The 72089-nt window shown below is 41.3% G+C and overlaps 3 protein-coding genes across 3 annotated transcripts in view; 1 reads left to right on the forward strand and 2 right to left on the reverse strand.

The window, feature by feature from the left end:
• The window catches only part of LOC124256643, a 3505-nt gene extending 190 nt beyond the window's left edge, over window positions 1–3315 (reverse strand). The window contains exons 1-3 of the mRNA XM_046690618.1: window positions 2982–3315; window positions 1429–1788; window positions 1–107 (exon numbers count right to left, since the gene is read on the reverse strand). The exon at window positions 1–107 is cut by the window's left edge and continues 190 nt beyond it. Coding sequence (XP_046546574.1) covers window positions 1–107; window positions 1429–1788; window positions 2982–3225 — 711 coding nt within the window. The 5' untranslated portion in view covers window positions 3226–3315. The remainder of the gene's footprint in view (window positions 108–1428; window positions 1789–2981) is intronic.
• Window positions 3316–19538: 16223 nt separating this feature from the next.
• LOC124256636 lies at window positions 19539–25541 on the forward strand. The gene is made up of 5 exons (XM_046690612.1): window positions 19539–19652; window positions 21301–21468; window positions 22868–22984; window positions 23829–23958; window positions 24933–25541. Exons 1-5 carry the CDS (start codon window positions 19578–19580, stop codon window positions 25049–25051), a joined length of 609 nt encoding a protein of 202 aa, XP_046546568.1. The 5' UTR covers window positions 19539–19577; the 3' UTR covers window positions 25052–25541.
• Window positions 25542–28897: 3356 nt separating this feature from the next.
• LOC124256652 (von Willebrand factor A domain-containing protein 2-like) lies at window positions 28898–33275 on the reverse strand. Its single transcript, XM_046690626.1, has 3 exons — window positions 33150–33275; window positions 30370–30507; window positions 28898–29631 (listed from the first exon to the last, which is right to left on the reverse strand). The coding sequence occupies exons 1-3, from the start codon at window positions 33190–33192 to the stop codon at window positions 29051–29053; spliced, it is 762 nt and encodes a 253-aa protein (XP_046546582.1). The 5' UTR covers window positions 33193–33275; the 3' UTR covers window positions 28898–29050.
• Window positions 33276–72089: the final 38814 nt, after the last annotated feature.

The following is a 72089-nucleotide window of genomic DNA, read 5'->3' on the forward strand; positions in this document are numbered from 1 at the left end:
ATCTCCAAACTTCAGGTCCACGATGGCCTGGGCGGAGGAGGGCGTGGCTTCTGAGCCAGGCTGCACGTACCCATTACCACTTGCAGGAATCTTTGTTGATGGTAGACCTGTCAATGTAAACACAAACATTGCAGTCGTTTACACTGCCGGGCAAAATATTGTGAACACTTGAAAATTGGATTTAACCGAAACATTATCAAAACGTTCTTACACTGAAACCTGTCACCGAAACACCACAAAAGCATTGCCCAAAACACCTGAATCACAATATATTCACCATCGAATATATTTTCTTGTTTCCTTTAGTTCTTTACACGGGGGCGGTGGGGTAGCCTAGTGGTAAAAGCAGTCGCTCGTCACTCCGAAGACCCGGGTTCGATTCCCCACATGGGTAAAATGTGTGAAACCCATTTCTGGTGTCCCCTGCCGTGATATTGCTGGAATATTGCTAAAAGCGGAGTAAAACTAGACTCTCTTACTCACTCGTTACACGGGATGCTATTCTGTGGAGATTTACTGGCCCGGCTGGATTTTTACTAGCCACGGGCTAGCAGGCCAGTGGCTATTTCGCACACTGCATATTCGTTTCTGATAACTGAGGTTATAATCAGATAAATACAGATGTATTGAACAATGTTTCTTAATAGTGTCCATAGCCTAAGTTGCCAGTCGCGAGCTGAGTTTATCACTTCTCGGCAACCCATCAACCTGTCACTTGTACTTCTATACTTGGCTGACTTATTTGAGGGCTACCAAATAAAAATGTAAATTTTCGATAACATTTGAAGTAACCAAGTTCATAATGTGGTTTTATTCAATAACATGAAGGAAGTGTTTTACTTATGCATAACAGATCAAGAGATCAGGAGTTTATCCAGTCTACAGATCTGTTTAAGATCGGGGTGAGGTGAGGTGTAATTGGGTTTAAAGTCGTGCTTGAGAATATTTCGCTCATATGACGACGTGCATGCGTGTGTATGTGTATGTGTGGCTGCTTGTTCTAGCCCAGACTTAAGCTGGTTTTATAGTGCTAGCCCACTGAGATACCATGCCGCAGTGAAGCATGAATACCCCACTCAGACACATTATACTGACTCCCAGCCGACCAGTCCTTGCTGTACCCATTAATGCCGAGCGTCAGGCAGGGACCAACAAGTACCATATTTTAACGTCTTTTGGTGTGACGCGGTCGGGGATCGAACCCGCGACCTTCCACTCTCCGGGCGGACGCTCTAACCACGTTTAAGATCGGATAACCATGTTCAACTGTATGGAGACGTTATATTATAATATGCATTCGAAACTGATACATGTCGCCATGTCACACTAAAATCAATAGGTAATACCAATGCAACAGAGTATCATTCATTCGGTTGGTCTTTCACTAGTGTCACTGTAAAGTCAGCTATGCTAGGTTGTTCTACTTACCTAAGCCAGGTGGTGTGGTGGATATGTATCTTTTGTCTATTCCGTTATAGAAATCATCCTCTACTTCTTCTGACTCTTCATCCTCCACGCTTCGCCCAAATCTTGACTTTGACGAGAACACTCGCCCAATCTGTACTCCGTTGTTGACGATCTCCAGCTGTATTCCGCCATATGACCCGATTGAAATAGACAGCTGATATGTTCCTGGCTGTGGGCAACGAAACACGCCCAACCTTGCGTCATATCCGTTTCCTTTGTTTAACACGACGTCATCGAAGCGGATGATTTGGCCTCTGCCGAGACCTGAGAGGTTCTGAGTGAGGCGAACGTTAAAGGCCACAAAGGCCACCGGATTCGTACCTGTATAAAGATAAAAATTGTAAATATTATAGGTTTATAATATAGTGACATAAAATGTACGAAATAACGTTTTTCTTTGTCATTAGATAACAATATCTATAATTCATAAACTTTTCTTTTTTCGTTACCAGATTAGACCTACTAAAGACAGTGTTTAAACAGCGAGCAACAGATTATGGACACTAGTTGTCCAAAAAGGTGACCCACTTGATAAGGCGTTTCGTAAAACTAGAATACAGTTTCCAAATATGTGTCATATTTGCAGTGTCATTTCATGTGTACATGTATGTACTTAAATAGAAGATACATATGTAAACATGGACACATGTAAGTATAATAGGTACAAACAGATAACTAGCAAGCATGTCAAGCTGGAAAGGGTTTTGCGATATTACAGGAAGTAATTTTGTCCAGGCGTTAGAATTATTGAGTGAGTTTAGTTTTACGCCGCACTCAGCAATATTCCAGCTATATGACGGCGGTCTGTAAATAATCGAGTCTGGACCAGACAATCCAGTGATCAACATCAATAGCATCGATTTACGCAATTGGGACCAGGCGTTAGAGACGTGATTGGATGATCACCTTAGATCTCTGACGGCTTTGTACCGCGGCACCGCGAGAGACACACTTTATTCAGTAGGAGTGATCAGCCCATACTACGTGGACATAGCAGTCCTATGTTAAATCACACAAGGTAGAAACAATTCATTCTTATAATGTAGGTATGTGGGTGTTTCCTTATTAGCAAGTATTTGCTAAAAAGAAACATGTATTTAAGAGCTTATGACTATAACTTGTGTGAATTTCTTAGTTTTGAAATTTCATTGTAACATTGCGAGGGGTAGTTAGTTTACATAGGCGTATCGATCCCAAATAAACAATACACGGCAATCATTTTCAAAGTATTCACGTGTTTCTAGGGAAATGCGTAGATCACTCGAGTGTCTGGTCCAGAATCGATAATTGACAATCCGACTTCATACAACTGGAAGATTTGCTGAGTGAGTGGGTGAGTTTAGTTTTACGCCGCACTCAGCAATATTCCAGCTATATGGCGGCGGTCTGGAAATAATCAAGTCTGGACCAGACAATCCAGTGATCAACAGCATGAGCATCGATCTACGCAATTGGGATACAATGACAGCGTTAAACAACAAACAAATACAGGTGTATTGAACAGTGTTTCTTACCTGGTCCAGACGGGTGTACAGGAATATTCACTACCTGGTCGTAGACCTTGGTGAGCATTGATTTTATACCAAGTACGTCGGCGTTGAGGTTCATGATGAAGTTGTCACGGTCGTAGTCGGTCTGAAACATCGTCACCGGTGCTAGTGTGCTGCCGATAATCGGGGTGGGTGATATCTGCTCACTTGTAACATGAGGAAAAGCAACGAGAACTGCAATAACTAGAAGCTGCCTGAGACTTTCCATTCTGGAACAGAGCTGTGGCGAGTATGATCTGTTTACACGGTGGTTGAGAAACGTCTATTACTTCTTTGATAAGACTTGAGCCATAACGCGAATGAACATCTTGCGTTTTCCCATGCTATTTTTGATACGACTGAATATGTGACATTTGATTATGATAATCGTAACAACTGACATGCTATGTTAAATACTAGTGTTCTACCAGCATGTACGCTTCCTCGAAACGATGAGCGTATCCTGCTACATCGAAGGCACCTGTCACACACACATGCAAAGGCACGTCAATTGTCACAAAAACAAAAACAACCACCAACAAAGAAATAACACCCTCACCCCGCCCCTAAATGTTTTTTTTTTAAAAGTACAAAAAAGACAACGACAACAAACACAACAACAACAAACAAACAGGAATGTATGCCAAATTGGGAAATTGCGTCGGACATTATTTTTGTCCTCCGTACCATAGGAAGGTCAAGATCGAATGTTGTTGAATGTACTCACTCTACAGTCTTGTGGAAAGTAGTTTGTCTCTGAATCTAAAGGGACAGCTCGAAATCTGATACAGATGAAATGGATCACTCGTCTGCTATATCTTTAGTTCGGATGGGTCAATCAGGCTAAAGGAATAAATTGTACCTGTTTGATCATTAACCTATCGGTTTTTGATCATTCGCGAAACGAGAGCAGCATTGCATGTCACCTTATTATATGAATTATGCAATGTTGAGTTTATGACCAATGGTTCTTGGTCCAGGGGTAGTGCAAGGAGGAATCTCATTTTTGTCCTTTAGTAATATCGTAGTTGATGTATGTGACTGAGTTTGGTTTTACGCCGCTTTTAGCAATATTCCAGCATAATCACGGCGGGGGACACCAGAAATGGGTTTCACACATTGTACCCATGTGGGGAATCGAACCCGGGTCTTCAGCGTGACGAGCGAACGCTTTAACAACTAGGCTACCCCAAGTTGATGTATGTCATCAAGGTGGCCCACAACACTGCGGTTTGTTTCCTTGCTACACCATGGGCGTTATTGGTGCAGAATGCGTATAAAGTAATCTATGTTTGTGAGAATCCACTACGAGCACTGGATGTTTATGTTCTGTGAGGATGGGTAGGCGTGTGGTTAAAGTGCTCGCTAGTGCTTCCGAAACCCCGGTTCCATTCCTTACACTAGTGAAGCCCATTCCTCGTACCTCTAAAGCGGCGCAAAACCACACTCATTTACTCTTCTTCTATGTTTGACTCGTGTGCCATTGTGCGTATCCCTGATCATGCGTTCGGTCATTTTACAAGTTGCGGGCTGCGGCATTCAACAACATTCAACCAGAGCGACAGCAGTAATGTCAGGACACTATCACAGGGTCAGCTGATAGAGTAACAACATTCTTTCTACGATGGGAGCCGTTGATCATGTTGACCTGGTTGACCCTGTACTTTTAAACCTCAATTTTGTATATGACATTTTCCTTGTTGACACTTGCTTGTTGAACGTCATGGGTATCACTTGTAGAAGGGATCTATTGAACAATAACATTCGGCGTACAATGTAGTCATCGTCGCTGAGAATTTGTACCACAAAACAATGTCGTTAATAATTCACTGTGAATGTTTCTGATCATGTTGGCGCGGTGGGGTAGCCTAGTGGTAGACGCGTTCGCTCGTCACGCCGAAGGCCCGGGTTCGATTCCCCACATGGGTACAATGTGTGAAGCCCATTTCTGGTGTCCCCCGCCGTGATATTGCTGGAATATTGCTAAAAGCGGCATAAAACTAAACTCCTTCACTCTGATCAATACAGTTGCACTCCTCAATTGTTATTCTTGCCGCCGGTTATCATAGATTGGATTCACCGTTATCTACTGCCTATTAATAGTGGTTGTTCCGATTAACTGAAATAATCGGAGATTGGTCGTAGTGACCTGACGACCAAGCAATCGATGACGTTTTCTCATAATCGAACACAAACGATTTTGGAAGTACTGTTTTACTGTTTGGAACCCTTGATGATGGAACATATCTAAGAAGGCCTGAAAACGTGTTTAATTCTTAAAAACTGGCTTCACTTACTGAAAAGTCATGAATGAATATTTCTTGAAGACTCCAGGAAGTTTATGTTTATGATAAATAGTCATCACTTTAAAATAGTAAGTTGCATCATTTTACAGTGGATGTGAACTTTGCAAATGCAAATTTTCAGTTTCTAAAATAAAACAGAACCATATTATACTTATCTGCAATAACAACCTGAACAGAAAAATCTTTAAAATGACGATAACCAATTTTTTTCGATGATTGCTCGTTGGTAATGAACCAAATATCAATTGTGAGATTTCAACCAATTCTCAACACTACTTATTATCATAACGTGACTGCTCCGTGGTCACCCTATTTTAGCATGAACTGACTTCACTTGCGGGTCAAAGTGTTTGATGACGATAGAACGAGTTTTACAATCTGTTACTATTCATAAGATAAGGCGTTGTATTTATTGCGAATTACCTTTTATTCAAGAATGCGATTAACACGTTGGATATTGTCAGATGCCTTGTGCTTGATGTGAATACACAGTCTGTGTCACTTTACTGTGTACAGACACGAAATGTTATATATAATAATAATAATAATAATAATAATAATAATAAGCATGGCTCGCTGTTTTACTACCGTCTCCGACATGCCTGTGGCTTTGACTCCGAGGTCCATCCATGGTACGACCCTGAACATGTCCAGGGCGTCATGGAAAATGACGCTTTCAAACTTCTGTGGAATAGGCCCATATACAGCCTCAGAAGAATTCCAGCTAACAAACCTGATCTTGTCCTTTTGATAAAGCCAATGAAATTATATATATCATTGAATTTTCTGTCCCTTTTGACAGGAATGTGATTGACAAGATCAAGGAAAAGCATGATAAATATGCGGACCTCGCCTTTGAAATGTCTCGCTTGCATCCCAAATTACACTGTCGTCAGGCTCCCCATTGTTCTCGGTGCCCTTGGTTTGGTACCTCCTGATCTCTTGGCGCAGATCAGGAGAGTGCCAGGTTTTCCACCGGGAAGTACAGCCCTTCTGACACTCTGGGTAATGCAGAAGGCTGCAGTGTTGGGGAGCCTTCATATTCTCAGAAAGTTCTTGGTGGGTTCGACTAGGCAGCGTTTCCTGGGAGAAGTCCCATTCGCTGTCTGGGCTGCGTGTAGAGGGGCAAGGGCCCTGAGCTGATGATGAGCCTTACCAGCCTGACTGTGCCAGGATCACCCGAACCCTCTCTGCTGCATACTATCTTTAATCTGTAAAACATAATAATAATAATAATAATAATAATAATAATAATAAGGGCCTGATGATGTACGCCTCTCCGTGGTGGGCCTAGATAGGGGAATTATATTCCCTGAACTGAACGTACATCACCCAGTTAGGGCTGACCCCCCGAAGCTGGTTTTTCACTGGGTTACTAACAGCCAAGAAGAGTATAGTCTTTCACTTCCGCAGCCCAGTCAGCCTTCCTCCGGTAGTCAAACCAACCTTACTGGAGATGGGACTTGCCCCAGGGGAAGGCACAGAACCCGGCCAAGAATATCTTGGTCAAACCATCTAAAATCCACACTACTAGAGTGTGCGAAAGCGACAGGATGGCCTGATAATCCACGAATAAATGGCAAGTCGCTTAAGCTGCATTGGGACAATGCCATGCCCATGTATGCTTACCTGACGGAGCAAAATCTTCGAGATCAATTCCGGCGGCTTAAAAATCTCTTGCCCCGTGAGCCAGTTCAACCCACAACTGGTGCCCGTCAGGAACCTTTGCATGAACAGAATGCTCAAGTGGCAGCAGACCCGAAACTTCTAATGGACGTCCGTGTCAACCTCTTTCCTCTTGCTGATGGAAACTCTTCCGACAAAGAGCTAATTGGCCCCGAAATTTCAGACCCTCACCCTTCCTCTTCTTCAGTTGCAGATCTTTCCGAAAACCCTGTGTATATTTTGTTTCATTCTATTTATGATGAAATATCTGGCATACCTTTAGAAAATCGGAGGCCTATTAAACAAACAAATGAATCTTTTCCCAAAAATGAAATTAATTTATTAAATGATATTATTTCTATGAAACTTTCATCGGACTGTTCATTACATGAAGTTAATTGTTGTGTCTATGCTGCCGCTCGAACCTTGGAGGAAATTCACACAGTTTCCAAAGAAAAAACATCTAACACTAAGAACAAAACACCAAAGAAAAACCGGTTTCAAGTAAAACTAACGGAAACTAGAAAATACATTTCCTGGATAGAACTGTGCCTGAAGTTAAGATCACCAGGGGAGTCCAATGTCAAAACGGCAAAAGTCAATTTGGAGAAAATTAAAAATACAATACAAGACAACAAAGAAAAGGTACTTCTCCAAATTGTCGATTCCCTTAAGGCCAAAATAAAGGTTTGGACTGAAAGAAAGAAAAAATGGGAAAAGAAAAATAAATTCATCAAACAAAATAAACTGTTTAGAACCAATGAAAAACACTTCTACAGGCAACTGAAAACAAAAGGTGATGGTGAACATGACAGACGGCCTCCCATGGATGCCAATGAAAGGTTCTGGAAACAGTTGTGGTCTGTACCCGGCAACTGTAACCTTGAGGCACCATGGGTCCGTGATTATGACCATGCAATGCATGAGAAGGTAACTAGGTCGTTTGTCTGTTACATCTCACCAGATTGCCTGAAAACTGTTATAAAAAAGTCCAGATCTAATACAGCTCCAGGGCCTGATGGCATTCGAAACCGGTATTGGAAACTGTTCCCCTGTGTCCAAACACCGTTACTACACTGTTTCAATATTCTCGTGGACACAGGTGATGTTCCTCCATGGTTCTGCAAAGGTCGCACAATACTTCTCCCCAAGAAAGGAGACTTGACTGATCCCAAAAACTTCCGCCCTATCACATGTTTGAATACACAATACAAAATATTCACAGGGTGTTTGACAAACCTCGTGTCATCTTACTGCTCTTCCAATGATATCATTTACAGAGAGCAGAAGGGAGCAAGAAAGGGATGTTGGGGGTGCAAGGATCAACTTCTTGTACAGAAAATGATTTTGGAAGAGGCTAAAACTTATCACCGCAACCTCTCCATGTGCTGGATTGACTACAAAAAAAGCATACGACTCTGTCCCTCACGAATGGATTCTGAAGTCTCTTCATTGTATTGACCTCCCTGAGCGACTACTTGATTTACTCAAGTCTTTGATGAGTTGCTGGTCGACTCAACTTGAGATGTACTCACAAGGGCAGGTGCAGACTTCGGAATCTATTCCAATCAGACGGGGAATATTTCAGGGGGATTCCTTTAGTCCTTTGCTTTTTTTGTCTTTCTCTAAATCCTTTGAGCTTTCTGCTCAATAAAGAGGAGGGTTACCATCCCGGACCTCCTCAGCACAGATCCCCAACACCTCTTACTCATCTCCTTTACATGGATGACATCGAACTCCTTGCCAAAGGAGATTCCAATTTGAAAGAGCAGGTTCTCCTTGTCGAGTCCTTTTCGAATGATATTGGCATGACATTTGGACTCGACAAATGTAATACTCTTCATTTGAAACGTGGCAAGGTAACTAATGATGGATCGGTCAAGTTACAAGGGGGAGGAGTTATTGAGCATCTTGTGGAAGATCAGGCCTACACCTATCTTGGAATGCAAGTTCGAGACAAGCTCCAGAATGCCCAGATTCAAGAAAAACTTCGGGCCCAGTATAAATCTCGTTTAAAGAAAATCTGGAGCTCAGAGCTAAATGCTCGTAACAAGGTCAAAGCCACCAATACTTTTGCTGTTCCAGTCCTCTCCTATTCCTTTGGAGTAGTTGATTGGACAAAACAAGACATCCAGAGTCTTGACCGTCTGACCAGAAGGATCATGTCTGATAACAGAGCCCACCACCCTCGTTCCTCTCTTAACCGTTTATACATGCCAATCAATTCTGGAGGTCGGGGTTTGATTAATGTGGAGGCTCTTCATGACAGAATTTTATTGTGTACTTTTGCACATATCTATTTATCGGATGATCCTCTGGTGATGCATGTGAAGACTCATGATGAAAGCAAGGAATTCCACAGTTATTTTAAGCGTGCCAAGGTTGTTGGACAGAATCTGAAATTTGAGGTTGACTTTGCTGATGGCAATGTACTGCTGGACGGTACAGCGATAGGAGTAAACCAGGTGAAGTCCTTCACCAAGTCTGCCCAGAGTCGGTCTTTTGTGGAGAAGCTTTCTGAGAAGCCATTGCATCGTGTGTACATGCAGTGTGTTGAACAGAATAGCAATCCCACCGACTCCTTCGCCTGGATGAAGTCGGCTGGTCTTAAATGTGAAACTGAGGGGCTTCCTTTTGCTGCTCAGGACCAGTCACTTCCACTCGTAATCGCCTAAATGTGATTCTTAAAGAGAATATTAACATGAAATGTCGACTTTGCAATGAATTTACAGAGACTGTCCAACACCTTGTCAGTGGATGCCCTTCCTTGGCACAAACAGCATATCTTAAACGACATGATGGCATGGCTCGTTGCTTTTACTACCGTCTCCGACATGCCTGTGGCTTTGACTCCGAGGTCCATCCATGGTACGACCCTGAACATGTCAGGGCGTCATGGAAAATGATGCTTTCAAACTTCTGTGGAATAGGCCCATATACAGCCTCAGAAGAATTCCAGCTAACAAACCTGATCTTGTCCTTTTTGATAAAGCCAATGAATTTATTTATATCATTGAATTTTCTGTCCCTTTTGACACCAATGTGATTGGCAAGATTAAGGAAAAGCATGATAAATATGCGGACCTCGCCTTTGAAATGTCTCGCTTGCATCCCAAGTACACTGTCGTCAGGCTCCCCATTGTTCTCGGTGCCCTTGGTTTGGTACCTCCTGATCTCTTGGCGCAGATCAGGAGAGTGCCCGGGTTCTCCACCGGGAGCACAGCCCTTCTGACACTCTGGGTAATGCAGAAGGCTGCAGTGTTGGGGAGCCTTCATATTCTCCGGAAAGTTCTTGGTGGGTTCGACTAGGCAGCGTTTCCTGGGAGAAGTCCCATTCGCTGTCTGGGCTGCGTGTAGAGGGGGCAAGGGCCCTGAGCTGATGATGAGCCTTACCAGCCTGACTGTGCCAGGATCACCCGAACCCTCTCTGCTGCATACAATTTTTAATCTGTAAAACATAATAATAATAATAATAATAACCTGACTGTGCCAGGATCACCCGTACCCTCTCTGCTGCATACAATTTTTAATCTGTAAAACATAATAATAATAATAATAATAATAATCTCCGGAAAGTTCTTGGTGGGTTCGACTAGGCAGCGTTTCCTGTGAGAAGTCCCATTCGCTGTCTGGGCTGCGTGTAGAGGGGGCAAGGGCCCTGAGCTGATGATGAGCCTTACCAGCCTGACTGTGCCAGGATCACCCGAACCCTCTCTGCTGCATACAATTTTTAATCTGTAAATAATAATAATAATAAGGGCCTGATGATGTACGCCTCTCCGTGGTGGGCCTAGATAGGGGAATTATATTCCCTGAACCAAACGTGCATCACCCAGTTAGGGCTGACCCCCCGAAGCTGGTTTTTCACTGGGTTACAGACAGCCAAAAGGAAAGTTTAAATTCACTTCCGCAGCCCAGTCAGCCTTCCTCCGGTAGTGACACCACCCACACTGGAGATGGGACTTGCCCCAGGGGAAGGCACAGAACCCGACCAAGAATATCTTGGTCAAACCACCTTAAAACCACACTACTTGAGTGTGCGAGAGCGACAGGATGGCCTGAAAATCCACGAATCAATGGCAAGTCGCTGAAGCTGCATTGGGACAATGCCATGCCCATGTATGCTTACCTGACGGAGCAAAATCTCCACGACCAATTCCGGCGGCTTAAAAATCTCTTGCCCCGTGAGCCAGTTCAACCCACAACTGGTGCCCGTCAGGAACCTTTGCATGAACAGAATGCTCAAGTGGCAGCAGACCCAAAACTTCTAATGGACGTCCGTGTCAACCTCTTTCCTCTTGCTGATGGAAACTCTTCCGACAAAGAGCTAATTGGCCCCGAAATTTCGGACCCTCACTCTTCCTCTTCTTCAGTTGCAGATCTTTCCGAAAACCCTGTGTATATTTTGTTTCATTCTATTTATGATGAAATATCTGGCATACCTTTAGAAAATCGGAGGCCAATTAAACAAACAAATGAATCTTTTCCCAAAAATGAAATTAATTTATTAAATGATATTATTTCTATGAAACTTTCATCGGACTGTTCATTACATGAAGTTAATTGTTGTGTCTACGCTGCTGCTCGAACCTTGGAGGAAATTCACACAGTTTCCAAAGAAAAAACATCTAACACTAAGAACAATACACCAAAGAAAAACCGGTTTCAAGTAAAACTAACGGAAACTAGAAAATACATTTCCTGGATAGAACTGTGCCTGAAGTTAAGATCATCAGGGAGTCCAATGTCAAAACGGCAAACGGCAATTTGGAGAAAATTAAAATTACAATACAAGACAACAAAAGAAAAGGTACTTCTCCAAATTGTCGATTCCCTTAAGGCCAAAATAAAGGTTTGGACTGAAAGAAAGAAAAAATGGGAAAAGAAAAATAAATTCATCAAACAAAATAAACTTTTTAGAAATAATGAAAAGCACTTCTACAGGCAACTGAAAACAAAAGGTGATGGTGAACATGACAAACGGCCTCCCATGGATGCCAATGAAAGGTTCTGGAAACAGTTGTGGTCTGTACCCGGCAACTGTAACCTTGAGGCACCATGGGTGCGTGATTATGACCATGCAATGCATGAGAAGGTAACTAGGTCGTTTGTCTGTTACATCTCACCAGATTGCCTGAAAAGTGTTATAAAAAGTCCAAATCTAATACAGCTCCAGGGCCTGATGGCATTCAGAAACCGGTATTGGAAACTGTTCCCCTGTGTCCAAACACCATTACTGCACTGTTTCAATACTCTCGTGGACACAGGTGATGTTCCTCCATGGTTCTGCAAAGGTCGCACAATACTTCTCCCCAAGAAAGGAGACTTGACTGATCCCAAAAACTTCCGCCCTATCACATGTTTGAATACACAATACAAAATATTCACAGGGTGTTTGACAAACCTCGTGTCATCTTACTGCTCTTCCAATGATATCATTTACAGAGAGCAGAAGGGGGCAAGAAAGGGATGTTGGGGGTGCAAGGATCAACTTCTTGTACAGAAAATGATTTTGGAAGAGGCTAAAACTTATCACCGCAACCTCTCCATGTGCTGGATTGACTACAAAAAAGCATACGACTCTGTCCCTCACGAATGGATTCTGAAGTCTCTTCATTGTATTAACCTCCCTCAGCGACTACTTGATTTACTCAAGTCTTTAATGAGTTGCTGGTCAACTCAACTTGAGATGTACTCACAAGGGCAGGTGCAGATTTCGGAATCTATTCCAATCAGAGAAGGGAATATTTCAGGGGGATTCCTTTAGTCCTTTGCTTTTTTGTCTGTCTTTAAATCCTTTGAGCTTTCTGCTCAATAAAGAGGAGGGTTACCATCCCGGACCTCCTCAGCACAGATCCCCAACACCTCTTACTCATCTCCTTTACATGGATGATATCGAACTCCTTGCCAAAGGAGATACCAATTGAAAGAGCAGGTTCTCCTTGTCGAGTGCTTTTCGAATGATATTGGTATGACATTTGGACTCAACAAATGTAATACTCTTCATTTGAAACGTGGCAAGGTAACTAATGATGGATCAGTCAGGTTACAAGGGGAGGAGTTATTGAGCATCTTGTGGAAGATCAGGCCTACACCTATCTTGGAATGCAAGTTCGAGACAAGCTCAGAATGCCCAGATTCAAGAAAAACTTCGGGCCGAGTATAAATCTCGTTTAAAGAAAATCTGGAGCTCAGAGCTAAATGCTCGAAACAAGGTCAAAGCCACCAATACTTTTGCTGTTCCAGTCCTCTCCTATTCCTTTGGAGTAGTTGATTGGACAAAACAAGACATCCAGAGTCTTGACCGCCTGACCAGAAGGATCATGTCTGATAACAGAGCCCACCACCCTCGTTCCTCTCTTAACCGTTTATACATGCCAATCAATTCTGGAGGTCGGGGTTTGATTAATGTGGAGGCTCTTCATGACAGAATTTTATTGTGTACTTTTGCCCATATTTATTTATCGGATGATCCTCTGGTGATGCATGTGAAGACTCATGATGAAAGCAAGGAATTCCACAGCTATTTTAAGCGTGCCAAGGTTGTTGGACAGAATCTGAAATTTGAGGTTGACTTTGTTGAAGGCAATGTACTGCGATAGGAGTAAACCAGGTGAAGTCCTTTACCAAGTCTGCCCAGAGTCGGTCTTTTGTGGAGAAGCTTTCTGAGAAGCCATTGCATCGTGTGTACATGCAGTGTGTTGAACAGAATAGCAATCCCACCGACTCCTTCGCCTGGATGAAGTCGGCTGGTCTTAAATGTGAAACTGAGGGCTTCCTTTTTGCTGCTCAGGACCAGTCACTTCCCACTCGTAATCGCCTAAATGTGATTCTTAAAGAGAATATTAACATGAAATGTCGACTTTGCAATGAATTTACAGAGACTGTCCAACACCTTGTCAGTGGATGCCCTTCCTTGGCACAAACAGCATATCTTAAACGACATGATGGCATGGCTCGCTGCTTTTACTACCGTCTCCGACATGCCTGTGGCTTTGACTCTGAGGTCCATCCATGGTACGACCCTGAACATGTCCAGGGCGTCATGGAAAATGATGCTTTCAAACTTCTGTGGAATAGGCCCATATACAGCCTCAGAAGAATTCCTGCCAACAAACCTGATCTTGTCCTTTTTGATAAAGCCAATGAATTTATTTATATCATTGAATTTTCTGTCCCTTTTGACAGGAATGTGATTGACAAGATCAAGGAAAAGCATGATAAATATGCGGACCTCGCCTTTGAAATGTCTCGCTTGCATCCCAAGTACACTGTCATCAGGCTCCCCATTGTTCTCGGTGCCCTTGGTTTGGTACCTCCCGATCTTTTGGCACATATCAGGAGAGTGCCCGGGTTCTCCATGGGAGTACAGCTCTTCTGACACTCTGGGTAATGCAGAAGGCTGCAGTGTTGGGGAGCCTTCATATTCTCCGGAAAGTTCTTGGTGGGTTCGACTAGGCAGCGTTTCCTGGGAGAAGTCCCATTCGCTGTCTGGGCTGTGTGTAGAGGGGGCGAGGGCCCTGAGCTGATGATGAGCCTTACCAGCCTGACTGTGCCAGGATCACCCGAACCCTCTCTGCTGCATACAATTTTTAATCTGTAAATAATAATAATAATAATAATGGATAGCATTTATATAGCGCAAATCTCCGCAAAGGACTCTTTGCGCTTGCTTTGTTTTTCCCTCGTTCACTGGATGTCAATCTCAACGGCACATCGTATTGTCAATCTCAACTCCCTGGGGATCATACAACTCTTGCAGCAACTAGGCGCACCGAGTTATTGTGGCATTCCCATCCTTACGAGGTACCCATATACAGTTGATTTTCTGGTACTTATTAACGTGGCTTGACAAGACATTATTCTGTATTGGTTAGTCGTAACAAAGATAAGCGTCCATAACGTTATCTACTCCCTCGTTTGTCGGTGGATGAGTGAGTGAGTGAGTGGGTGGGTGGACTGCTGTGATCAGTATATAAGTTACATAATCTTATGTTCGCCCAAGCGATGAGGTCTCCGAGGTGTCTCACGTCTCTCTTCTTCAGCATTGCCCTTGTGTGATGGAAATCAGCGCTATATAAGTACTCTTATTGTTATCATATTAAATACACAGTATGGTGCCTATAAATCTCGAAACATCACTTGAATAGCGGGGCCTCAGGCGACCTCGCCACATGGCCCACTGAATGAACTGGTGATAACAATAACAGGTTGCTTATAGACATATCCAAGCAAGTGGAAAATCCCTAGAGCCAGGCCTCAGTCACGTCAGACAAAACACTTAACTAGGTGAATTGTGTTTTCTGCTTCATCCGTGAAGATCCGGGTTGGAGTGTATGTTCAGCAACTTATAGGCCCTACTTGTCCCCCGTGGAGAATTTGTCTTTAGTAAGGGAGTTAGCGAGTTAGTTTTACCTGCTTTTAGCAATATTCCAGAAATATCACGGCATTGGACATCAGAAATGAGCTTCACACATTATACCCCAGTGAGGAATCAAACCCGGGTCTTCGGCGTCACGAGCGAACGCTCAAACCACTAGGCTACCCCACCGCCCCTTATGTTTAGGCATAGATGCTAAGTATGATTAGCGATTAACGAGACTGGGTGGTCAGGCTGACAAACTTGACAGAAGCTTGTCCTTCCAATTGCGTAGATCGATGCTCATGATGTCAATCACCAGTATCTCTGGTCTAGACTCAAGTTTACAGACCACAGTCATATGGATGTAATATTGCAGTGCGCAGTATTACAACAGGTGGGTGAATGGATAATGCAAACTTTATAAAATACCATTTTTAATCTTGCTCATACATGTATGTTGCTCAGGAAATTACTTGATGACATAAAAACGAACGTCAATGTTTTAACAGATATCGTATAAAACCCTGTCAACGAGATCATACTGTTTCACGCCTCCTTTAGCAAGTTCCGCGCCCTTCTACTAAGGATGGGCGTCATGTACTGAACCCATATTAAATTGTTTGGTCCAGACTCGATTATTTACAGACCGCCGCCATAAAGCTGGAATATTGCTGAGTGCGGCGTAAAACTAAACTCACTCACTCACTCTAGTAATGTCACAGCGGGGGACACCAGAAATGGGCTTCACAAATTGCACCCACGTGGGATATAGTGCTGGAAAACCTAGAAAATAGTCATGAAATTTCATGTATCCTACAAAAGAGTGTTTCTGATCTTACTTACTCACTCACTGAACCCATATATGGAATAGAAAACAAGGTTTTCTACGTAGCTAGGGTTACCCGAGTGCATCTTATTGCGAAATGAACATTTTGAATGTCAGTTTGTTTACGTAGGTGTAAGCAGTGTTCGCGCAATGGTTGGATAGAAACTGAATTGACTATAGTCTGTTTGCAGTGAAACGTACCGATGAATGTCACTTTAAACCAAAAAGTAAAACAAATAAAGTGAAATAAAGACTGCGAATCCTCATGATTTTACCTTGCCAATTGACATTTAAATCTCAGAATTTTATTCGACTTAGGATAAAAGTTGTTTAACAAACGATCATACTTTCACATGGCTATTATTGGTTTGTATTACAAGGGGTATGCACTTCAAATGAAACACCGAAAACGACAAGGGTTGTTATAAGTTAACGCTCTTCACGTACCGCACTTGCATTTGTTTTCACTGTTCCAACTACTGCGCTTACCCCCTTGTAATACAAACCAGTAATAGCGATTTGCATCTATGATCGTTTGTTAAACAACTTTTATCCTAATTTGAATAAAATTTTGAGATTTAAATGTTCAATTGGCAAGGTAAAATCATGAGGATTCGCAATCTTACTTTCACTTCATTTGATTTACTTTTGTTTAAAGTGAAATTCATCGGTACGTTTTCACTGCAAACAAACTATAGAGCATGCTTATTTAAAAGCGTTGAAGTGCAACCATATTGTTTGCGATTATTTATCTTCTACGTGCTGTGATTCAGAGCTCGGGAGGATATTTATCTTGAAATATACCTGCCTTTTGTTGAGAATACATCTGTTGTTGACAATCGTGACATTAACAGTTTGAAAGTGGTCATGATCCAATAACTTAATCCAAGCTGATTTTCTTCTTCGAAACACAGTATGTTTGTCATATTTTCATAATGAAATGCCTGAGAGTTTAAAAGACGCGGAAAGGCAACTCATAGAGACAAAGCGGAGACTATACAGTGAGTTGTTCTTAAAACGAGTAAAGATTCATTTTTGTGGAACGAAATGATAGTATTCCAAGGGGCGAATGAATGGATAATGCGACAGTTATGTACAGGACCCCGTTCCTCAAAGCAATCGTTGCGCTAAGGTGATCGTAACTCCCATACTTTAGCATAGACTTGCGACAGTCGTAGCGCTAAGATCATCGTAACTCCCATACCTTAAAATAGACGTATGACTGTCGTAGCGCTAAGATTATCGTAACTGCCATACCTTAACATAGACTTACGACAGTCGTAGCGCTAAGGGGATCGTAACTCCCATACTTTAGCATAGACTTACGACAGTCGTAGCGCTAAGGTGATCGTAACTCCAATACCTTAACATAGACTTACGACAGTGGTAGCGCCACGGTGATCGTAACTCCCATACTGTAACATAGACGTACGACTGTCGTAGCGCTACGATCACTTTGAGGAACGGGGCGCAGGACAGTAATATGTGAGACGCAATAAATACGAACAACCGAACTGCATGATAGCCGACAAATGACACCGCTTTGTGTTCAGATAAGCAGATATATACAGTTCATAAAAACAATTATTTACTTTCACAACTCAAACAATTTGAAAGCCAAGCAATCAAGAACCCCAGCTATCAAATCTGTGTAAACCCTCCATCAATAACACCATTGCGCATGTTCGTCCTGTGTCAGATCGGTCAGAGTATTCGGTTTATTGAACACGTAACATGCTGTGTGGAAACCATTACCTACTGTGTATGACCGTCTCACCCCTAGTGACGTCGGTGACGTTCATGGCACATTTAACTTGTACTCCCAAACCAGGATGTTGTCGTGTCCATTGAAGCATTGTATTGAAGCTCTTGGCAAGGTATGTTATCTGCTGGAAGGGAAATTGTGACTGCTGACCCGCAAATTTATATACAGCTCAAACATACCGATCTTTATTTTACACAATATTGATTTATCTGAAACTCGAATTCCTATCTTGTTTACATGTACAGTAATACATTAGGGGATTATCCTTTCAGTCTACTGGACTGTAGACAGATGCAAACTGGTCTTTCCGTTTTGTGGAGGGACAACTTTACACATAGTGAGTGAGTGAGTTTAGTTTTAAGCCGCTTTTAGCAATATTCCAACAATATCACGGCGGGGGACACCAGAAGAAGGTTTCACACATTGTACCCATGTGGGGAATGAACTCGGGTCTTAGCAACTGTGAAAGTGAAATCGTTAATGGAAAAGAAGAGAATAAGCAGGCCACATTACCCTCGAAACACACCATTTGACAAAACAGATGTGAAGATTATATAAATATATCAGTGAAAACAGTAAGAAAACTTAAATGAAGCCCGTTTTGTAGGGAATTAAGGGCATATAAATAAGGACCGAGTTAATAAATAATAATAAGACCACGTTGCACAATATTAATTTGATGGAGTGAGTGAATATGATTTTACGCCGTTTTTATATTCCAGTAATATCTCGGGTTAGAATATTGATCTTCAGTAACCCATGCTTGTCGTAAGAGGCGACTAACGGGATCGGGTGGTCAGGCTCGCTGACTTGGTTGACACATGTCATCGGTTCCCAATTACGTAGATCGATGCTCATGCTGTTGATGACTGGATTGTCTTGTCCAGATTCGATTATTTACAGACCGCCGCCATTTAGCTGGAATATTGCTAAGTGTGGCGTAAAACTAAACTCACTCACTCACTCTAGTAATGTCACAGCGGGGGAGACCAGAAATGGGAATCACAAATTGCACCCATGTGGGATATAGTGCTGGAAAACCTAGAAACTAGTCATGAAATCTCATGTATCCTACAAAAGAGTGTTTCTGATCTTACTAAAGTGAACTTATTTTTTAGAATATTATTATCAATACATCCTCTGAAGAATAGACAGTTAAAAATTCGTTAAACCAGAATCGTCGCGATTAGCTTTTTTGGAATAGTGTTGGCATATGCTTACAATTAACAAAGATTGTAAATACTGATTCAATTCAGAAGACCAATAGAATCCTCGAAAATATTATTCCAGGAAACTGACAAGATATCATTTCTACTGACGCAGTAATACCTTTCCCACGCCAGTTTAACATAAATTGTAATCGACAGACAGTGAACAGTATTACCACAGCAAAACATGACATTGTCCCCGTTTGTCAGTCATCCATGAACAGTGTATACTTAGTCGACCTTGACTTCCGCATTACCGACAACAGTGAATGTCTTCCTCCAATTTGATTGGTCGGCCTGATGAACAGGATATGTGGAGGTTGTTTTCCAATCCGGTATCCAGTTTTCTTAGCCTTGATTGGCTATCCGTCTACATATCCGTGAATGAAAACGTATATAATCTTCGAGGAGCTGCGAAGTGAGGCAGTTATACAGGACAGAAGACCACAATGAAGATGCTTCTCGCCACCGGAATCACCATTCTTTTCTTCGCATATGCATCTTGCCAACGTCAAGAGGGGAATGTGAGTATTGCCATAGCAACGGACAAACTGTAATATTTTGTGATATTTCTGTTAATTAAAAGAAAGTTTGTTTCAGTTAGTGCAATATTACCACAGTAAGTTTTAACTTTGATTCAGTGTAATTACATTATTAGGGACCGTTCATAATTTATGGCTAGTGGGGTTGATGATGATTTTTATGGAGACTGACTGAGTTTGGTTTTACGCCGCTTTTAGCAATATTCCAGCAACATCACGGCGGGGGACACCAGAAATGGGCTTCACACATAGTACCCATGTGGGGATTCGAACCCGGGTCTTCGGCGTGACGAGCCAACGCTTTAACCACTAGGCTACCCCACCGCCCTGATTTATATGGAGAAGCATGTACAATGTGAATGCCCCCAATTTATGTACAAAATAAGTGACCCCTGCATGTCATGTACAAAATCAACTACATAATTTCTAAGCATAATTTTACACATATTTTTATGTACAAAATTGATGACCCCCCTTTAAATCATCATCACCCCCCTAGCCATAAATTATGAAACTTACCACAAAGTCTGAACTGTGTTACATTAAACGTACGGTAAACTAACCTGGTGACAGTCAAGTTGAACAAAATATTCCGTAATCATGCTTCCCGACTTGGGTTCAATGTTTGATGGCAATTTCTGGTGGGCGCTCCTGATAATGCTCTAATATATTGCTACACCTATAACATACTCACTCACTTAATATAAAAGTGAGAATGCCACTTCACAGTATTTTCTTAATGATGTTACGTTTTTATTATTTTACGCTATGCACGATTTCTTTTTGTGCCCTGTATATATAGAACACTACCTGAAATAAGAATCTGTGTTACACGAATCGAAAATCGATATGCACAGTTTCCTTGTTGTGTTTGCGAATTATTTGCTTTTGTATATAATAAAAAAATCCGAGAGATTGAGCTTTTTTATTTGACTGTGCTACTTAAAGTATACGTATATACAATATATAATGTTTAGGAGGTATTTGTAAATAATATATTTCGAAACGTATGCTCTCAAAACTTGGCTAAGACTGTATAGAAATGAAGTACATATATATTGAACGGACCAGTTCTCAAATTTGCATCAGTACCAGGAGCTGATCATAGTTAAGTCTGAAAATGTTCCCCGTTAATATTAACTTGTGGGATTCCTCAACACTGTAAATGTCTAGCACTACTTGAGATATTTCATACGTTAATATGTCACTATAGCCGACATAACATCGCTGTCCTTGCTATATTAGCACAAGTTCGCTGTTGATATTTCTATATTGAGAACAAATCCATGTTGAAACATTCAAACCACACCTGAAAACCTACCTCTTCACCTCGTGTTACGCCTGAACTGCAAACTCCCCGTGTGTAGACTCATTGTTGTACACATTCCCCAGGATAATTCATTGCCCAAAGGCGCTTTTGAGCAGATTAACCTAGCCGAAACTAAGCGCTATATAAATATATATATATTTATGTTTTACTGATTAAAGATAGTATGCAGCAGAGAGGGTTCGGGTGATCCTGGCACAGTCAGGCTGGTATTATTATTATTATTATTATTATTATGTTTGTTTCGATAACACAGTCAGTGAACCAATTTTCAGATAATTGTGACGTGTTTTTCTTTTACAGACTGTTACGTTCAAATGGCAAAGAAACATTAACCCAGACGCTAAACCCTTTTACGTAGAGGAACATGCAAGTGTCTTGAGACCAGGGGTCATCCTCATGTCGTCGGAGAGTCCCGCCCTCCACGAGAAGCAGTACCACAGATCCCAGAGTCTACATGATTTCACAAAGGTGAGTACATTTATTGATGCTATAAGGACGGTGGGATAGCCTAGTGGTTAAAGCGTTCGTTCGTCACGCCGGTGACGCGAGTTCGATTCCCCAAATGGGTACAATGTGTGAAGCCATTTCTGGTGTTCCCTGCCGTGAAATTATGGGAATGTTGGTAAAAGCGGCGGAAAACAATAATCATTCACTCACTACACTCACTCACTAACCATTAATAATGTATGTCACCACTGTCCATGAAACTATTTAAAAACTATTAATACTATCATTCATATACATGTATAGGAAATTTGTCCCGAGCATAAGCAGGGGCATCCTCGATAATCTCCAGGGAATACGTTACGATCACTCTCCACTATATCGAGGATGAAGCAGGGGAAAAAGTTGACTAAGTTTTGTTTCTCATTTAATATAAAATTGAAACTAGTATTACCAAATGGTACTTGTTAATACGATATCTACAAAATAACATCATAAACAACGTATAATGACGAAGGGAAAACACACACACACATACGCACACACACACACACACACGCATCTCTCTCTCTCACTCTCTCCCCCTCAGATATTGAAATATTAGTATGGCGATGATGAAACATGTTCAAATGATTTTATTTATCTTATCTCTAACTAATTGGTCTTGTCTTGCTTATACCATCTTATGTAGAGGTCTTATCTCTTAACCTGCAGCGTTTCACCTAAGGCAAGTTGTGAAATGAACCTGTTTCTGCTCATTCAGGGGCGGTGGGGTAGCCTAGTGGTTAAAGCGTTGGTTCGTCACGCCGAAGACCCGGGTTCGAATCCCCACATGGGCACGATGTGTGAAGCCCGTTTCTGGTGTCCCCCGCCGTGATGTTGCTGGAATATTGCTAAAAGCGGCGTAAAACCAAACTCAGTCAGTCAGTCAGTCTGCTCATTCATTTGAACACATCTGATAGCTTCCATTTGATGTTTTCATTTCTCCAAGTTTTACACATTAAACTCATCCTGTGCCCCAAATAAGGCCCGTGTCGAACTTTTCGAGACATAATCGTACGGAGAGGCTTAAAAATTGTCGGACTGTCCCAAGTTACAAACACGCTACGTCGGAGTGAGTGAGTGAGTTTGGTTATACGCCGCTTTTAGCAATATTCCAGCAATATCACGGCGGGGACACCAGAACGGGTCTCCACACGTTGTACCCATGTGGGGAATCGAACCCGGATCTTCGGCGTGACGAGCGAACGCTTTAACCACTAGGCTACCGCACTGCCCCAGCTACGTCAGAAAACGTTTTGCCAACGGTGGACGTAATGATTGCAGTAAGCGTCTTTTGCTGCTTATTTCAGTTATTGTATTACATTTACATGTCGTTAGTTTTCTCCTGGAAACGGGTTTTGCTATTTTATTTTACTTTCAGGGGATTCTTGCAATCAAACACTTGGATACACGGGGCGGAAGAGGTATTTGTTTCTTGACACATCCCGCCAAGACATTCGATGAAACAGTGAAGGATCTTCAGACGAGGGCCGGAATGGTACGAAATTCAACATTTTTTCATAACCCATAGAGTTAGTGAGTGAGTGGGTGAGTTTAGTTTTACGTCGCGCTTAGCAATATTCGAGCTATATGGCGGCGGTCTGTAAATAATCGAGTCTGGACCAGACAATCCAGTGATCAACATCATGAGCATCGATCTACGCAATTGGGATACCAGTGTCAACGAGTTCAGCGAGCCTGACCACCCGATCCCCTTAGTCGTCTTTTACGACAAGCTTACTGAGGACCAATTTTAACCCGGATCTTCACAGGCTCATAGAGTTAACCGACGTATTACAATTATCACTAAACGCGCAAAGTGTATTCTTTACGTCTTCCGTGTGAATTGTTGATGACATTTGAATCGTATTTTGACAAAAGATCGGAATCACGTCACCATTGAAACGTCGTGGTTGTTGACGTCATTTGACAGTTGAGGTTTTCTGAGACAGCGTTCGTGACCGGACATCTTTTGCCGTCGCCCAAAAAATAAGATTTTGTGTTGTAGTATCACGCACGTTAAAGATCGTTTTGATGATACAAAATAGTTTCCGAAACTCGAATATTTCCAATCAAATGTATTTTTATCTGTCGTTTAATGATGAACCGGCTATATGACTGTGGCCTATAAATAATCGAGTCTGGACCAGCCTATCCAGTGACTGACAACATGAGCATCGATCTACGTAATTAGGATACGCTGAAATGCATAAAACAAGTGAGCGAGCCTGACAACTGAAGGTCGATTCTTCACAGGTCGCCAGTCTAAGAGGCGGAACTGGCACTTGTCACAGTTAAATCGAAAGTACTAGTAACTAATTCCTTATTTACCCGTGTTTCAGGGCGAGGTCGTCCTGGAGGAACCAGAACATTTCTACAAAGTGCCATCTAAGGAGTCTGTTCCACGCACTGACAGCATATCCGTGAATAACTTTTGCCGTGGTGCTCCTATGTACCAAGTTGAAGAATTTTGTGAGTGTCATTGATAACATTTCTTGTTTGAGAGTTAGGTGTGATGTTTCCATTCACTGGAATTTAACATTCTGTACATGGGCCTTTTATTAGAACCATACGCCTAGGTCAGTGATTGCAATAGCACATCTTGTCATTCTGAAATGAGGATACATTAACACTTGAAATGCATCAACAGAAGATGCTAAAGATGTAACCAAGCCTTTGTACAATGAGTGAGTGTGTTGAGTTTTACGCCTCACTCAGCAATAATCCAGCTATATGGCGGCGGTCTGGAAATAATCGAGTATGGACTAGACAATCCAGTGATCAACAGCATCAGCATCGATCTACGCAATTGGGAACCGATGACATGTGTCAACCAAGTCAGCGAGCCTGACCACCCGATCCCGTTAGTCGCATCTTACGACAAGCATGGGTTACTGAAGGCCAATATTCTAACCCGGACCTTCACGGGTTCCTTTGTACAGGTATATAGGGCTTTAACAACGTCACATGAACTGAGGGCCAAAAGAAAGTATACCAAGTCTTTTAAATGTAATTGAAAAGTGCAAAAACAGTTATTAGATATCATTTTGTCCATTTTTAACCATTCCCCACTCCCGGACGAGTTGTAAAAGCGTAATGTGTAGCTGCACAATTTTGTGTAAAATCTCTGGCAGTGATTAATGCTCTGGCAGCGGCGTAACCTCTACCATGTTTTACCATATATTTTCAAAGGAAAGATGTCGAGATACTTATTGTTTATTATGCGATTTTTAAAAAGTCATACTAGTATTTAACAAAAGTGACGTAGAGGTATTCTTTGAGTTAAAGTTACATTTGTATATGATATCGTTTAACTTATTTTTCACATAACAACATGTGACAATATCAGCTGTATAGTTTTTTTTGCTTCTCAGTATATGTCTTAGTCCTGATATACCATGTTCCAGATTATATTTGTTACTGAATATTCCATTATTGTGTTACAGATCGCCCCTTCCCACGGGATTATCCTTGGATTATCAGAACTCTCTGCATCTACTGGCCTCTTCGGTTCTGGTGGCCGATTGATTTTCCCGTAGACTTTGTCCCGACCTTCTACGTGTAAGGGCCTGGTGGTAGAGGCGTTAGCTCATCCCGCAAAGAGTCTGGGTTCGACACCTTATGTGAGACCCATTCTAAGTGACTTCCGCATGAGGTCGATGGTATACACATTAAATCTTTTTCACCATCGACAATTAAAATGTTTTGGTTTAAAATTCTTGTATTGGTAAGCCCAAAATATAATACAAAGACTATCACCAAAAACTTTCACCCGAGGGCCAATACTATCAACATAACACTGAAATTGTTCTAGTATTATAATACTAGTAAAGAGCTAACATAAAACCTTCATCATAATTTGTTTCATTATCATAAGACAGGGGAAAATTACATGGGGGCAGTTGTAACACTGTGTTACAATTGACCCCGGTGTCCCCTACTCAATCATCCAATATCGACAGTGGTGGTTCTGTAAGTAATAGTAATTAGGAGATAAACATCATGTGTTGGCCAATTTCCGGGTGTTATTGAGTATTTGAAGCATGGGAATTCATTTGGAACCGACGGCGTCAGCCGAAGGTTTCAAATGAAATATTCTCGTGCTTCAAATACTCAATAACACCCGGAAATTGGCCAACACATGATGTTTATCGACATTGTAAACACAAAAGTAAACCAAAAGGTTTGACATATAGTACGGGGACAGCAGTGAAATATCATCAGCCGGCCGTTTCGGCTGTCTCCCATCTGGAACTGCTCATTTGTGACGTCATTCGGACTTTACGTCACAATATCAATATCAATACGCTCCTAAATGAAGGATTGCTGTTTGTTTAATGACGTCATCACAGCTGACGACGTAACAATACAATGGTGTGAGCGATGTTTGATCATGTTTTTCAACCAATCAGATTAAAAAACACAATGACTTTTGGTTTACAATTACAGATACCACACTTTAGCATGAAGACTGAACACCAACCATAGTATTTTCGCAAGTATCCGAGAACAGTGATTGTGAGCATGTACTTTTGGGTGAGGGGCGGTGGGGTAGCCTAGTGGTTAAAGCGTTGGCTCGTCACGCTAAAGATGTGAAACCCATTTCTGGTGGCCCCCGCCGTGATATTGCTGGAATATTGTTAAAAAGCGGCGTAAAACCATACTCACTCACTCACTCACTCACTTTTGAATGTCATGAAATACCGTTTTCATGAAGGATTGTTGTTTGTTTTGGTGGCACAGAGGACCAGACAGCTGTGGTTCACTGGACAGAGCTGCGTTCCTTGGTCACGCCAGAAACTTATGCTCGTGGGTTCGAATCTCAGTTTCTAGGTTTGTCCGCTCCAAATGCTTACTTCGACCTGCGCTACCACATAAAGCTGACACGCTGTGTTAGAACTGGAATACTCTTAACACCCTTGTGTCAAAATCCACTTAACAAATATGGCGGAGGGGTAGCCTAGTGGTTAAAGCGTACGCTCGTCACGCCGATTCCCCGGGTTCGATTCCCCACATGGGTACAATGTGTGAAGCCCATTTCTGGTGCCCCCCCCCCGTGATATTGCTGAAATATTGCTAAAAGCGGCGTAAAACTAAATTCACTCACTCACTTTATTTAACAAAAGTATAAACTGGTGCTTAAAAGAAACTATACACCGCATTATATTACATAGAAATTCACAAAAGAAAAAATGAAGTGATAAAACCATACTGAGGCATGTCACACACAATGTTTTCTTTTCCAGTTTGGTCAAACACACTGTATACTTTCTTTTGAGCACTAGTTTAGTTGGTATATGTTTTCATCCAATCTCCTCCTAAATGTGGATGGCAGAAAAGAAATAAAGTACAGAAAACATGCATTTAAATCGTTGGAAATGTATTTGCCGAGTCGTCATGTTTTTTAATAATTAGGCGCAGCAATTTAAATTCACATTTTTTTGCATATATTCACGATTCAAAGCGATATAATAAAATGCATTATATACGAAATCATGTTCGTGTTTTTTAGCTTGTCATTTCATTGTTGAGCTCCAACCGTCGTAGTGTAGATTTGCTTCCCTTTCGTAGTGTCAGCAACAAATGATCATGGATCTGAACTCCGGGTTTTGCATTTGTCAGCATGGGTTTTTAACATCTAGGAGTTACACCACTTCGGGCTTTACTCCCCCATCAAGCAGACACGCTGTGAAATGTCTGGAGATTGTTCAAAGCTGCATAAAACCATACTCGCTCACTTCTTTTATCACCAATAATGACGCGAAGAGCTGTAAAATAGAGTTTAAAGTCCTGTTCACGGTTATTGAAGTTAAATAGCGACGTGCATGCTCGTGTGTGCGTGTGCGTGCGTGCGTGCGTGCGTGCGTGCGTGGCTGTTTGTAGTGTCGGTCTGCAGTGCTATCCCACTGAGATACCACCCATACAATGCCTGAACTGAACTTCATTTGTAACAGAATTGCATTAGAGGTATATGTATATTATGACTTTGAGGAAAGTCCTTCTGTGGTTGTTTCATGGACCCAGCAACACATTTCTCTTCATACGGACACATGGGCACAATGTGTTAAGCCCATTTCTGGTGTCCCCCGCCGTGATATTGGTGGAATATTGCTAAAAGCGGCGTAAAACTAAACTCAGTCAGTCAGTCTTCATACCGATGTTTATGGAGCTACAGAAAAGGAATAACACGTCTACAGGTTTTAGAGCTTAGAGTTTTAAATTGGTAGTACTGATGCGTGGATTTTCCTGCGGTGCATCACCCCAAATGAATTGACACCAGGTGTTCTTGAAAGGGAGAAATCCACCAGAAAGAGCTGTGAGTGAGTGAGTATGATTTTACTCCGCTTTTAGCAATATTCCAGCAATATCACGGCGGGGGACACCAGAAATGGGCTTCACACATTGTGCCCATATGGGGAATCGAACCCGGGTCTTCGGCGTGACGAGCGAACGCTTTAACCACTAGGCTACGCCACCGCCCCAGGAAGAGCAGATATAACCTTGTTTCGGGCTCCCTATTTCTGGTTACCCCTTCACCATGTACCAAAATAGTAATAACTGATTAAATATTATTTTAGGCCAATGAAATATTCACGAGTATTGAACCATGCACTGGAAAAGTTGAAGTCGGCGCTCCGGCTTAGTTTTTATTTGCCATACACCGTATACACACCTTTAAACAAGGCTGCAGGTATGATTTATGTCTTACGATACAGGGGCGGTGGGGTAGCCTAATGGTTTACGCCAAGACCAGGGATCGATTCCGCACATGGATGCAATGTGCAAAGCCAGTTTCTTGTATCCCCGCCGTCATATTGATGGAATATTGCTAAAAACGGCGTAAAACAATGTTGATTCGCTCACTCTTACGACATGTTTTAAAAAGATATACCGTGGTAGTAAAACAATTCCAAGACCGTTAACTGACAGAATATTTAACGCAAATAAATCAAAGATAAGGGCGTTATTGTAATGATATGAAAAGTGACACATGACCTATAATGAGTTATCGTTTCCGGTCGCATTTACCACGGCGACACAACAAATGGGATTCTGTACGTATCGTATCCACGTGGGGCATCGAACACAGCCCTTCAGCGTGAAAAACGAAACAGTAAAACCACTTGACTACTCCCCACCCACATCTAAAGCAAGAAGAAAGAAAACCTGATAATACTTCAAGTAGATGTAGACAATTTATTGGATATGAAATAACGTCATAGCATGTACCTTCAGAACTACAGCTTCTAAAAATCCTTTTACCTATATGCAGTGTATGAAATAAGACCCGTCCGACCGCCCGAGACGGTCTAGATTTCTGACGGACGGTCTTAATTTACAGCTTGCCAGCCCGATGGACTGGTAAATTTTTCAGATGTTCCATACATCTGAGTAAATTCACCATATTTGGTCTGGTTAAATCCATTTTGGGCTGGTAACATTTTGAAGCTACCAGCCCTGATGTCTGGCTGGGGTTTTGGCTTATTTCATACACTGATATATGTCCATATATGGCTACTCCCGACGTGACGTTAACCGTGAATTCGCTGTCATACTCCAGTAACTATTTTATTACTTCACACACTGTAACCATTTCCGTGATCGCAATTGTCGCGTTTTGACTGTCCACAGGGAAGGAATAGCTATAACCGGGATCCGAAGCGATTGTTTCGACAGTAGCGTTATTGGCTATGCCAGGTGGGGTGATAACGAATACTTTTGACGTCGCTTGAAGTTGACCAATGTTGGCATCAACAGTTGCAGCATCGTCAGCGTCATTGAAACCATCAGTGAAGACAAAGACGTTGTTGTCAGCCTCCGGGCGATCTCCGTTCCTCTTTGTAAATACCTCAGATACAGCCAGCTTGATTGCCTCTCCAAGCCTAGTAGTAGGTCCAGCTTCGTATTCTTCGTTGGCTACAGCTGCTAGCACAGCTGATTTGTCGTTGTTGTAGTCGTTCAGATTGAATACCACTTTAGGACGTACGGAAAAATCCATCAAAGCAACGTTAACTGCATCAGGGCCTATCTCAAAGGAATCAACCATCTTGTTTTGGAACTTCTTCATTCTTGTATAAGTTTTGTTGCCAATGGAATTTGATACATCCGTAATGATCAGGATGTCAAGTTTCCGTTTCTTGCACGCTGTAACGATGAATTGGCATTGTATATGACAATGAAATAGTATGCTGAAGAGTGAGTGAGTGAGTTATAATTTTAAGTCACATCGGCAATATTTCAGCCATGTCGTGACTAAATCAAGTTATAGTTTTATAATTAAAAGTAAAGTCTAAACATATGTCAACGAAGGACAGTAAAACAAGTAGATGATCACAGATACAAATTTAAAACTAGTAATTACATCTAAAACAGTTTAACTATTGAAGACGATATAATATAACAAACAGGCTGTAGATCGCCAACAACTGTAGGGAATCACTATACCAGGTACCATGGGGACTTACAGTGTCTTTGCTACCTACATGGACCCAACCTGGATTTACACCATCCCTTCAGCCGTTGGCGATTGTAGGAAAATTTAGCCATAATTTAAAAGCACAAAAATACTAAGTTTAAAATATCTGGTAAGTTTAAATTTCCTTCGATGGTTTTCCAACTTACGTATCCTCTCAGGACGTATGCTGAAGAACACAGGCATGCATTCCATAATAACATTTGTCTTTTCCCATGTGCAATCAGTAGGCTTGAAATATTCTTCAAACTGCAGTATCGGTCATCTATAGGTTGCACTATCTCAGACCCGTATTTTGTGAGGAATATTTAAAACTCTTACACATATTTTCTGTCATAGACGTAGTTCCATTTTGGGTTCATCTGTGATCATCGGTCTTCACTCGGCTAAAAGTACCCTTGTATACATACCTACATCTGTCTCGCAGTTTCTGCCACTGAAGTCTGGTGGACACGCACACGAATAGTTAGATCCAGAAAGCACGCAGCTTCCACCATTCAGACAAGGATTCGATAGGCACCAAACAATCTTTGAGTCATTGACCGTTGCTGTAAACAGCAAAATGTTATCAATAACTGTTATGTGTACATTCTAACGTGTTAGCAAAGTGGAGTACCCATATTATCAGAGAAATCCCCATAACACGGCTAGATTGTTGCTCATGTTGATCACTGGATTGTCTGGTCCAGACTCGCATTTTTACAGACCGCCGCCATATAGCTGGAATAGTGCTTAGCGCGGTGTGAAACAAGAAACCAACCAAAACCAACATAACACGGAGAAGTATGCATAACTTTGTTTTTCCGCAAGGAAATTGAGATCCATAACTTTAAGAAAGCAGTTGATGCCAAATGTCAGTGCTTCAAAGTTGGAACGCTCAAAATAAACCCCATGCTAAAGAAGCAAGAAAGGCGAAGAAAGCAACGAATATTATTGCAGACTTTACAGAAACAGTAGAACAACTCTCATATTCATGTGTGTAGTATAGTTTGTTGAAATAACAGGAATCATAGCACTGTTCCCATTGTCATTGACCGTTGCTGTAAACAGCAAAATGTATCAATAAATGCTGTGTGTACATTCACATTCTAAAAGAACGTCTAAAGGGGGAATACGAATTTGCAGCATGCCAATGTGGCCGACTGTATTTTCCTTTTTTAAAAATATTTCTTCATACATGTCAGACAAGGAACGTGTTCAATCAAGAGCCATATGCATCTACGTTATTTCAGTGGCTTATACAAATCTACTAATAAAGATGTTTGTACTCTGTCTAGTCAGAGGTCCTTCATAAGCCTGGAAATGCTGATGGAGATGCTACTGTAGACCTCCTCTGTAACAGTCAGCTCACCGACAGTAGCATCACACAAAAACCAAGACTAACTGACCAACAGTAACTTCTGTTTGCGAGCGGCAATAAATCTGACAATATAAAGACGGGGTTATAAAGTGGTTGTGCATGGAGTGATGTCCCTGAGACGTACGAGAATCGGTGGCAGTGGCGATAAAGTTTAGACCAAAGTTAAGAACCAAGGAAAAGGGTGGCCAAAGATTTGTTCACCTTATTCAGGCCGAAGCAACACTTCAGTTTCAGTCAAAACTTTAGTTTCCTCAGTATCGAGGTTATGTGTGACGTCAAGATTGTTCTTAAGGCGTGGTGTCATGTCATGTCATGTAAAGTATGACCAGAGATTATTGAGAATTTTAGGAATATATTGAATTGGATTTCTAGTATAAACAACCTTGACCAGCTATCAAGTGCTTGGTTTCATTCAAGAGAGACAACTCCGTTAATCCTTTTTCATTAGTTTGTGAAGAGTTATCCCCCTTTGTTTACTTGCTAGCAGACGACATTTTCAGTGATCCTCAGTATGGATGATTTAGAGAAGGGGAAGTTGATTTTAGAGTGTCATAACAAGGACATCAGATCAGCTAAAGTGATTTCAAGTAGAACAGGCATCCCTTTGTCCAAAGTTTATCGTGTTTTGAAAAATATTGCAAATGGATATGGCACTGAGCACCAGGGAGGCGCAGGTAGGCCCGGAAAATTGACAGTCTGTGACAGGAGGCGGCTTGGTATTCTTGTTTCTAAACACAAACGAAGGAGTTTAGAAAACTTAAGGCTGAATATGACTGACAGAGGAACTGTGGCTGTCTGTAAGGAGATAATTAGAACTGATCTGCATGCAATGGGTTGGCAGAAAAGTCGAGGAATTCCATCACCGATCATGAAACCTGAACAAAAGGAGCGAAGGTTGAACTGGTGCTTACAGCATAGAAATTTTAACTGGAACAATGTGATTTTCTCAGATGAAAGTTCTATGTGGCTGTTTCCTAATACACTGAAATTCTGGACCAAACAAACTGAAAAACCTTTGTATCAGCGCCCAAAGTACAGTCCGAAATTTAACATGTGGGGTGGCATATCTGTGTTAGGGGCAACGCCCCTCTGTGTATTTGAAGGGAATATGAACAGTGAGCGGTACACAGATATTCTCGAGGGACATGAACTTCTATCTGCTCAGTGTTCTATGGAAATGTTTGGATTTTCCAGCAGGACAACGACCCAAAACATCGTTCAAAGCATTCACAGGCCTGGTTTCGGATCCAAAATATGACATTATTAGATTGGCCAAGCTATAGCCCTGACCATAATCCAATAGAAAATGTTTGGGGACTTATGAAGGAAAGTGTCAATAAGAAGAATCTGACAAATATTGCTGAAATGAAAGAAGAGGTGGTCCGATGTTGGGACAGCATGGACCACGATCAGTAGTATGCCCCGCCGCATTGAAGCCTGCATTGCTGCCCATGGTGACTTGACAAAATACCAACTGTTCACCTGTCTTTGAATCTGGAGTTATGTTCTGCTAATATTCACATTTAATACGTGAGTAATGAGTGAAAATTTAAAAACAAAATACAATCTTAAATTCTCAATAATTTCTGGTCGTATATGGGAAAACATCATCATCTCTCAGAGGGAGAGTGTGTGTGTGAGAGAGTTGGAGTGAGAGATATAGTGAAAAAAAAGTGAATGAGATATAGTGAGAATGTGTGAGAGAAAGAGTGAGAGAGAGAGAGAGAGAGAGAGAGAGAGAGAGAGAGAGAGAGAGAGAGAGAGAGAGAGAGAGAGAGAGAGAGAGAGAGAGAGACAGGGAGAAAGAACGTAACGATACGTATTGCTTACCTTGGCCATAGCAACTCCCAATCAGTACCAGAATGAGAAACATGTTCACTCGTTTTACTCAGTATACGTACTTGATTAATACTCAAGTATACATAGGATCAACATTTTGTAGAATATTTTAGTTATCCAATGCCCGAGACTCCGACACAAAAACGTCAAAGTGTAAACAACACACACATATATATGAAATATAAATATTGACGTTGATGGACATTAGTCAGAACATCTGCAGGCATGAAAGCTTAGCATCGCCAGATCAATGTCATGTATCCGTCACATGATAGAATATGAGTGTATTGATATAGACACGTTGGAATTCTCCAGGTAATATGCTCTGGCTCACCTGACGGAACGTCAACGAGCTTTAAAACTTGCAGCTGTAAGTTTTTTGCATTGTTAATTATACAAGCGATGGCACCTTAATTTCTGAGAAAGATGTGAATGCGTTTTTCAGGCACTGTCTCCATAGCAACCATATTGAAAATAAGTGGTATAGCCCATATTCTGTCATGTATTTTCAAAATGTAAGGACTTTTTCACTTTAATCACGCTCCTAAAGTTTCTCAAAATGTGCCCTGTGTTGTGAAACTGTGTTGTGAAACTGTGTTGTGAAACAAATGAATCTGAAACTTCACATGCTTGTTCGGGGTGGTGGGGTAGCCTAGTGGTTAAAGCCTTGGCTCGTCACGCCGAAGACCCGGGTTCGAATCCCCACATGGGTACAATGAGTGAGGCCCATTTCTGGTGTCCCCAGCCATGATATTGCTGGAATATTGCTAAAAGTGGCGTAAAACCAAACTCAGTCACTCAGTCACATGCTTGTTCCTACAATAACGTAATGCATTGAAGAGGTACTAATCGAGTTTTTGGTGTTGCCTGTTAGAAGTAATGGTGTTGGTGTGTGGTCTTGAGCATGGAGCGCAGGTCACGAATCAGTTGAAGTTAAGCAACTTTGAGCGCTGAGAGTCCGTGGATGGGTCACCGTGTTTGGCAACTTGACTCCTGAGAGTCCCCACAACTTCAGTCCTGCTCCACAACGAAACACATGTGATACATGTGGTCTCACCTTAGGTAAGTGAGTTTGTTCAAAATTGCCTCTGTTTACCCAACATACAATAGGTACCCGGTGGGATAAGTCATGTGACTATTAACCTTCTAGCTTGGGTTATCCACCCGTGAAGGTCCGGGTTAGAATGAACCTTCAGTAACCCATGCTTGTCGTAAGAGGCAACTAACGGGATCAGGTGGTCAGGCTCGCTGGCTTGGTTGACACATGTCATCGTTCCCAATTGCGCAGATCGATGCTCATGATGTTGATCACTGGATTGTTTGGTCTAGACTGGATTATTTACAAACCGCCGCCATGTAGTTGGAATATTGCTGAGTGTGGCGTAAAACTAAACTCACTCACTCACTTGGGTTATCCCGGGTAATAATTCAGCGCTTCTTAGCAGTGCTACATTCAAATATGTGCTATACAAATGAATAACATTATCGTTATAATTAACTGAAAGACGATTCTCTCTTTAGAACCAGTTCAGACTTTTGACTGCATATTCATGTGAGCTACATTGCCAATGCTCTCTCCTTGTTTATTAAAAAATGATTTTGCATACATGCAATAAAAGTAAAGTACAGTGTAACGTATTTACACTTAAATTTGACAAACGTGTTGATTCTTTGTTGTATTCATGTTGAAGAGGATACAGTTTCTTGTAACAGACTCACGAAGGACGCACCATGATGTTGCATTTCACCTATAATATAGTCATAAATCATACTGTCACGAGATTTGTCATGGTCATGGGACACCTAGAGCAGCTGTCGCATGGCAACGTTTTTGTTAAATGTTTTTACTTCAACATTTTCTATTTGGGGTACACAGTCACAGGGTGTATCAAGTCCCATTGGCAACACATCTTCAAGACTGAAGAAGTTCCAAAATAGGATGGTGGATTCCTTTGACATAGGCCCTGATGCAGTTAACGTTGCTTTGATGTTTTTTTCGGTACGTCCTAAAGTGGTATTCAATATGAATGACTACAACAACGACAAATCAGCTGTGCTTGCAGCTGTAGCCGAATGAAACAAAGCTGGTCCTACTGCAATGCTTGGAGAAGAAATCAAACTGGCTGCATCTGAAGTATTTACAAGGAGCAATGGCAGCTAAACAATGCAATTTACTTCAGTAATCACCGGCTTTCGAGTATGTTTGTACAGATACATTGAATATTGTTATCGTCAGTTAATTTACACCTTTTTACATTTTAAGCACTGTAGTCAATCAATCTTTATTTAAAGTACTGAAGAGGCCGTAGGCCTATAGTACATTTAACATACAGTAGCAGAGGGTGCAATATAAATGAATATATAGTAAATAATATCACATCTGTAATGCAGAGGATCTCATATTCATGGCATGGTATATATACATTGCAAGGTATTTTGTGGCTGTTTGATTTTGGGATGCCATGAGGGTATAGAATTTGTCTATTAGGGGTTCAAGTAGAAATATTTCTTCATGTATTCTTTTCTGATATTTGCATAAAATGGACAAACAAGCAAGAAATGATATTCATCTTCTACCTCCTGATAAGTACAATATTTACACAATCGTTTTTCCCGTGGTATCCTTGAATGCCTACCTTTTTCTATTAGAAGATCATGGGAACTACATCTGAAACGGGCTAGTGCTGTTCTGAATTTCTTGACATTAATGTCTAGAAGATATTTTTCTGTGAGAATGAATGATTTAAAACACGAGTAATGGTTTAACTTATTGTGTAAACATAGTGAAAAGTGCCATTTTTGAAAATACATATCTTTTAGCCTTTGTGTTAAATCATATATAATGCTCTGGTGCTGTTACATTTTGTTCTCTCCAGATGTAATCATAGCCGCAAGACTGAAGTATCTTTCTGACACCAGAGGTTCAGTTATTTTTACCTCTGTCATCGTAAAGCATCATCATGTTATAACATTTTTGGGGGAATCTGGTGCTTGGCATTTTAAGCAATCTTATCCAATATTTTTTTACTTTTATATAGCTACATATGTACATAGGGTATCTCCAACATTCCCCATAAACTGTAACATTTGGGGTGTTGGAGTTTACTCCTAAAAATCTTTTGCACGCATATACCTTCTCTAATGTGTCATAGATTTCTTGGCCCCGTACTTCTGCACCATAGAGTAGAATAGGACTAATCTTAGTGTCAAAGATTTTGAAAAGGTGTCAAAGGTAATATTTGTAAGCGGTCTTATGGTTCTTAAATGCCTATTAAAATCTTTTTAGCCTGTAGTGCGGCTTTGTTGCAGTGCAATGACCAAGTTAGTAGATTTGTAAAAAGTACACCCAAGTATTTGTAACTTCTTACAACCTCCAATCTTTCACCTTTATAAACAATTTTTCCCGTTTTGATAATTTCCCTCCATTTTTGAAAACTATGACCTTTGTCTTATCGATATTGACATTCAATTTCCATTGTTTACAGTAGTACTCAAGTTGATTTATTAGCTTTTGAAGTCCAGGTACTGTGCTCACGAACATAACAATATCATCAGGAAAAAGGAGTAGAAGAAGTTTCATAGTTTCTGGATGTATTTGGATGCCCTCGTTACAGTTTTCATATATTTGTAGCGATAGTTCGTTGATGAAGAACGAAAACAGAATGGACTGAGTATACATCCTTGTCTTACCCCAATGTTACAGCAGAAGGAATCAGATAGGTTGTCATTATTTCGAACACAAGCCTTCACGTTGTGATATATGCAGCATAATAATTTACCAATTTTAGTACTGATACCTTGAGATTTACAAAGGGACCACAGCATGTTTCTGTTAACGGAGTCGAACGCTTTAGCAAAATCTACAAATATGGCATACATGTTTTCTCCCTTTCGGGCTAAATATTTCTGCACAAGTGTCTGCAATATAAATACATTATCAGTTGTAGAGTACCCGTGCCTGAAACCGGCTTGTGCTTCATCTATCTTATCAAAGGCATCGGCCCAAAAGACTGAACGTCTATGTATAATACTGGTAAAAATCTTACTGAAAACACTCAAAAGAGTTATACCCCTATAATTGTTGGTGTCATTAGTAGATCCCTGTTTGTGCAAGGGAATTACAATCCCCAGAGTCCATTGTTCTGGAAAGAAAGACTTTTCAAGCATACGTTAAAAAGAATTTCAAGGTCGGGGAGAATGATTTCGGATGAATATTTAAAGAATTCAGGAATCAAGTTATCTTCACCGGCAGATTTGTTGCATTTTAGACTTGCAATACTTTCTGAAATATCATTTCTTGTTAACTGGCAAAATGACTTATCGAATTCATTCGATTCATAGGTAGCACAAAAACTCTCTTCGTTCCCTGTAGAGGTTGAAAATAGTTCCTTGAAATGGGAAAACCAATCCTCGATTGGTATATTGTTTTGTGAACAACAATTAGTATTCAGCCCTTTAAGAGTGGCCCGAAACTGCTTAGAATCGCATAGACAATGTTCGAGTTTTTCCTGCTTCCCTTTGAAAAAGTTCGCTTTCTTTTCTTTGTATACACTGTTATATTTATTAATACTAATATTGTATTCCTGTAAAGATATATTATCCTTTTTTCTCCTAAGATTGTTTAAACATTTACATCGTTCTTTTTTTAGTAGCTCACATTCATGGTCAAACCACTGTTGGCTAAACATATGTAGTCCCACGTGTTGATTAGAATCCAGTGTGGGCGGTGGGGTAGTTTAATGGTTAAAGCGTTCGCTCATCACGCCGACGGTCCGGGTTGGATCCCCCACATTGGTTTAATGTGTGAAGCATCTCTGGTGTCCTCCGCACATTTTGTTGCCATGGAAATCAAGGGCAGATAAGACAAAAGGAGCTAACCTCTGGATGACCCAATATATTGCAGAATCTGAGCCATATCGCGATAATCGTATCGCGAGATACTGTACCGATATATACCGGCTTACCGGTAATATTGCACAGCCCTAGTATTAACAGGAAATATAGAGTCCGAAGGTTAAATATGCTTCTCCTTTTCGCGAACACCTGGTGTCATTCTATTTTCAATGATGCGCCGATGGAGAAATCTACGTAAACCCGAGTATTAGTACCACATGTACCAGTTTGGAGCTATCAACTCTCAAACCTGGACCCATATAAAGACAGACGTATTGCTGGGTCCAGCTATGGCAAATCCTTGTCTTAAAAAGAAACCAGAATAATAGACTCTTCAAAACAAAAGAAACACATTGGCGTTTTCATTAGTTCATTTCGATATATTTTGACAGCAATGGTCATTCAGACAATTCCTATGTTTTAATCCCGTTACTCATAAAATACCCCGGAAACTTGACATCCAAATCATTATGGATGTATCAAATCCCATTGGCAACAACGAATAAAGAAGTTTCAAAACCAGGACGTGCATCCTTGTTTAAATGTGTGTACATTCTGTACGGCAAATAAACACTAAACAGTAGCTCTTGCATGGTAGAATACTCATCAATATTGCATGGACCCCTAATAGTGTTTAATCAGTCGTTGCATTTTTAGCACTTTGTGAGTAAGTGAGTGAGTTTAGTTTTACGCCGCTCTTAGCAATATTCCAACAATATCACGGCGGGGGACACCAGAAATGGGCTTTACACATTGTACCCATGTGAGGAATCGAACCCGGATCTTCGACGTGATAAGCGAACGCTTTAACCACCAGGCTACCGCCCATAGCACACTGTGAAGGGGTAACAGAAAATAAGACAATTCCTATGTTTTAATCCCGTTACTCATGTGGTGGTTGTTGTGGCTCGCATCCCGATATGTATTTGTAAATGTTTGCAATACAAAATGAAAACGATACATGAAAAGTGCATGCAGAAAACGTTTTCCACGTAATGCACGTGCAATGTGTCGGACAACATGAGTAGAGACATCGACTATAAAAGACCAAAACCAATTCATCATGTCATTACGAAATTTACTACGTAAACGAAGATAATAAGTGCCAAGATTGAATGTTACTGACCGAAATATCGCCATTGGACGTTTGGAAGCAGGGAAGTGCCAGTCTGCCGCTGTAAGACACTTCAACGTCCACCACAGCACCATATATCGATAATTAATTCGATATACCCGCTTCAATTGGACCCAAGATCGTCCCAAAAGTGGAAGACCACGAGTGACCAATCCTGCTTAGGTCCGTTTCATCCGGGTGTTTCACCTACGTCACCCATTTGCTACAGCAGCGGACACTGCGGGGCAGCTAACTGGTCGTAGAAGAATTTCTGACCAAACCATCAGAAATCGTCAGAGAGAAGTGGAAATTCGAACATATCGACCAAAAGGTGGACCTGTCCTGACAAGACTACACCGACAACGACGCGTTCAGTGGTGCAACAGGGTATGGGCATGGGACCTGGGGACCGCATCGAACGCGTTTTGTTCAGTGATGAGATGGGATGGGATGGGAGACAACGTGTCTAACGTTTTGCACTGAACTGCGTTCCACAGGTGAGCAGATTTGGCGGTGAAGGAGTCATGGTGTGGGGAGCCATGTCCTACACTTCTAGATCAGAGCTAGTGGTGGTTCAAGGCAATCTTACAGTAAATGTTTACGACCAAATCCTGCGACCTCATCTCCTCCCACTTTTTAACCGCCAGAGGGAGCTGTTTCAACACGACACCGCTTGACCCCACACAACCCGTATAACAGGTACCTATCTCGCCAATGCAAACGCCAATGTCCTTTACGAATCGCCTGATCTGAACCCGATCGAGCATCTATGAGAGTAGCTTGATCGACGCGTCCGTAAACGTCAACACTGTCCTCAGACACCTGCAGAACTTGCCAACGCGTTGCAGGAGGAATGAGAAAGAATTCCCCAAGGAAACATCCGACGGCTCCAAGAAGGTGTCGTGCAGTGACGGCTCATAGAAAGTATCTGAGACAAATGGGGTTATTAAAAACATCAAGGATTTGCTGGAACGTTTGCAGTCTTAAAAAGGAACCAAGCTTAATTCTGTCTAATAGATGTGATTTTTCATTTCTATACACAGCAATGCCACTCAAAAGATTTGCAGCAAACACTTCACTTATAATGATGTAAAACGATATCAAAAACGTCTCTGGTGAATCCATTACAGAGGAGACTTGCAGTGGACCATTTATTGTCCTCGTGTGAATCTTAAACATTTACTTCAACCCTTTGAAACCGTGAAGGTCCGGGTTAGAATTAATCTTCAGTAACCCACGCTAGTCGTCAGAGGCGACTAACGGGATCGGGTAGTCAGGCTTGCTGGCTTGGTTGACATATGTCATCGCATCCCAATTGATCGATGCTGATGCTGTTGATCACTGGATTGTCTAGTCCAGACTCGATTATTTACACACAGCCGCCATATAGCTTGAATATTGCTGAGTGCGCCGTTAAACAACCAAACCAAACCCATCATCCCTTCGACTGTGCAGACAGCTGTTGTTTTGAAGGTATGCCTGTAGTTTAATGTAGATATACACATAAACCTAGAAACTATACGTTACAAACCATCCATGACTCGTGGGGTTACGTACTATTGAGCTACAAGTATGTCTGTGTGTCCAGGGGCGGTGGGGTAGCCCAGTGGTTAAAGCGTTCGCTCGTCACGTCGAAGACCCGGGTTCGATTCCCCACATGGGCAGAATGTGCGAAGCCCATTTCTGGTGTCCCCCGCCGTGATATTGCTGGAATATTGCTAAAAGCGGCGTAAAACCATATTCACTCTCTCACTCTGTGTGTCCACAGCGTGTGTACAAGTTATTGATTTGTGTATATTTGTGAAGAAACTTGATTCAAAGCTTTCGAAATCTATCTGGACTGATTGTGAACATGTTAGTTATCTGAAGATGTATAAGTTGAAGTTTCCAGTGAATGATTACATTTTTGACATTTTTTAACACGTATCAAACTACCCACGTATCTGTAGGTCATTAGAATACTAAGTGCTTAATTGTTTCTTACAAAATTTGATCTTGCAAAACCCAGGTACTTTTGTAAAAGACGTTTGGAGTCACGACACACTTCTACTGGCAAACAAGGATAAGTTGGACCCGCGCAGAGAACGCGTTTACGAGAAGTAGGCGGTGCACGGCAATGAGCAAACCCATTTGGTTTGTGAAAGGTAGAGCAGATGTAGGCTACTGCACGTGCATTACATGACGATGAAACTGATTCCGCGTTTAGCTGCACACGCCTTGCCCGTAAGACTCTCACGTCGGTGTAGCACTACACTTGATCGCGGACAACCTGGGGCCCCTTCGCTCACAATGGCAAGCACCAGTGGGCGGCACTCATACATGTAATAAGGGTCAATTATCAGGTCGGTGTTCAATATATGACTGTAAGGATTATATTCGTACAACCATTATTATGATATCTACACAAATCATTGCCCGAAGCGCACGTACAATATCATGACATTGCACTGCAGAGAATTTACATTTACCGCTTAGAATTTCACATCTTCCACCAATATTGTACTATGGGTGAACCAGACTAATTCTGTGGAATAGATTGGTCCTAAATATCCAATGCTTGAGGTATACGACCCATACATTCATGGGTACCAACGTTTGCATTTAGGTACGTTCCGATGTAGTTTCTCCTGTAGCGTTTTCAAGATAGAGTTTGTGATAAGAACAATATAGCTTATATTTTGTGATGACAGCAGATTTACATTAACAACAATATGTAATGGATAAAAACACAGATACGTTACGTATAGAAGCCCAGCAAACAACTACAACTCCGGGACCGCCTCCGTGGTGTAGTGGTTAGAGCGTCCGCCCGGAGTGCGGAAGGTCGCGGGTTCGATCCCCGACTGCGTCATACCAAAAGACGTTAAAATATGGTACTTGTTGGTCCCTGCCTGGCGCTCGGCATTAATGGGTACAACAAGGACTGGTCAGCTCGGAGTCAGTATAATGTGTCTGAGTGGGGTATTCATACTTCACTGCGGCATGGTATCACAGTGGGCTAGCACTATAAAACCAGCTTAAGTCTGGGCTAGTACAAGCTGCCGCACATACACATACACATACACATGCATGCACGTCGTCATATGAGCGAAATATTCTCAAGCACGACGTTAAACCCAATTCCACCACCACAACTCCGGCTTACAAAGCATTGTTCTCATAGCAAGTTGATTGTCAGGACTGTTATCTTAGTCCGTAATCCGTAACTGAGAGAATCCGGATTATAAAGCAAGCTTTAATGATGAATTAAGAACAATTTTGCCGGGACTCAGAGAGTAGTCCGGATTATGGAGAAAACCGGTTTACAAAGAGTCCGGATTTGACAGATTCCACTGTATATATATAAATAATGAAGTCAGATGTAAAGAAAGTTTAAACACGCGAAGTCAGTTCTTTTTTGTTTGGTGTGAAATGTGTGCTATATTATTTATATATAATTTATTTATAAACAATATAAACAGCATAGCAGAATATTTAATGTTTAATTCAGTTTATATACAACATATTTGTGATACTGAGAGATGGACATGTACAATCTCTTGTCTTGGGGACTATTCAGACAAATGCAACTACTCGTATATAAAATATCGTATTTTTGGCGGTGGCCGGGCAATAATTTCAAACGGGGGTATGGGGTTTGGGCACTGTCCAACTTTCAGTATTTTTCTTATAAATTGCTAGATCAAATATACTTCCCATCAAAAGTTTAGACTCACTTAAAACACTCACTACATGTTATATGCACGTGGTTACATCAAAGATTGATTTCTCCACTAGCTTGGGGGAACCAGCTGCAAATAGATGAATTGCACGAGGATCATGCATCAAATTGGTGAAAAGCATGTGCAAATATATCATGCATGTGAACTTTGGTGTAAAGTTTTGTTATGAATTCGACAATAGTCACGGATTATTATCATTTATTAAAATCATGACAAAAATCGTTTCAACGTTACGATTTGTTGTACAATACAACATACACAGTACCTATAAACAGTATGGAATATTTTGCAAAATCAAGTTTAGAACAGTTGCCTGAAGTAAGTGGCAATGTTTACAGAAGTGAGTCTTAACGTTTGATGAAAAGTATAGTTCATGCTATATTTAAAACTATATTTCCGTTTGGGTAATTGTACTTGTTTAGTTGGCCTTAGTTTTTACCCTATGTAGACAGTCTCTTGTATGAAGGTCGACAGTATTTCGTTCACCTACAGAAGAGTACAATGCAGTGACTTATTCGTTGCCTATGCTACCATCTCTTAAAATCTATATGACATTACTTAATGTGAAATCTATATGGAAAATTGCAATTGAAAAGAAATATGCAGTTTATTGCTTCCAACTGAGTGCAACGTGCCCATTGGATCTGATTTTATTTACAATCTTGATGATATGTTTGTTCGTGTTGTTGGTTAGCACCACAGCTCTGAACCAGACAATCCAGTGACCAACATCATTTGACTAAAAAACAACCAGTAGTACTGCAAGTCACTGTAACACAATATTGTGTTGGAGAACATCGACATCTGTTTTGAATAGCACAATCTTTTTGGTAAGAAATGAAGTCATTTAAATCCTGAACGCCTGATGTTGTCGAGCAGCTAGTGACAAATGTGTAATTTATGCATCAACACTTTCATGACACACATAAACAAGCAGTGTCAAGCATTGTCAAATATTTCATTTTTTTTCTTGTATAGTTTGCAGGCAACAGACTAGTCATTGAAACGCCCTCATCTGTCACAAAGTTTAGGAAAACACGTGTTTGCTCTTTGGATTCCGGTATTGGTTTTTAAAAATATACTGACAATTGGTTTCTCCATACGTACTGAGAATTTAAAGGTACCGGTTCTCATACTGCTGTGTTGCAAGGCGTCATTCATTGATCACTGGGTCTAATCTGTGAACGCAATACACACGTTTTGACCACAGATGAAGAATAACAATAGTCTCTTGGGCTCAAACATACCTTTAATGACACAAATATACACATACACAGTGAGTTTCTATTTCCGCTATACAGCAACAATAAATGTTTATGCCTAAAATATATATAATCCTTTTATCAAAAGTTAGTAGAGTAACTTGACCTGCCACAAACTTTAAACTAGTCTTTTTAACCATGAAACGATACACATACAATCATGATAGACTATCTGCAACCAAAGTTAAGCCACCATATTAAGTCCTACAGGGACTTATGGTACTTTATCTGTACATCCTAACTCCAGAAGGATTTACGCTATCCCCTCAGTTGCTGACAATTGCTAGAGGCAAGTTCTGTTGACTAATGTACCAACTAATTCTACGATTAACTTTATGGTGTACCTAAATCTGCTGTAAATGGAACTTACGTGTTCCCGCAGGGGAATAGTATACAGAAAATACAACGCGCATTCTGAAGCAGTTTCAGGAGAGTGAAGCTATTGCAGTAACATATGGGGTCTGGGCTTTCTGTACACTCTTGTAGATGGGTACCCGGGGTAGACAGGCCCGCTGGTCATCATAGTGGACTGGGAACTCGTGTAGGCCACGGGTGGATATGGACTTGGTAAGGACATATTTGCACGCGTTATCTTTTGCAGAAAGAAACAATCCCTACTTGTTCATCCAAATTTCGAGACAGCGCTTAGGGGAAACCCATGTTCAGTCAGTGTCACAGATGGTCAAGGACATCGATTACATTCATACAATCCATACATCTACATGCAAAATAAACAAGCTGAGAGAAACGTCTTCACTACGAGGTTCATACGATGACAAGTTTGAACCAAATCAGTGATCCTGACAACCCCTTGCTTATTTATTTTAAAGAACTTTGATATATATACAACTAAAAGAAGGAGAAAAACATATTTTAAAGACATATTCTGACGTTCAGCTGTTATATTTCCAATTTTATTTCTCTAAATAGGGTTTGATAAACACATATGGGATTTGTTTTATTGAATATGGAAATAAAACATTAAACATTCAGTTACATTAAATCCCAAAGCAGATACTCAAAAATGACTTAAAAATATTTCTCAAACTGAACATTTGTGTAGCCTTGCTGCCATATCCCTGGTGGGATTTTACATGAATTCGCTGAGAAAAAATATGAATGACCAAACAAACGATATCCCCAGATATGTGAGATATAAGTCCAACGTTAAAGACTAAAGTTGATAGGTTACATACAGATATAATATGATTGTTTTGAAACTCGTAGCGATTTATAATTACATTTCCTAAAATTGTGATGTGTGAAGCCCATTTCTGGTGTCCCCCGCCGTGATGTTGCTGGAATATTCGCTAAAAGCGGCGTAAAGCCAAAACTCAGTCAGTCAGTCAGTCCTAAAATTGTTGGAAGCACACGTACAATCCCCAAAACAAGCCCGCAAGATCGTCAGAAAATACACTCAGTTGGACCCATGAGGACCGTTATGTCAACTAACGCATATAATGTGCGTGTATTTGATTCTGTTACCGTCAACCGCATTATCCTTACTAAAATCTACACCAGGCAACACAATTCTGTAAGATATGTTCTTTGTACTTTCAATATGATGATATTTATTTTTCATGTTTTTTTTAAACAAATACATTATGTCATAAACGATTTAAGTATTGAGAATTATTTTTATCAAAGCACCGCACTCATTACGTGCATTCTCATTGGTTTGTCGTATTTTCGTACATCATTCGTAACTACTCGCCTCTTTCCGTGACCTACAAGAAGACTCGTACCCCTATCGTACGCCATTTTTGCCAAGAACCGTGGCAAACCAATCAAATCGCGCGTAGTAAAACACCTTTCGAAGCATGAAACTGGCGGCACCGTTGAAGTTTGAAACTTCGCTAAACTATGCAAAGCACAATTTAAGCATAAACTTTGAGCTAAAGGACCAGAAACTTTAAACACTGAAACATATTTACAAAGGGAATGACTGTATTGCTGTTTTGCATACGGGATATAGGATATTCTAGGAGCCATGTTTGGAAATTCAGAGTTATCTTTCCTTGGTAATAGTGCTAGACTATTTTCATCTCCATGCCTGTTTGCGCTTAGACAGGGCCCAGTCGTAAACATGGCCACGACAGGGGTACGAGACGCCATCCGGCTTGCCGGAATGACACGAGTAGTTACGAATGTTCGCACATAACAAGCATCGAGACGGGGACGAGTCTTCTTGGAGTTTACGGAAAGGGGCGAGTGGTGACGAATGTATCTGGTCCAGAGTCGGTTATTTACAGACCGCCGCCATACAGCTGGCTGAAATATTGCTGAATACGGCGTTAAGCTACAAATACAAATGACACATGACCTCACATGTCGATTATTTACAGACCGCCCACATACCGCCAGGATATTGCTGAGTGCGTTTATTTAAAAACTCTGTGAAACGCTTAATCTCCCAATATATTGCAATATACGTATGGCTATGCGGATACCGGTATCACATCATTGCAATACAATTTCTTTGCCTATATACAACAATATCTTATGTTCCCTATTTTCTATTTCAGGTATTGGGGTATATGTGATGGTATTACGATGATATTATTTGTAAAGCAATGCAAGCATTGTAATATACAGTGTCATGTGACAATGACTGTATAACTCGTTATGATGTGAGTATGCTAATAGAACCGTGATGTGACAATATACTCAACAAATTAAAAAATGTGACACTTGATAAATTTAGTCTGATGGTGAAAGTAGTTACTTTCATATTCCAGGTAACGATACGGACGATAGAAAGTTGTGGAATCAGTTTATTAGAGAAATTATGCATGACGTTGAAACTCCCCAAAGGGAACTTCACGCTCATTTAGCTATTGTGACCTCCCAGGGCGGCCGTGACGGCAACACAACGTTTCCTCGTGGTCAAGAAACGTTCCGTCAGAACACTCTAACCGGACGTCGTCAATATTGGTCACTGGGGCTTGGCCAAGTTCATGCAAGGTCTCATTCTCTTCCCACAGAGGTTACTTCTGTCATATCTTCCTACGTAACCTCTGTTCTAATACGGCCCTTTCATGGTGTGAGCGTTCAAGACTCGTGATTGGAGGCAATCAGATTTAGTTGTGCAATCAGCGACGTTGTTTCAAAAGTGATCATTCGCAAGGCCTCGGTAATTTCCGTATGCTTCGAGAAAAACTAAATTTCTTCCCCTGCGCGATGCGCAAACGTTTCTTCTAGACAGAACTCAGTCATGTTATGGCGGATCAGTGGCGTCTCCATCGCCCTCGTTGACAACGGACAAGCTAGCCATTAAACGTCTTGTGTGTAACATCAACACAATTCCCCGGCAGATGGGGGATATTTGTGGCCCCACATTTGCTTGTGTTAGTCAAGTTGAATCTAAGTGGATGTAACACGTGTTCTGATTGGAAAGAAAGAAGGGAGATAATTCGTGTTGCGATCTTTTGCCGCTAGGGGATTTTACGAGAACCGGGAAATATGGCCGTATTAGAACAGAGGTTCGTAGGAAGATATGACAAGTAACCTCTGTGGAAAGAGAATGGCAAGGTCTGGGTGATTCATCTGCTGTCTGTTTCCTGATACTGTATGGCAGGCAACGACTACCCTGGACAATAATCAACTCAGATCTACCGTATACACAAAATGCTGCCAAGTCCATCACGCTTTACCCTCCAAATCGTTCACCCTGAAGAACACAACATTTCGTGACGTTCAACCTGCCTCGCCACATCCGTACCCTGCTGTTCACGAAGAGCAGTGTGAAGCGTGACTCGAGGGCAATCCTGTTTCACTGCTCTTGGTTGAATCTGGCACGTCTGCAGACGCATTGCAAGTATTAGGCATTGGAAAGGTCCTGTAACGGTTTTCCAGCTCGGATACCTGCGGTTTGCAGTCGATTCCTGATGGAACTCAGTAATCGTACTGCTGTCAATCGCTCTCCAATGTGCTTTGCCGGGTGGCTCTTGAGGGCCAAAAACCTTATGACTGCCCTGTACTCAAGCTTATCCTTTTCTGTCGTTTCAATGGGGGTACATGTGATTAGATGTCAAGTGGTCGGAAAATAGCGGCATGTGCAAGTCAATATTACGTTTATATGAATGATATATACCTTTCTTCAATATCATAGAGTTATTTTCATCATGCACATATCAGAAGTATTTTAGGCTCAAAACATTTTGATAACCCCTCGTACATGACGGTTGTTTTTATATAATCAAGTCTGGACCAGACAATGCGGTGATTGACATCAACATCACCGGTCTACGCAATTCGGATACGATGACATATGTCAATCAAGTCATATAACCACCGGATCCATAAAGTCGCCTCTTGCTATAGGCATGGGTTGTTGGAGATCTATTCCAACCCGGATCTCCACGGAGACACTCTTGTTTTACTGAACACCTATTCCGACCCTTGATCTCCATTGGGTACTAGCTGGCTTAACTTACACCTATTCTAACCCTTGATCTCAACGAGGTACTCTCATGTTTTAATGAACACCTATTCCCACCCTTATCTTCACGGGGTACTCGCATGTTTTACTGAACACCTATTCCAACCCGTATTATCACGGGTACTCTCATGTTTTACTGAACACCTATTCCAACCCTTGATTTCCACGGGGTACACGCATGTTTTACTGAACACCTATTGCCACCCTTATCTTCAAGGGGTACTCGCATGTTTTACTGAACACCTATTCCAACCCTTAATCTTCACGAGGTACTCGCATGTTTTACTGAACACCTATTCCAACCCGTATCTTCACGGGGTACTCGCATGTTTTACTGAACACCTATTCCAACCCTTGATCTCCACGGGGTACTCGCATGTTTTACTGAACACCTATTGCCACCCTTATCTTCACGAGGTACTCGCATGTTTTGCTGAACACCTATTCCAACCCTTGATCTTCACGAGGTACTCGCATGTTTTACTGAACACCTATTCCAACCCTTATCTTCACGAGGTACTCGCATGTGTTACTGAACACCTATTCCAACCCTTATCTTCACGAGGTACTCGCATGTGTAACTGAACACCTATTCCAACCCTTATCTTCACGAGGTATGTTGCATGTTTTACTGAACACCTATTGCAACCCTTATCTTCACGAGGTTCTCGCATGTGTTACTGAACACCTATTCCAACCCTTATCTTTACGAGGTACTCGCATGTTTTACTGAACACCTATTCCAACCCCGATCATCACGGGGAACAAGCATCGGTTGCTGGTGACCTATTCCAACCTGGATCTTCACGGGGGAGAAGCATGGGTTGCTTGAGATCTATTCTGACTGGTTAAGTGTCATATACAGTTACCATTGCTTGTTGTATCTTTACGAGGTACTCGCATGTTCTACTGAACACCTATTCCAACCCTTGATTTCCACGGGGTACTCGCATGTTTTACTGAACACCTACTGCCACCCTTATCTTCACGAGGTACTCGCATGTTTTACCGAACACCTATTCCCACCCTTGATCTTCACGAGGTACTCGCATGTTTTGCTGAACACCTATTCCAACCCTTGATCTTTACGAGGTACTCGCATGTTTTACTGAACGCCTATTCCAACCCCGATCATCACGGGGAACAAGCATCGGTTGCTGGTGACCTATTCCAACCTGGATCTTCACGGGGGAGAAGCATGGGTTGCTTGAGATCTATTCTGATGGGGAGGTACTCGCATGTTTTACTGAACACCTATTCCCACCCTTGATCTTCACGAGGTACTCGCATGTTTTGCTGAGCACCTATTCCAACCCTTGATCTTTACGAGGTACTCGCATGTTTTACTGAACGCCTATTCCAACCCCGATCATCACGGGGAACAAGCATCGGTTGCTGGTGACCTATTCCAACCTGGATCTTCACGGGGGAGAAGCATGGGTTGCTTGAGATCTATTCTGACGGGTTAATTGTCATATACAGTTACCATTGCTTGTTGTATCTTTACGAGGTACTCGCATGTTTTACTGAACACCTATTCCAACCCTTGATTTCCACGGGGTACTCGCATGTTTTGCTGAACACCTATTCCAACCCTTGATCTTTACGAGGTACTCGCATGTTTTACTGAACGCCTATTCCCACCCTTGATCTTCACGAGGTACTCGCATGTTTTGCTGAACACCTATTCCAACCCTTGATCTTTACGAGGTACTCGCATGTTTTACTGAACGCCTATTCCCACCCTTGATCTTCACGGGGTACTCGCATGTTTTGCTGAACACCTATTCCAACCCTTGATCTTTACGAGGTACTCGCATGTTTTACTGAACGCCTATTCCAACCCCGATCATCACGGGGAACAAGCATCGGTTGCTGGTGACCTATTCCAACCTGGATCTTCACGGGGGAGAAGCATGGGTTGCTTGAGATCTATTCTGACGGGTTAATTGTCATATACAGTTACCATTGCTTGTTGTATGCTTTATAGTTTAATAATGTGACTGTTATTCAGAGTTTCTAGTTGTCATTACACTACGTATTACGGATCGCATCGTGAGTTTACATTACCTTTCATTGTCAACATGCTTAGTAGCGTTAACAACAGACACGTTGGTGTGAGTCCCGATTCTCCCCGTATGCCCAGTCTTCTTGACACAACAACACACCACGGCAACGAAGATGCAGATTGTGATGAGCATGGCGACGACCATCCCAGCAACAGCAGCTCCAGAGCGAGCATTGCTGAACAGGGACACCGAATTGACCCTACAATAAACATGGGCATTGTAACTAGCAGAGTTGTATACAGTCTGGGTAATAGCAGTGAACAAGGAAACGGAAGAATTGGTCTGTTATAGAGTTGAATTATTGCTGACTCCGATTAAAACCCCAAAGTATCACATCAATCGAATATATGCTATTGTATGTGTAGAATAATTGATTTAATTGTCAGCAATAACCAAATTTTAATTATTTAGGTTTGTGAAAATGAACATTGAGCTGATATCTTCCATTTCCTGTTCCATCTTACTATATTGAATTGAAGGTTTCAGTGTAGGTATCCTTTCCTTGCTGTACTTTAAAGGTCACATGCAACGTAAAACACAACTTTGCAGATTCTGATACCTTTCGGTATGGACTTACCGAAACAAATTGTCAAAAATGCAAATTCAACTTATAAAGTTGAAAAATAACGCGATGAAAAAAACCGCGCGAAATCGGAGTTCAAACGTTTCACTAATTTTCCCCCGACTTTTCTGGGAAAACGGGTTTCAACAGCTGGGCTGCGCTCATAGCACGTGCGCAGTGAAATAGGCTCGCGCAGCTTGGAAGCGGGTTGTCCGGTGAATACTCGGTGAAGGCTTTGGTGTGAGCTATTTTTCTAATGTTTTGTTGATATCTCACAGGCGCGAGCTTTTTATATGTTATGACAGTAAATAAACTGTTTATATAATTTCATTTGTCTATTTCACCAGACGTTCTTCTTATCGAGTCACTTTCTCAGTTCGATACTTAAAAGCAATGTCATTATTTAGCGTTGACAGAATTTCTAACTGTGATATAGATATGTCGTTGTCACAGACAAAACTCAATGTCTTGTTTTATTGACACCTGTGTGTCTGCCTGCCTGTCTGCTAATGACAATATTCAATACACAGCTGCTATCACTGACCACATGCAATTTGAACTTAACACCAATCAGGCTATACACCATAAACAAAATGCATTGATTTATGGCCCGAGTTTGGTCTCTGTCACATTATGTAATTACACAGACAGGCAGGTGTGATACTTGAACACATGACATGTTATGATGTCTGTTGATTGCAAAATGTTATACACAAAAAATGAGCATGTATTTACAAAACCCAACATCTCTATATATACACACACAATGAGCCGTGAGGGCATCTGCAAATGAACCAGTCGTTACACTTAAGTGCACACCCACCCGCTCTGACTGGGTTCGGTATCCCGGCTGCTTCGTTTCTTGGGAAGTAAACCCAAGTACACAATATTGCACTTTTGATTTGCGATTGTACGCTTATAATTTTGTTTATATGTTTTTTCATAACCAGCAATGTATATTATATGTCATGAATAAGTGATAATTGTGTTTTAATTATGTTTGATTTTTTGGTTGCATGTGACCTTTAACCTTTAATATAACACATGTAAAGTGTAACGTCTTGTGTTTACAACACGATTGGAAAGCCGGATGGAATGATGAGGATATTTCCGCCTTAGAGAAATCTTCATTTGGGAAGCGAAACGATGTAGGATAATTGGGAAGTATTGTTCCAAGCTATTTGATATGGAGATATGAATTTTCGACCCTCTGTCGATATAGACATATGCCGACAGCCAGTATTGCATGTGCAACATGGTCCATATTATTCATAGGTATATGATAAAGTGCACGTACAGCACTCCAGTTATTTATGTGAAGATCTGATACACAGCTGGTGGATAAAAATATCACCCACCTGTTGCATAAATTCCGTGGCAGGTGCTACCGGTACACCTGGTGTCGGGATTGTTTTCAGACCTTCCATACAATTTTTCATCGCTATTTTGGTATTTATTGCATGTTTAGGCAGATTGTCGATACAGAATATTCCAAGCTTCTCCACATGGCCGTGCTGTACTTTAACTATTGACCGTTCATGGTCTGTAAGGTGAAGGATATCTGACCACATTGCTCTGATAACTACACCATGACAATCCTGAATATACCAGGGAATATACAGTACAACCAGAAATTATTGAGAATTTAAAGATTGTAATTTTTTTTCACTCATTACTCACTTATTAAATGTGAATATTAGCAGAACATAACTCCAGATTCAAAGACAGGTGAACAGTTAGTATTTTGTCAAGTCACCATGGGCAGCAATGCAGGCTTCAATGCGGCAGGGCATACTACTGATCAAAGAAGTTAGAAAGTCGTGGTCCATGCTGTGGACCACCTCTTCTTTCATTTCAGCAATATTTGCCAGATGTTTCTTATTGACACTTTCCTTCATAAGTCCCCAAACATTTTCTATTGGATTATGGTCAGGGCTATAGCTTGGCCAATCTAATAATGTCATATTTTGGGTCCGAAACCAGGCCTGTGAATGCTTTGAACGATGTTTTGGGTCGTTGTCCTGCTGGAAAATCCAAACATTTCCATAGAACACGTGAGCAGTTGGAAGTAAATGTCCCTCGAGAATATCTATGTACCGCTCACTGTTCATATTCCCATCAAATACACAGATGGGCGTTGCCCCTAAAACAGATATGCCACCCCACACGTTAAATTTCGGACTGTACTTTGGGCGCTGATACAAATGTTTTTTCAGTTTGTTTGGTCCAGAATTTCAGTGTATTAGGAAACAGCCACACAGAACTTTCATCTGAATGAAACCAAGCACTTGATAGCTGGTCAAGGTTGTTTATACTAGAAATCCAATTAAACATATTCCTAAAATTCTCAATAATTTCTGGTCATACTATACATGTACATACCTACTGAGCCTCACAGCAGAGTTGTGTCTCTTGGGCATGCAAGGATGCTGTGATTGTCGGTTCAAATCCCGGTTCACCCCGATTATGTTTCCAGGTTTGGCCTTAACACACTCGTGCTGAAGTGTTTTGTCAAGTGACGTGAAAGTTGCATCACTTCGGGGTTTACTTCCACGCCGTGATATAACTGGTTTACTGTACACAGTGATGTCAAACCCAAATAACACACTGACTATCACACAGGCTGGCAAGGTCCCTAGTATGGTGGTTCAGTTGCTGGCGATCTATAGCTCATTGTTTTGAATAGTTATGTTTCCATGCTTACATACTAGTTTCAAATCTATATCTGTGACAATCTGGTTCGTTTATTGTCTTGTGTCGATAGGTTTTACTGTAAAATATACATTTGTATTATTTAAAATATTTTGTTTTAGACACGATGTTAGTCATGATATGGCTGAAATATTGGCAAAGTCACTTTCGATTTTAACTCACTCACTTAAGACACGATGTGGCTTAAATGATGCAGATGTTTGACATTAAACTGATGTATTGCTTCAACGTACCCCCTTTCCGAATTGATACACTTGTGCTAATGGTGACTGTATCCTGGTTTATACTATTTACAAAAGTATTGACATAGCTCTTTGTTCTAGTGGGCATGGGATCCGATTTCATGTTTGGAAACAGATACAGTTCTGAAGGACCGACCAAAACCCATCCATACTCACAAGAAATCGCTGCCAAAAGCAAAATTTACTATTTCGATTGTATCGTGAGCATGTTGTTTTAGACAGTGCATGTAGAAGGTGCCACGTGTTTGCCAGAAGTTCGGTGTGTCCACCCACTCGTCACAAACACATGCAGAGGCAAAACATCTTTGTCATCTTTGACATTTGTAATTATCCTCAACACTTCTGTACATAGGAAAACTAATGTCGTTGCTAGTCGTGCCTGAATCATATAGTTGGAATATTGCTGAGTGCGGCGGTAAACAACAAATCTACCAACAAATCATCCGGGATTCAAACCCACATAGAATTTCACAGCTATTCTGCCCGTCACACCAAATGGAATCTTTGTTTGAGGATTGGCACAACTGGGCCTTAGTACTGACGACTTCTGTTGGTTTATCAACACCATCAACACATTCGGGCCTGAACCAGACAATCCGTTGATTGACATCGTAAGCAACAAAGTGATACTCTGTTCACATGTGTTATGCAATCTGTCCATGTGCTGGATTGACTAATAAAAAAACAACATACGACTCTGTCCCTCATGAATGGATTCTGAAGTCTCTTGATTATATTGACCTCCCTGAGCGACTGATTGAATTACTCAAGCCTTTAATGAGTTGCTGGCCGACTCAACTTGAGATGAACTCACAAGGGCAGGTGCAGACTTAGGAATATATTCCATTCAGAAGGGGTATATTCCAGGGGGATTCTTTCAGTCCTATGCTGTTTGGTTTGTCCTTAAATCCTGTGAGCTTTCTGCTCAATAAACAGGATGGATCTCCTCAGCACAGATCCCCAACACCGCTTACTCATCTTCTTTACATGGATGACATCGAGCTCCTTGGCAAAAGAGATACCAATTGAAAGAATAGGTTCTCCTTGTCGAGTCCTCTTCTAATGATATTGGCACGACATTTGGACTCGACAAATGTAATACTCTTCATTTGAAACGTGTCAATGTAATTAATGATGGATCGGTCAAGTTACAAGGGGAGGAGTTATTGAGCATCTTGTGGAAGATCAGGCCTACACCTGTCTTGGAATGCAAGTTCGAAACAAGCTCCAGAGTGTCCAAATTCAAGACAAACTTCGCCCTGAGTATAAAACTCATTTAAAGAAAATCTTGAACTCAGAGTTGAATCCTCGAAACAAGGTCAACGCCATCAATACATTTGCTGTGCCAATCCTTTCCTATTCCTTTGGAGTACTTGATTGGACGAAACAAGACATCCAGAGTTTTGACCGCCTGACCAGAAGGATCATGCCTGATAACAGAGCCCACCACCCTCGTTCCTTACTTAATCGATTATACATGCCAATCAGTTCTGGAGGTCGGGGTTTGATTAATGTGGAGGCTCTTCATAATAGAATTCTGTTGTGTACTTTTGCACATATTTATTTATCGGATGATCCTCAGGATATGCATATCAACACTATTTTAAGCGTGCAAAGGTTGCTGGACACAATCTGAAATTTGAGGTTGATTTTGTTGATGGCGATGTACTGCTGGACGGTACAGCGATAACGGAAAAACAGGTGAAGTTCTTCACCAAATCTGCTCAGAGTTCGTCATTTGTGGAGAAGCTTTCTGAGAAACCATTGCATCGTATGTACATGCAGTGTGGGGAACCGGACAGTAATCCCACTGATTCCTTTGCCAATGGATGACGTCGGCTGGTCTTAAATGTGAAACAGAGTGCTTTCTTTTTGCTGCTCAGGACCAATCACTTCCCACTTGCAATCGCAAAAATGCGATTCTTAAAGAAAATATTTGCATGAAATGTCGACTGTGCTAACAAAGTTACACAGACTGTCCAGCACCTTGTCAGTGGATGACCTTCCTTGCCACAAACAGCATATCTTAAAAGACATGATGGCATGGATCGCTGTTTCTACTACCTTCTTCGCCATGCCTGTGACTTTGACTCCGAGGTCCATGCATGGAACATGTCCAGGGCGTCATGGAACATGAGAGCTTTAAACTTCTTTGATAGCCTAAGAAGAATTCCAGCCAACAAACCTGCTGTTGTCCTCTTTGATAAAGCCATTGAATTTATTTATATGATTGAATTTTCTTTCCCTTTGACAGCAACGTGACAACGTGATTGCCAAGATTGAGGGAAAGCATGCGAAAAATGCGGACCTTACCTTTGAAATGTCTCGCTTCATACCCAAGTACATTCTCGTCAGGCTCCCCGTTGTTCTCGGTGCCCTTGGTTTGGTATCTCCTGGAATACACAAGAAATGGCGTAGACTGCCCCTTCAGATGATCAGGAGGTTCACAGGGGATATGAGGATAAGAGTGCTGGCTGTCATACAGTCACATGGTGGTTACACTCGGCATTGACCTTGAATCGTATAAGACGCGCAAATGACATTTTGAATGTTCACATTCACCAAAAAAATGAGGCATTTAACATTCCAGGGCCATAATTGTACACACACACACACGCACGCACGCACGCACGCACGCACGCACGCACGCACAGAGAATTTAAGTCAGTAACCCCTGTATTATATACACAAGTACACTATTGCTGCTCCTGATGTTGATAATATGAAACAAAATAATTTTTGTTGCACTAGTGAAATTAACTATAGAAATAATACCTTGTGATGTTAATTAAAGTTGGCTAACTTCCTACAATTTTACCAAAGGTCCTTGTTTATATAATTTATATTATTAATATATGTGGTATGCCATTCTTTAAGGTAGGATACTTGTTCTACCTATTGCATATGCTACAAGTGGGGAGCATACAGCCTGGTGTGGTGCAAGGCGAATAACGTTTATATTTTTATTTTGTTTTAATTGTGTTTCCCAATTCCTAACAAACAAGGAAGCTAGAACTACTATTGTATTCCTTTCACATGTACCAGGTAGTGACAGTGAGACGTATAGATCCATAGCTGTCTGGTTTGGTAAGGACACTCTAATGACCTCTATTTTGTTTCTCTAATGAACTACGCATTAGGTTTTACATCAGTATATCGATGTAATGAAAGGTAATCAAGAAAAGTTTAAAATTCTTTCTTGAAATTGTAGAGGCCTAAATATTAATTTCAAAAGAAAACAAATATTCAAATTCCTAAGCTAAAAGAAAGCACAGATTTTCTGCTTTCAAGGTGTACATTTGACAAAACACAGGAACAGTTAATCAAACAACAAAGGGGCTATAATGAATGTTATTTTAGCCATTATAAAAGCAAAGCAAGAGGGTCTACCATCCTCTTTAACGATGAATTTCAGCTTGATATTCTACAGAATGCAACAGATAAGAAGGAAGGTAACTATGTTGCACGAAAACTAAGGATAAATGAAATTGTATACTCATTTATACGGACCAAATACTGATGATCCAGATTTCTATAAACATGACTTCTTTAAACATATTAAAACAGCTGTCGAGAATATGGAAAGCGAGAAAGAAATAATATGTGGTGACTGGAGTGTGAGTGAGTGAGTTAAGATTTAACGTCACATCGGCAATATTGCAGCCATATCGTGACGAAAACAAGCCATACAATGAAAAGTAGAAACATTTTAAAGATTAAAACCTGTCGACGATGGACAGTAAAAAGACTAGAGAATCACAGTTATAAATATAAAACTAGCGCAAAGTTAAAATATTCCAATTAAAGAAGACAATACAATATAAAATACGGGCTATAGAGCGCCAACAACTGAAGGTAGATCACCATACTAAGGCCCATGGGGACTTACATTACTTTTGCTACCTGCATGGACCCTAGCTGGATTTACACCATCCCTTCAGCCATTGGCGTTGATGCTGAGATTTAGCCATACATTAAAACACAAATATACTACGATTAAAAACCTGGTACACTTAAACTGACTTGAAATGTTTGGGACTTACGTACCCTCTCAGGAGGACAATAATTTTACGCTACGTCAACCCCCTTTGAGGGTACAGCCACTAACAATCTCAGTTACTAATTTAATTACCAATAATAAAATATTTATCTATTTACAAATCACTTAACAAATCTAATTCTTTTAAAAATGCAATAATTAAATGAGTACTAACATTATAAAAAAAAGATCCTTCAATGTTGTGACATTAAAATACTTATCCCTTGTGATGGAATATTCAACACAGTCAAGCAGGACATGCTTGACCGTGATTCTTTCATCACAAGGGATGCAAAACGGAGGATCTTCGCCTTTCAGTAAATATTCATGAGTATATCTTGTGTGGCCAATGCGACATCGTCGCATAATGACCTCTTCAAATCTGGACTGACAACCCAAGTAGGTGTAACCAATGTAGGGTTTTATTGCATGTAATTTATTAATACCTACTTGGGTGTCCCACTTCTTCTGCATTAGATCGCGGATGTATGTTCTAATGCTGGCTTTATAATCAGAATATGGAATAAGAAGTGGTGTCACAGATTTGTTGAGTGCTGCCTTAGCAGCAAGATCAGCCATTGTGTTCCCAGAAATGCCAACGTGGCTGGGTAACCAACAAAAGACGATGTCGCATTGGCCAGTAGCAAGATCATTATATAATTCGATTATTTCAATTAAAAGTGGATGTTTGCAAGAGAGATTTTTAATCGCCTGAAGGCAAGAAAGAGAGTCAGAAAATATTATATATTGTTTATGTTTGGGATGTCTTTGAATATATTTAAGAGCAGTTAAGATGGCGTTTGCTTCTGCTGTAAATATAGAGCTGTTATCTGGTATTCTAGAAGATATTGTTCTGGATCCAATGACAGTGGCACATGCCACTGCGCCACCATCCTTGGACCCATCTGTAAATAAGGATTTGTATGTATTATAGTTATTCTTTAATTGATTATATTCTTGTTTATACTGTAATTCGTTAGTTTCGGATTTTTAAACTTTGTCAGTGTTAGGTCAACTTGTGGCCTCACTAATTGCCAAGGAGGAGAAGAAAGAAGACGGGAAGGAGATATATTCTCCAACTCAATGCCAGCAGCAGAAATATATTGTTGGATTCTTATCCCAAGAGGTGGAACAAGTGAAGGTTTTTTATTATACAAGTCCTCATAAAGAGGATTAAAAACGCAAGTGTGAGCAGGATTGGATTCATTAGAATATAACTTTGTGATATATTGTAGGGACAATTTGATACGGCGAAGTTTTAAAGATGGCTCATCGGCCTCAACGTAGAGACTGTCAATGGGAGAGGTTCTGAAAGACCCAAGACAAAGTCTTAGACCCTGGTGATGGATAGAATCAAGTAGTTTGAGGTTACTTTTACAGGCCCCACCATATACGATAGAGCCGTAATCAAGTTTCGATCGGACCAGTGATCTATATAAATGAAGGAGGGTGGTTTGGTCCCCTCCCCACTTTGAACTGGAAACGACTTTCAACAAGTCGAGTGCCTTCAGGCATTTGGCTTTTAGATTTTTGATATGTGGCAGAAAGGTTAAATGCGAATCAAAGATGAGACCAAGGAATTTAGCTTCCTTGACAACTTTGATGGGTGTGCCATTTAATGATAATTCAGGATCTTTATGGGGTTTGTATTTCCTACAAAAATGTAGACAATTGGTTTTGGATTTCGAAAATTTAAACCCGTTTTCAAGACACCATTTATGAATTTTGTTGAGACAAATTTGTAATTGTCTCTCAATAGTTCGCATGTTTTTACCACGGCAAGAAATATTAAAATCATCCACGAAAAGAGATCCATCGATTGAATCACTTAAAACCTTTGACAGACTATTTATTTTAATGCTAAAGAGTGTGACAGATAAAATACTGCCTTGTGGGACACCCTGGTCCTGATTGTAATGATCAGACAGGGTAGAACCCACGCGAACTTGAAATTGCCTGTCCGTTAAAAACTGTGATATAAAAAGAGGCAAACGGCCTCTCAATCCAAAATCGTGTAAATCGCTTAAAATACCATGTTTCCATGTGGTGTCATATGCTTTTTCTAAATCGAAAAAGATCGACACTGCATGTTGTTTTTTAATAATGGCATTTTAATAAAGGATTCTAAACGCACTAAATGATCGATAGTACTTCTGTTTTTACGGAAACCACATTGAATGTCTGTTAAAAGGTTATTAGTTTCCAAGTACCACACAAGTCGATTATTTATCATGCGCTCCATGGTCTTGCAAACGCAGCTAGTTAAGGAGATTGGTCGATAATTCGAAGGATCAGTATGATCACGTCCAGGTTTAGGGATGGGTACAATAATAGCATCGCGCCATGAAGAAGGAAATTGTCCAGAAGTCCAAATATCATCAAAAATGTTTAAAAGGGTTTCTAAGCATGAATCCGGTAAGTGTTTCAGGAGCTGATAATGTATGTTATCAGCACCTGTAGCCGTATCATGAGCTTGATCAAGAGCAGTATGAAGCTCATGAATAGAAAATAGTTCATTGTAATCTTCCCCATTATCTGAAATGAAATTAATAGTTTTCTTTTCCTGTTGCTTTTTATAATTTTGGAATTGAGGTAAATAATTCGATGAGGAAGAGTGTTTGGCCAAAGTTTCTCCAAGTTTATTTGCAATATCAGATTTACTAGTTAATAATTCGTCTCCATCTTTAAGATGCTTAATGCTAGATTTAGAACCCTTACCTTTTATTTTCTGGATCATATTCCATACTTTTGATATCGGCGTTCGAGAATTTATTTTTGATACGTAATTTCGCCAGGATTGACGTTTATTTTGCTTGAAGGCACGCCGTGCCTTAGCATTTAAAATTTTAAATGTATTCAAATTATGGACCATAGGATGGCGACGGAAATACTTCTCAGCTTTCTTCCGTGCCTTCCTAGCCTGTTTGCACTCATCGTTGAACCATGGTTTTCGTATGTGTGGAATTGCAGAGGATTTGGGGATACACTCATCAGCAATATTAATTAGTTCATCAGAGAAATCCTTTATAGGATCAGTACATTCTATAAAGAGTTCGGGTTTAAGTCTGCTACAACACAGAGCTTGATACAAAGGCCAGTTAGATTTTTTAAAGTTCCATCTCGAATATGGAGTAATATCAGTTGGGTTTACAGGTTTTAATATAGTAGGAAAATGGTCACTTCCACATAGGTCATCATGGACTGACCATTCAAATTCATTTAGTAATTCTGAATTCGTGATTGATAAGTCGAGAGCAGAATAGGTTCCTGTACCAGGGTGTAAATATGTGTTGGAACCATCATTATAAATACATAAATCATTGTCTGAACAAAACTCCTCCAGTAGTTTACCTTTAGCGTTTGTATTGACACTACCCCAGAGTGGGTTGTGCCCATTTAAATCTCCCATAATAATACAGGGCTTCGGGAGTTGGTCATATAGAGCTTGAAGATCAGTTTTGTGAAACGTTGAAGACGGAGAGATATATACAGAACACAATGTAAACGCAACATGTAAAGTAATTCGCACTGCAACAGCCTGCAGATGAGTAGTTAGTGAAACTGGGCTATGGATAACATTCTGTTTGACTAAGATTGAAGATCCGCCTGTGGCCCTGTCACCAGGAGGCGAAAAACAATGGTATGCATTGAAAGAACGCAGGACAAAATCATCTGTCTGTTTTAAATAGGTCTCCTGCAGACAGAACGCTGATGGTGTTAAATCCTGGACTAAAAGCTGCAATTCATTGAAATTAGTCCTTAGTCCTCTGCAATTCCACTGTAGGATATTATTCTGATAACCTATCTTTAGGGGATTTATTGGGGATCTTCCCCGCACTTGTTTGGTGGGCGACAAGCTATGTGCCCTACTACGGACGTTTTCAGACACGTCCATATCCTCAAGAGATCCATATTTGTTGAATAATTGAATTTGATTTTCTGACCCCTTTGGGGCTCTGCCACTGAGTTTTTTGGAAACATCTGGCTTTTTAGTTTTGCTTTTAACGAGACCTTGTTGAGACTTTGTTGACAACTGAGAAGATGGTTCATGATCAGGGGATGTCTCTGATTGGGTTCGAGATGTACCGGGAAGTGAGTTTACAGTTTGTGTAGACGTAGCAGGCGAGACAGGTTTAGGAGATTCTGTTTTGACCCAGGTTAAGTCTGTCTGACAACTAGCAGATACTTTAGTTACTCTAGATGTTGCCCCAGCCGTTGTTCTGGCAATGGAAGCATAACTGTCTGTCTGTTCTGAGCCGTGGACTAGTTTCTTGGCATCTGCAAAACTAATGTTTTGCGTGAATTTTATTTGATTGATTGCCATTTGCTGTTTCCATACGGGACAGTCCTTAGAGTAAGCTGGGTGGTTCCCTGCACAGTTGATGCACTTTTGACAGTACTGTTACAATCTTCTGTTGTGTGTGTCTTTTCACCACAGTGAGCACACACAACAGACAATGTACAAATATTTACGCCGTGTCCAAACTTCTGACATTTAAAGCACCTGAGAGGGTTTGGAATGTAAGTCTCCACATTGAGGTTACAATAACCTGCCTTGAGAGATTTTGGAGCAATGGGTAAAAAAAAGAAAACAGATAAGTATTGGTTTTGATGGTTGTATCGTTTTTACGTGTAGAAAACGTTTAACATAGAGTACACCCTGATCCTTCATTTCGGAAACGATATCTAGTTCCGACATGTCAGCCAGCAATCGCTCACGATCTCTTACGATTCCCTTGCTCGTGTTAAGGGTCTTGTGAGCCGTAACGGTGACGGGAATGCCGACAAAAGTTTCAGTGTTCAGTAGGTTGTTTGATTGGTGCCTCTTGCCACACTCAATTAACAACGCACCAGAACGTAATCTTTTAACATTCTTCACATCGCCAGCAATGCCTTGGATACCTTTAGACACAGCAAAAGGATTTAATTTTAATGGTGTATCATCTTTGGTCTGAATTACAACAAAACGTGGCCAGTAATCAGTTGGTTTGGGCAGTCTAAGTTCGTTGTCAACAGGGTCATTGTCAAGAGGACGTTTGGTTTTTTTGTTTGGAGTTTGATAAGCCATGGTAAGTTTTTAATGGTTCATCATCCGAGCTCCCCACCCACCACGGAGTATCACAAGGACAATGCTAAACACAAGTGGATCTCCAACTTGTAGCACCAAGGATACTCGGATGATATACTCAAGCAGAAAAACTAAAAGATTAATTTTTCCACCAGATTGGCCCATGAGCCACCGCCTTCTGGGTATAGTACTCTAGGCAAATTACAAAAGTGAAATATTTACAAATTCAAAAAACATAAACATGAAGCCAAGTCATTTCAGAAAACATTTTCCAAATTGTCTAAAACGTGTGTATCAAAATATACATACACAGGGCTTCGCATGACCAGCCGATTGATAGAACCGGGCCAGTTCTACCACCCGTCTAGGTGAAGTCAGGGCCGAAGTGGTGTGTTATGCAAAGGAACACTGATCCTGGAACCAGTGCCCTCAACCACCAGAATCCCGTCCTCCACCGACACAGGGGCGCAACCCACGGCAAACGGGTTGGTGGACCAAATATCCCCCCGGGTCCACAAAGAGGGGTTGAAGGGCGCTTAGCGTGACCCAGCACCCACCACGAGGAGGTGGCCCTTCATGGGTGCCTGTGGTGACTGGAATCTAGTATTAGATACTGAGAAGGATACATATAATTGCAAGCATAGGAATAATCCCAAAGCTAGAACTGGCCTTGTTAGATTTAAAGGTCCCATGGCGTGAGATTCACCCTAATGAAAGGCGTTTTACTTGGCGACAACTAACTCCTTGAAAACAATCTGATGTACTCAGTCTCGGATACAGATATTATTCCAAGTATTAATTCTGACCACTCACTCTATCTATTACAATCAACTCATCACAAGTGGAAAGGCGTAAAGGATTTTGGAAATTTAATAATTCATTATTGCATGATGCAGAATATATTTGAAGGAAACCATAAGGGCCACTTTACAGAAATATGACATCTCTAACCAGGGAGAGGAAGGTTTGAAGTATGAACTAAAGGATCAGCTATTGTGGGAAATGTTGCTGCTTGAAATTAGAGGTATGATTATCTATTATTCATCAACAAAGAAGAAAGAGAAAAATAAATAAGAGACAGAACTTGTGAGTAAATTACAAGAATTTGAAATTAAATTAGATAGAGAGGAAAATATGGCTGAAAAGGAGACAATTCCGAATAAGATAAACGAAATAAAAATAGAATAAATAAGGAGAAAACCCAAGGACTTTTCTTTAGGTAAAAAAGACCTGGATAGAACATGGAGAAAAACCAAGCAAATACTTTCTGCACCTCGAGTCAAGCAATTTATTAATTAAGTCGATTTCAAAGCTTGTAAGAAATGATGGCTCTGTAACAAATAAGCAAAGTGACATTCTAGAAGAGACAAAACGGTTCTATCAAAATTTGTATTCTAGTGAAGATTGCACGGAAATTGATCTTGAGAATCTGTTTTCCGATACAGACGTTCCAAGATTATCTCCTAAGGAATCATCAAATCTAGAAGGTAAAATAACGTATGAAGAATGTCTGACGGCATTGAAAATATGAAAAATGAAAAATCACCAGGACCTGATGGGTTCACATCTGAATCTTTAAAATTATTTTGGAATGATCTAAATGCATATTTAATTAACTCCTTGAACTATGCTTACGAGCATGGTTCCTTATCTGTAACCCAGATACAAGGATTAATTACATGTTTGCCTAAAGTCAAAAAGCCTAAACAGTTTTCAAATCTTGGCGTCCCATTGGTTTACTAAATACCTCATATAAAGTTGCATCTGCAGAGGGGGTGGGGGTGTGTTTAACTAGTCTTATCTATGATATAATGGATTATACTGAAACATTCCAGGACCCTGTATTGCTGTTAATAATAAATTTTGAAGAGGCTTTCGACATTTTATTGTGGTTGTAATTACTTTCTTTAATTTTGGGCCAAGTTTACAAAAATGGATTTCAATCATCCTACATGGTATATAGAACCACATGTGCATGTAAATGGCTTCTGAAGCTCTTTTTCAAGATTACGAAATGATGCAGAAGACAAGGGATCAGGTCTCGCCATAAGTATTCATGCTATGTGTAGAAATATTAGCAATTATGATAAGAAAAGATCAGAAGATAAAGGGTATTAAGATGGGAAATATTGAATGTATTTTAGCTCAGTTTGCAGATGATACTTCACTAACATTTCATGGTACTGAGAGAGGTCTCTATGCAGTGCTTAATGTTTTACCTGTTTTTGCAAGGTTTTCTGGACTTAAAGTTAATACTGAAAAGACTAGACTGATATGGATAGGATCCAAAAAAGTCAAGGTACAAGCTTTGCAAGGAGTATAATCTAGGTTGGTAACAATCACAATTTAATCTGTTAGGCATCAAATTTGGCGTTGATCTAGAATCTATTGTAGACATTAACTATTCTGACCAGCTTGAGAAAATTGAGAGAGACATGAAAACTTGGGAATCAAGACTGCTAACACCTATGGGAAGAAATATTGTGTTGAAATCCTTATTACTGTCAAAATCAAATCATTTCTGAAAACATTTGTCTTTTCAATTAATAACCGTTTATTGACACCCCACACACCAACACCCCCCAACTCCATTGCTCTCCACACTCTAAGTGTGAAGCACACAAAGTGAGCGTGTTTTAGCTCATCACTACAAATTACGTCACTACGAGTAACCTTAATTGTAATATAGAACTCAACTGGCATTGCTAACCTGGAACTTAAAGGTCACATGCAACCAAAAAATCAAACATAATTAAAACACAATTACCACTTATTCATGACATATAATATACATTGCTGGTTATGAAAAAACATATAAACAAAATTATAAGCGTACAACCGTAAATCAAAAGTGCAATATTGTGTACTTTCCCGAGAAACGAAGCAGCCGGGATACCGAACCCAGTCAGAGCGGGTGGGTGTGCACTCAAGTGTAACGGCTGGTTCACCCGCAGATGCCCTCACGGTTCATTGTGTGTGTATATATAGAGATGTTGGGTTTTGTAAATACATGCTGAGATTTTGTGTATAATTTTGCAATCAACAGACATCATAACATGTCATTTGTTCAAGTATCACACCTGCCTGTCTGTGTAATTACATAATGTGACAGAGACCGAACTCGGGCCATAAATCAATGCATTTTGTTTATGGTGTATAGCCTGATTGGTGTTAAGTTCAAATTGCATGTGGTCAGTGATCGCAGTTGTGTATTGAATATTGTCATTAGCAGACAGGCAGGCAGACACACAGGTGTCAATAAAACAAGACATTGATTTTTGTCTGTGACAACGACATATCTATATCACAGTTAGAAATTCTGTCAACGCTAAATAATGACATTGCTTTTAAGTATCGAACTGAGAAAGTGACTCGGTAAGAAGAACGTCTGGTGAAATAGACAAATGGAATTATATTAACAGTTAATATACTGCAATAACCCGCTTCCAAGCTGCGCGAACCTATTTCACTGCGCACGTGCTATGAGTGCAGCCCAGCTGTTGGAACCACTTGAAGTCCCCCCAAACGCTGGGGGAAAAATAGTGAATCGTTTGAACTCCGATTTCGCGCGGTTTTTTTCATCGCGTTATTTTTCAACTATATAAGTTCAATTTGCATTTTTGATGATTTGTTTCGGTAAGTCCATACCGAAAGGTATCAGAATCTGCAAAGTTGTGTTTTACGTTGCATGTGACCTTTAAGAATTGTCCAACGTGTTCCAGGTTCCAGGATGTGTGTTGCTGTTTAGTTTCGCAATGGCAGCCATGGGGTCCACGATTAACTATTCAAAATGTACAGCTGTGTACCGCATCATCTTCAGAGAACATATTTATGAATTATGAATCAAAGGCTTACACAATCCAGGAAGACTGCTTGGTTATTTATTAAACCCTACAGCTGTGTACTATCATCTTCGGCCAGATTATTCATCATACATGTGTAAGAAAATAAGAGATTGACAGTTTAGAGTTAATCAGAACTATGTTGAAAATACCACCATGCGAGGGGCGTTCGATAAGGTTTGCAACGTGTCATAACCAAAAAAATAGCAATAAGAAAAAAGAAAAGAAAAAGAAATCCATGATCACAGGTAAAGTGACGCCGTTGGTCCCTATAGTTTAAAAGGGGTAGGCAGTCCATAGACCATGACCTTCATTACACCCAATCGGAAACCATTGAAGCTGTAGAAAAAATAAGTTTGTCTGACCAACGAGTAAAGTTATCTGAACTTTCAAAGGAATTCCAAATATCAGTTAGAACTGTTGAAACTATTGTTCATGAGCATCTTGGTATGTCCAAGGCAAGGTGGGTACCAAAAACCGAAAACCTCAGAGCTGAAGATCGTCATCAGAAAACTGAAAGTTGTCGAGATATACCGCTGATGTACCCGGATTATTTTCTCATCTAGTGACAGGTGATGAAACTTGAATCCACCACTGGGACCCAGAAACTAACTTGAATCCCCTTCCCACTTGGAGCCCCCCACTTCTCCGCCTCGGAAGAAGTTTTGCACTCAACCGTCGGCTGGCAAAGTAATGGCAAGAATCATATATCTGTTTGATTATTTCTGATTGCCACCAAAACTTACAATCAATGGACAGTGGTATGAAAGATTTGCGAAAATCTATTCGCCAGAACACGTGTTGTTCTAATTGATGACAACGCTCCGGTTCACAAGTCGAGAATTGCACAGGCCGTCATACTTGAACAGTTAAATCACCCATCCTACAGCTCAGATTTAGCCCCTAGTGATTATTTCCTGTTCCGGCAAATAAAATCTGCCCTACATGGAAGACCCGTCCAGGATGACGAGGACATAAAGGCTGCCACAGAAGCGTGGTGAGAGGGCCAATCTGCGGATTTCTATAAAAGTGGTAACCCGTGAAGGTCCGTGTTAGAATGAGCCTTCAGTATCCGATGCTTGTCGTAAGAGGCGACTAACGGGATCGGGTTGTCAGGCTCGCTGGCTTGGTTGACACATGTCATCGGTTCCCAATTGCGCAGATCGGTGCTCATGCTGTTGATCACTGGATTGTCTAGTCCAGACTCGATTACTTACAGACCGCCGCAATACAGCTAGAATATTGCTGAGTGCGGCGTAAAACTAAACCCACTCACTATAAAAGGAGAAATGGAATAAGTGTATTGAGATGAATGGAGATTATATTGAAAAAATACAAGTGCAAAACTTTTTCTGCGACTTGGCCTGATATTGAAGTTCCAGAATTTATTTAACGCCCCTCGTACTCTTCCTCAGTCACAAACCAAGTTTGAAACTTAACAAAAGCAACAACACTTAGTGTTCAACTTGCATCCAAAGTACCAAGTTCTTCCACTAATCGTTGTCGGTGTCACAAGGTTTGGTACCTCCCAATATGTCATTTGGAGAGTCACTGTTGCCAGGACCACAGGCATATTCTCAGGAAAGTTCTTGGGTTCGAGAAGTTTGTGCTCCCGGTGAGAAGTCCCATTCGTTATCTTGCCTGTTAGTTAAGGGGAAAGGGGCCCTGACCTGATGATGGACTTAGTCAGCCTGACTGTACCTGGATCACCCAAACCCTCTCTGCTGCATTCATTATTAAAATCTGAAAAACTAATATTATAATAATTTGTCATTTGATACATACATTCTAGCTTCATATCACCCCCATTTGGTTTTAGATGGCGGGATTACCTAACGGTTAAAGCGTTCGTTGGTTAAACCGAAATAGGGTTTGCCTCCATACATGAATACAATGTTTGGAGCCCTTTTTGGTGGGCTTTGCTGGAGTCATAAGGCGTAAGACCATATTCAATTACCCACACACTAGCATCTAACTTTAAACTTTAACAATTATCATGAAAAATACAACCTAACAACAGGCTGGAGATCACCAGCAACTGTCAGTTGACCACCGCGCTGGGGACTACACACTGATGACTTGATTATAGACATAATATGTATTAAATATAACAAAGGCTACTGAAACATCCATTCAACTAGGGTCCATACGGGGTTAAAACATTTATCGGTTATATGCTGTCAGATTTATTAATCTACTCTACGTATAGAGAAATAGAAATGTCTTAAATTGCACGACGTGTTCACACATGCGCACATGTTACTATAGCATTTGATACTTGAAAGAAGCATCACTGACGCGATCTCTGAAATACGAGATCACTATACAGTGAAACATCCAATCATTTTCCACAATGTGATCGCATAGTTTGGTATATATAGCAGGTGTATCACCCTTAGTCAGTGTTCCGGCGGCCACGTTGACGCAGACTCTTCACAGAGTAACCTGGTGAAAAACATGAAGGTCTCTGTTGTTCTGCTGATTGCCCTCACCTTCCTAGCATGTATGCATTCGTGTCGCGGAGTTACGGGTCGTCAACAGAAAGTAAGCGGCTTGGAAGAGGGCACTAAGGCGAATACGGAGACTGATAACGTAAAATGGTCTCTAGCTGTTGCTGGAGGAAGGAGGCCAACAAAGAGCAAACGTCCTGCACTAAGAAAGAGACTAGGGAAGTGGAGACGTCCTGCACTAAGAAGGAGGCCAACAAAGTGGAGACGTCCTGCACTAAGAAGGAGGCCAGCAAAGTGGAGACGTCCTGCACTAAGAAAGAGGCTAGGAAAGTGGAGACGTCCTGCACTAAGAAAGAGGCCAGCAAAGTTGCGACGTCCAGCACAAAGAAAGAGGCCAGGAAAGTGGAGACGCCCTGCACTAAGAAGGAGGCCAGCAAAGTGGAGACGTCCTGCACTGAGAAGGAGGCCAGGAAAGTTGCGACGTCCAGCACAAAGAAAGAGGCCAGCAAAGTGGAGACGTCCTGCACTAAGAAGGAGGCCAGGAAAGTGGAGACGCCCTGCACTAAGAAGGAGGCCAGCACAGAGCAAACGTCCTGCAATAAGAAAGAGGTCAGCCAAGAGCAATCGTCCTGCAATACGACAGAGGCCCGCACAGAGCAAACGTCCTGCACTAAGAAGGAGGCCAACAAAGTGGAGACGTCCTGCACTAAGAAGGAGGCCAGCAAAGTGGAGACGTCCTGCACTGAGAAAAAGGCCAGGAAAGCGGAGACGTCCTGCACTAAGAAAGAGGCCAGCAAAGTTGCGACGTCCAGCACAAAGAAAGAGGCCAGGAAAGTGGAGACGCCCTGCACTAAGAAGGAGGCCAGCAAAGTGGAGACGTCCTGCACTGAGAAGGAGGCCAGGAAAGTTGCGACGTCCAGCACAAAGAAAGAGGCCAGCAAAGTGGAGACGTCCTGCACTAAGAAGGAGGCCAGGAAAGTGGAGACGCCCTGCACTAAGAAGGAGGCCAGCACAGAGCAAACGTCCTGCAATAAGAAAGAGGTCAGCCAAGAGCAATCGTCCTGCAATACGACAGAGGCCCGCACAGAGCAAACGTCCTGCACTAAGAAGGAGGCCAGCAAAGTGGAGACGTCCTGCACTAAGAAGGAGGCCAGCAAAGTGGAGACGTCCTGCACTAAGAAAAAGGCCAGGAAAGCGGAGACGTCCTGCACTAAGAAGAAAGAGGCCAGGAAAGTGGAGACGCCCTGCACTAAGAAGGAGGCCAGCAAAGTGGAGACGTCCTTTTCTAAGAAAGAGGCCAGGAAAGTTGCGACGTCCAGCACAAAGAAAGAGGCCAGGAAAGTGGAGACGTCCTGCACTAAGAAGGAGGCCAGAGCAAAGCAATAAGAAAGAGGTCAGTCAAGAACGTCCTGCACAGAGCAAACGTCCTTCACTAAGAAGGAGACGACGTCCTGCACTAAGAAGGAGGCCAGCAAAGTGGAGACGTCCTAAGAAAGAGAGGCCTAAGAAGGAGGCCAGCAAAGTGGAGACGTCCTTTTCTAAGAAAGAGGCCAGGAAAGTTGCGACGTCCAGCACAAAGAAAGAGGCCAGGAAAGTGGAGACGTCCTGCACTAAGAAGGAGGCCAACAAAGTTGAGACGCCCTGCACTAAGAAGGAGGCCAGGAAAGTTGGAGACGCCCTGCACTAAGAAGGAGACCAGCACAGAGCAAACGTCCTGCAATAAGAAAGAGGTCAGCCAAGAGCAATCGTCCTGCAATACGACAGAGGCCCGCACAGAGCAAACGTCCTGCACTAAGAAGGAGGCCAGCAAAGTGGAGACGTCCTGCACTAAGAAGGAGGCCAGCAAAGTGGAGACGTCCTGCACTAAGAAAGAGGCCAGGAAAGTGGAGACGTCCTGCGCAAAGAAGGAGGCCAGGAAAGTTGCGACGCCCTGCACTAAGAAGGAGGCCAACAAAGTTGAGACGTCCTGCACTAAGAAGGAGGCCAGGAAAGTGGAGACGCCCTGCACTAAGAAGGAGGCCAGGAAAGTTGCGACGTCCTGCACTAAGAAGGAGGCCAGGAAAGTGGAGACGCCCTGCACTAAGAAGGAGGCCAGCAAAGTGGAGACGTCCTGCACAAAGAAAGAGGCCAGCAAAGGGCAAACGTTCTGCACAGGAGCAAGAGGATCAACCAAAATGAGTGAGTTTTTAGACTTTCAATTAATCTTTTCACAACATGCCGCATTTACAGATTCACAAATCTCTGTCATTTCCTCCTGCTTCAAGCAATGTTATGAAAGGCGTTTAATTCAGTCACTGAGTATGCTAGTCTGAACCCATGGGGCCACCTGTAGGGACCTGTGTTAGTCTGAACCCATGGGGCCACCTGTAGGGACCTGTGTTAGTCTGAACCCACGGGGCCACCTGTAGGGACCTGTGTTAGTCTAAACCCATGGGGCCACCTGTAGGGACGTACGCTAGTCTGAACGCAGGGGGCCACCTGTAGGATCATGTGTTAGTCTGAACCTATGGGGCCA

The sequence above is a fragment of the Haliotis rubra genome, unplaced genomic scaffold (genome assembly GCF_003918875.1).
Source record: "Haliotis rubra isolate DU_JTF1 unplaced genomic scaffold, ASM391887v1 Scf633, whole genome shotgun sequence".
Lineage (NCBI taxonomy): Eukaryota > Metazoa > Mollusca > Gastropoda > Lepetellida > Haliotidae > Haliotis > Haliotis rubra.

Excerpts from the sequence above, each read along its gene's own strand:
- LOC124256636 (XM_046690612.1), top strand. The coding sequence starts at position 19,578 with ATGAAGATGCTTCTCGCCACCGGAATCACCATTCTTTTCTTCGCATAT. Across the intron at positions 19,653-21,300 it reads GCCAACGTCAAGAGGGGAAT|ACTGTTACGTTCAAATGGCA; the intron begins GTGAGTATTGCC and ends TTTCTTTTACAG. Across the intron at positions 21,469-22,867 it reads GTCTACATGATTTCACAAAG|GGGATTCTTGCAATCAAACA; the intron begins GTGAGTACATTT and ends TTTTACTTTCAG.
- LOC124256652 (XM_046690626.1), bottom strand. The coding sequence starts at position 33,192 with ATGTTTCTCATTCTGGTACTGATTGGGAGTTGCTATGGCCAAG. Across the intron at positions 30,508-33,149 it reads TGGGAGTTGCTATGGCCAAG|CAACGGTCAATGACTCAAAG; the intron begins GTAAGCAATACG and ends TGCTGTTTACAG. Across the intron at positions 29,632-30,369 it reads AAACTGCGAGACAGATGTAG|CGTGCAAGAAACGGAAACTT; the intron begins GTATGTATACAA and ends TCATCGTTACAG.